This window comes from Dermacentor andersoni, chromosome 8 (genome assembly GCF_023375885.2).
Source record: "Dermacentor andersoni chromosome 8, qqDerAnde1_hic_scaffold, whole genome shotgun sequence".
Taxonomy (NCBI): Eukaryota; Metazoa; Arthropoda; class Arachnida; order Ixodida; family Ixodidae; genus Dermacentor; species Dermacentor andersoni.
In genome coordinates, this window is record NC_092821.1 from 39,413,804 (window position 1) to 39,474,751 (window position 60,948).

At 45.5% G+C, this 60,948-nt stretch overlaps 1 long non-coding RNA gene across 3 annotated transcripts; it reads right to left on the reverse strand.

Annotated features, from left to right (window-relative positions):
- Positions 1–20,154: 20,154 nt before the first annotated feature.
- Positions 20,155–59,394, reverse strand: LOC126526408 (uncharacterized). 3 transcript variants are annotated; one of them, XR_007598557.2, is made up of 5 exons: positions 59,295–59,394; positions 57,892–57,999; positions 52,898–53,104; positions 34,653–35,122; positions 20,155–20,923 (listed from the first exon to the last, which is right to left on the reverse strand). It is a non-coding gene; the product is annotated as an uncharacterized lncRNA (long non-coding RNA). The 3 variants fall into 3 exon arrangements; XR_008611446.2 differs by lacking the exon at positions 59,295–59,394 and adding an exon at positions 58,974–59,280; XR_008611447.1 differs by lacking the exon at positions 57,892–57,999 and having other exon boundaries at positions 59,295–59,391.
- Positions 59,395–60,948: the final 1,554 nt, after the last annotated feature.

Here is a 60,948-nt window from a genome sequence, read left to right on the forward strand (position 1 = left end):
TGTAGAGAACAACACACGGCTAGTCATCGGAACATAACGCTTTGCAATCTACGCTGGCTAGGGGAGAATACTTTGTGTGCTTGAACGTACTACTGATGATCGTGCTGCTTTTGACCCGTATGAGGCGGTTACATGCCGATGTCCGACGATAATATTAAACGTTTATAAGTTAGCGCACGCACAAAGGGCGAGTGCGCTTAAGTTCGGCTGAAGTCTTAAGTTCGGCCGCCGTGTTTGAGCACAAGTCACGGAACTGAACTCTCGTGATCAGAATAAGTAAATATTTTTGAGTGTTCAATACCACTTCTAATGGAGGAGGAAAAGAAGAAAGTAAAGATAGTGACGCCGACCAGTCGCAGGTTTGGTTTTGTAGCCTACATGGGGGAAGGGGTGTAACCGAACGCAAGAACGGAGAGGAAGGGAAAAAGGTTCTCTCAATGTGAACACGAGCGGTTGTCTATCCCTTCACGCCTACAATCGTTCACCGAGGCCTGCCCTTTCCATGAATTGTAGCAGCGTCATCGTCGCTTTGCAAGCGCGCGATGCGTACCAGGTAGCACACAGTCTTCAAAACGTCGTATTAATGGATTGAACGTCTCAAACAGATTTGTGACCAAGCTAGACGCATTAAAAACGTCGCAAGAAAGATAGCTTAAAAACGAGGGGTGAATACGTTTCGAAAGCTTTTCATAAGTCTGGCCGTATCTGTTCAGTTAGCGTGCTGGGTTTTCGACGGGGCCGTTCTTGGCGGGGAATTAAGATTTGTTTTGGAGTGTGCAACGAAGGTTTGTGAAGTTCAGTGTGACATGGTGCATGTAAACAGCTGTTCGCAGGTGGTTCAGTGCTCCGTGTTGTCTTATCTGTCTTCTATACCGTTTCGTTCTGCCTGCGCTTCAACAATCTACAATATAGCCTATCGACAAGGTCATATAGCTACCCTCACTGCGTATGCACTATTCGGAGTTCGGCTGCCACGAAGTCATCGTGTCAGCCCAACAATAACTTCGCGCTACCTGTGCTCGGCATCAGCTTCTGAGAAATTATGCGTGTATATTGCTCGTGATGGCGCATATGCGCAATCACGAGCTCTTAGCTATATTGCTCCAAACTATATGCTTGCTCCAAGCGCTACAAGGACCAACCCGAAAACTCGCGTGTGCGCCTGAACGAAGCCTCAAATGATCTGTGTGATTACTGAACGTGGAATGGAAATTGTGTTGTGAAATTCAACTTCAGCGCTAGCGTGGTTCGTCCATCACAGTGCGTGCGCTGTATGTGTATATATATATATATATATATATATATATATATATATATATATATATATATATATATATATATATATATATATATATATATATATATATAGGGCATTTATGGGGGTTCGCAGCGACCGCCGGTTCTAGGATGCACCTAGCTAGTTCCCGAGCCCGAGTTTCTGCTGCGCGCTTGATGCTGCCGATGCTGCTGACTCTGTGCGCACGTTCGTTATCTTCTTTACAGTGGCCCCGAGGAAATAAAGGAGCCATCCTGGTGACTTAGTTTTCTGGAAGGACGGCAGAATGGTGGTACGGCTTGAGACGCTGAACGTGAACGACTTCGCGGTTACGACGTCGCATGCCGGACGGCGGCGTTAGCGGCTCAACCAGGTAATTAATGGGTGATGTTCGCTCGAGAACGCGGTATGGCCCGTCGTACTTCGGAAGGAGTTTTGAAGCGAGGCCAGGCGTGCGGTGTGGCACTAACAACCAGACGAGAGCGCCCGGGAGAAAAGTGGGAGTCGAGTTCTGGGCATCGTGAACGGCTTTTTGACGGTTCTGGTCGTCCGAGGTGAATCGGCGGGCCAGCTGGCGACATTCCTCGGCGTGTCTGGCAGCTTCCGAGATCGGCAGGCATTCGGATGGGTCCGGCCGGTAGGGCAGAATGGTGTCAATTGTGTGCGAAGGATGACGGCCGTAAAGAAGGTAAAAGGGTGAGAATCAGGTAGTGGCCTGAGTCACGGTGTTGTAGGCGTAGGCGACAAACGGAAGAACTAGATCCCAATTAGATTGATCAGGTGAGACATACATGGCGAGGATGTCACAAAGAGTTCGATTAAAGCGTTCCGTGGTACCGTTAGTCTGTGGGTGATAAGATGTGCATTTGCGATGAACAATAGCGCATTCAGCAAGCAGTTGTTAGATGACTTCAGATAAGAAGGCGCGGTCTCTGTCGCTTAAAAGTTCACGTGGACCTCTATGACGAAGGAGAAAACGGCGAAGTATGAAATTGGCGACCTCCTGCGGTGTAGCATTTGGTAGAGCAGCAGTCTCTGCATAACGGGTTAAGTGGTCTACCGCAACTATTCCACCTGTTGCCGGTAGGAGTCAACGGAAGTGGCCCGTAGAGATCTATGCCCACGCAATCAAAGGGTCGGGATGGGCATCGTAAAGGCTGGAGTTCACCGGCGGAGTTGTGTGGTAGCGCTTTGCGGCGTTGGCACTCATGAGAAGAGCGGACGAACTTTCGAACTAAATTGTACATTCCCCGCCAGTAATAGCGGTGTCGAAGTCCTTCGTAGGTCTTGAAGACTCCCGCGTGGCCACACTGAGGGTCGACGTGGAACGAGGAGTAGAGCTCTGATCGCAAGATTCTCGGAATGACGAGTAACCAGGTGCGTCCCTCTGGGGCATAGTTGCGTTGGTATAGTAGCTGGTCCCGAATCGCGAAATGAGGAACTTGGCGCCGAAGCGTACGTGAAGCCGGAACTTTCGACGGATCCGAGAGAAGGTCGAGCAGAGATGTAGTCCAGGGATCATTACGCTGTGCTGCAGCGATAGTGTCAAAGTCCAGAGAGGATAATGAGCACTCGCAGGAGGAGTCGTGACTGGCTGGGGGTAGCGCGTCAGCGTCGGAGTGCTTTCGCCCGGAACGGTAAACCACACGGATGACATATTCTTGGATTTGCAATGCCCAGCGGGCTTGGCGGCCCGATGGATCTTTGAGCGTCGACAGCCAAGATAGTGCGTGGTGGTCGGTCAGTACGTCAAACGATCGGCCGTATAAATATGGGCGAAACTTGCCAAGCGCCCACACAATGGCCAAACATTCCCTTTCTGTAACGCTGTAATTGGTCTGCGCCTTGGTTAACGTGAGACTCGCGTATGCGACGTCGTATTCTGTGTGGCCAGGTTGACGCTGTGCCAACACAGCACGAAGGCCTACACCGCTTGCATCGGTTTGGATTTCGGTTGGCGCTTGAGGGCCAAAATGGCGAAGAATAGGTGGCGTCGTTAGAAGACGGCGCAAGGTTGTGAAAGCGTCGCCACACGCTGGAGACCATGATGAGAGATCTCTAGCGCCACCAAGGAGCTGCGTGAGAGGCGATATAATTGACGAAAAGTTTCGAACGAATCGCCGGAAGTAAGAGCAGAGGCCGATAAAACTGCGTAGCTCTTTCATAGTGGTAGGTTTTGGGAACGCAGTAACAGCACGTAGCTTCTCGGCATCCGGGCGAATGCCCTCCTTTGACACGACATGGGCTAAAATTGGGAATTGACGAACAGCAAATCGACACTTCCTCAGGTTAAGTTGCAACCCGACGTTGGTCAAGCAAGTGAGTACGTGCTGAAGGCGGAGCAGTTGCGTTGGGAATTCAAGGGCGAACGCCACGATGTCGTCAAGATAGCCAATACAGATTTTCCATTTGAGGCCACGCAGAACATTATCCATGATTCTTTCGAACGTAGTAGGTGCGTTGGAAAGTCCGAAAGGCATGGCGGTGAATTCATACAAGCCGACTGGTGTAACAAAGGCAGTTTTCGGGCGATCGGCCTCTGCCATCGGAACCTGCCAGTAGCTGCAGCTGACCGCAAATCCAGCGAAGAAAAGAACTCGGCTCCCTGCAAACAGTCCAGAGCATCATCGATGCGTGGTAATGGGTAGACGGCCTTCAGCGTGATCTTGTTCAACCGTCGAAAATCAACACAGAAGCGGATGGAACCGTCTTTTTTTATGACGAGTAACACGGGAGAGGCCCATGGGCTTTGGGAAGGTTGAATGACGCCTCGACGGAGCATGTCATCGACCTGGTCTGCAATGACGCGACGTTCCGTAGCGGACACGCGATATGGTCTGGCGAGCGGTGAGTGAGAGTCAGTGTCGATGTAATGCTCGACCGTCGATGCACGGCCAAGAGATGTTTGCGCAACTTCGAAAGAACAACGGAAGTGCTGAAGGATTGCGAGAAGTCGAGATCGGTGCGAATGTGTCATATCTTCGGCGATGAATGGGCTGAACACACCAGTCCATGTTGAGTTGGGTACGGAGAGGGCACTCAGTTCATGGACGGCAGTAGAAGGCACTTCGTCGAGGATGGAGACAATTCGTGTTGAATTGACCGACTCGACGTAACCAAGGCATTCGTGGCGGAGCAGTGATAGCGGCGTTGAAAGATTATTGTAAATGGGCCTCGTGCTGACACCGGCGGCAAGGTGACTATCCTTCAGATAGTTATTTAAGCATAGGCCCATTTGGCCTACATTGAACTTGCCACAACTGAGAAGTATCTCTAGACTACCCCACAGCACAATCCATAAAATGGTTGGCATGATTTTTCATACATCCTTGTCTCGTGGTACGAAAACACAATTGGGATAATTTGATGGGCTTGTAAAAAAGCAACTGGGACACCATATCTAACTGGTACTTTCTTCAAGCTGTGGCTAAATTTGTGCACATATGGCAACCTCAGGTCTTGCGTTGTCTGTTCCTGTTATGTCTGGTTGTCAAGTCCTAGCCAGGCTGCTCTTCAGGTTTCAAAGAATGAAATTGGCCATGGCACACATGACCTACAGGGCGAACCTGCTTTTAAGAGCCTGTCTATCTGATCTGTCTCATTTCACTATCAGTGATAAATAATTGACTGCTGTTACTGTAGCACCCACTTACATAAAGTCCGAGGTGATCCCTCTTTGGTCCCAAAATATGGATGCTGTCACCTCAGCTGCAGAAATTTGGATTTGGAATTCCTTAGGTTGAGGGGAACAAAATCTCTTCACTTTTCTTAGTATGCGATTGTATAACAATAACCATGTGATAATTCATTTAAGAGTAGCTTACAAAAAAAAAGGCCTCGCTTCACAATAGCATATAGGCTCCCGACATGGCCCAGGTGGCGCGTCACAGCAAGAACTATCAGCGCCTCGTGCAGCAAGTTGAATTAACTCTGACATAAACCCAGTTTGCCAGCGTTGTGCTAGCACAGAAACTGCATAAGTGCTCTTGTTCAAAGCAACAGAAATGTCACGAATTTTGATTTGTTACTTGAAGGCAACAGCAAAATTATTCACTTTCACACGTACTACAAATGTTTTACACCGCTCGACACGTTTCCGGCGTGAAATAACGGGTCCTTATTTTGCTAGAGTACCGATACTCGAAGTGACGGAAACACATGAAGTGTTTTTCCGGCATCGTCATGCCTTATATGAGGTTATGCTTTGACATAGCAATTCAACAGAGTCAGCGAGCATGGCTCAGCTCGGTAATCAAGTAGCTCACTCTTTCGTGGCACAGCATTGACACTCTAGTGAGCCCTCAATTTTCGCTTACTTTAGCGTGCTCAAATTAGCCACTTCTCGAGCTAATGCACAGAGGTGATGGAGTGTGCTCTTTATATTCACGTCACTGAAATGTTCATGCACTTTGCTGGATCTGATACTGCGCCCACACTTTGAAGCAAAATGTAAAGCTAGGGTTCAGGGGCATGTTAAAGTAGACATATTAATCAGGATTTTTTTAATAAGGCTGCGCCTCATGGTGAACTTCCGGTGTACTGTTATTACGCATTGCAGTGCTATCGCAAGTTGGTGACGAATGACACTACCCAAACCTAACTGAAATATGTGAATAGAATTGATGCCTCGAATTACTAATCAGAGTGAATGGATCCAATCAGCCAGACACCGCTTTATGGGCATAGCACCTCCCAGACGCATACCTTCACCGGATGCTGAAGCAACAGGAGCCTGCCCTGGCAGTCAGTGCGAGAGCAGAGAGACGATGAAACCTATGAAGCATCGGCGGGGGAACAGAGTGAGGCATCAGATCACCCAGGGGAACAATTTAAAGAAGACACGTATTTTGTGTTAATATCAATTTATTAAACAATTTTCTCCCCCTAGCATGGTGAAGAGGACATCTTAACCAAGCCCCAATATGGACAGGCAGAAGCATGACACAAATGTCCAGTGGTGCCACCAGGAATGTCAACATACGAGCACTGAAAACGCAGTCACCGGTGATTTGAGGACTGAAGACCTAACAAGAACCACGATGTGGAACTGAAGCCGTGAGTGTGGACACCCGTCTTTCAAAAGAAATCCATTCTCTTACTGAACGCACCAATCCCATGCTCTGCCCCGATCAGTTTCGAAGCCATGAACTGCGCTGTCTTACAGGGTGTCTATTCCCCAACCGTCCCATAGTTGCACTTCTGCTGCAACAGATGTCGCGGTGCTCACCAGCAAGCTGCACTGCCAGAAGCGTACACTAGATCGAGAAGTTACCATACATTTGCATTTCTTGTCAGCAATTGGGGCACAGTTAGCTAAAGCTTTCATGTTTGGTGCATTAGTGGGTATTTGCCGCAAGCACCTTTATGACAAATCGAGCGTCTCTGCTATACATTAAGCTGAAAAGCTATTTTTTATGGCCGATTCTGAACAGTATCCACAATTGCCCAGCAGGCCACTTCCTTATGCCTCCTTGGACATTCTTCTCTTCCAAGCTGAAGTAGCTAGCTGGTATCAAGCTAGGCCATCTTTCTTTTGACCAGAGGACCAAAAGAGACAATGAAGTTGGAGAAAGCATAAGGTAAAATAATTGTTGTGTTTATTTGGAATTTATAAATAATATGGAAAAAGAAAATGAAAGTGGATGAACAGACAACTTGCTGTAGGTGGGAGCTGAATCCACATCTTCAATAAACATGCAGCACATTACCAATTCAGCTACTATGGCACTCGCACTCCCATTTACTTTAAGTATTTGTGGGTGTTTGTAGAATAGCAGCCCTGGGAGTCAGTCAGTACCATTCACAGCCATGGCAGCAAACGTAAAACATTCTTTTAACTGCAGTCGTGGTGCAACACATGAGCAGGCATCTGCTCAAGGTCCCAGACATCGGTTGCCTTGATGCCTTAAGATGGCAAACAATGGTTTATTGGCCAATTGCCCAATTAGGGGCAAGTGGCATGTTTATGTGGTTTCATCAAATGAACAGGCATGTAACAGCCAACTTCACTCAATTTGTTGTGCATGTTGTCACTGAATCTGTACCTTGAAAGTAGAATAGCAGCTCGACTAGGACTCACCAATCAGACGTAAAAGGAACAAACATAACTAGACCCGAACTTGAGCCATATGTGCACCGAACTGGCCACAAAGTGAAGAACTTGGATGCTAATTATGGCGTCCCAGTGGTTTCTCCCACAACCAACCAATTAAACCCAACTGTGTCCTTGTACCACAAGTACTGAGACAAGGGTGTATGAAGAACCACACCAGGCACTGTGTATGTTGTGCTCTGGGGGTTATCTATGAGATACCTCCCAGCTTTGGCAAGTCCTATGTGGGTCAGAGCAGCTGGTGTTTAAATGACCATATTAGAAAGTGCTCAAACAATTCAAATAAATTTGATGGGGTGCATCTTAGAACACTGCAAAATCTGCTAATGTGAACCGTGCTTTTTGTGTGTTATGATCTTCGGCAGTGCGTGAGCTCATGGAGGCATATTTTATCAGAAAGATCCTGCAAGTGTTAGTAACACCTTAACTTATATTCCACAGAGGTGCTCTTGTCCGAGGCCAGCTTGCAGCATTACTAGTAACTAGCACTGTCACAATATCAGCATCTTGCATGTGCACAAAATTTGCACCCTATGTTCCATCCTTTAAATCAATACATCCGTTGGTAGTTGAAACTTTATGTGTCCTTCCTTTGTTTGTGTTTCTGCCCAAAAACAAGAATTAAGATTTTGATATTGTGAACAGTAGGGTACAATAGCATAATTGGTTTCCAGCAGAACGTACTGACACTGACAGAAAGGGACGACGCCACTTTCCATGTTACATTCAAAAGAAGCCACAAGCATAAGGCGATCCAGCATGCTCAATTTTTATTATTTACAACCACATGAAAGAAATGGACAATGAAGCCACAGAAAGCATAAGAGAAAGTAATTGTGTTTAATTGTAATGTATAAACAATAAGCAAAATGAAACTGCTGCAGCTTGGAGTTGGACCAACACCTTCCGCATTATGCGTGCATGTGCTTTACCACTAAGTTACCGTAGCAAGTCCTGTCAACTTTCTTGGCCATTTGCCTATGTGTACACGATTAGCCCTGGGAGTGCTAGCCAGCCCCGCTCACAGTCGTGAAGGCAAATGAGAAACAACCTTTTGACTGCAGGGATTATCCCAGCCATGGCAGCTGTATTTTAAAGGAGGTGAAGTGTAAAAATGACCTACAAAGTGCCTCATAATCATATTGTGGTTTTGGCATGTAAAACCCCAGAATTTAATTCATTTTAATTGCATGTGACCTTAGAAGCAGGCAAGCGGCCAATAAGCTCTTGTATGCTAACCCACTGCACCGAGGCTGTCAAAGTCAGGGCCCTCGACCATTTCCCTGTTTCTAAGCTCATGTATTGGCAAGTCAGTTCTGTGGAAGCCCGCAGGTAAAGGAGGGTTTACGAAAATGACAATTGTCATCAACTTTACTTTAGCACAACGTCCTGTGTTTTATTCCCGGACCAGGAGAAATATTGTTTTCAATTATCGAGCTTTATTTTTGAGAAACCCATGCAGGTTTCTGAAGAAACATTTTCAGCTGAGAAACCCATGAAGCCATTGTTGTTTTAACATACATCACATGACATAGCCATAGGTACATGCGATTGTACAACACAGTCACTGATGACTTCATAATCGATAATCGATGCTTCTCTTGTGCATGCTTGTCCAGTACACATGTAGAACCCAACAATTGGCATGTTGTAAGCTCACGCCAAATGACCATAGTAGAAATCATGCCGTCGGTGTCACACCATCATGGCCACTGCCGTCTTGTTGCAGTCATTACACACATAGTTGTTCATTTTAAACAAACATGTTGGATAGCCTGGTAACACTTCACGTTGACCGTATCGATGCTCGGTAGCCAGTTACCAGCAAAATGTTTCCCATAACATTGATTCCCAAAATGCATGGAAGATGCTTCACTTTGATTTCCAACTTGTGTAATTGTTTAACCCTTCTGCTTAAATGCAAATTCCTAAGGCTTCATGGTAAACTATGCAAATGTGATAATGACTTGCAGGCTAATGCAATGTTTTGTGACTTGTGATGAAAGCATTGTTAGTAGAGGTGGATGTGCAAAAAACCAATAAACATGTGTGATGCTTGAACAACTCTGAACTGCATGAGTTATTAAAATACCCCTATCACGCAAGAAAGTGCAGAGACATTTTGCTAAGTCATCAGTAAGTCATCTACATCAGTACAGGACAAAGTAGTCCTTTGTCCTGTAAACGTTCATGTCTTCCTCGTCTGTTGTACAGCTGTATAAGAGCCCCCAATGTGTCTACTTGGTGAAATACCGATGCCAAACTTGGATGATGATGATGTGTTGTGTTTAGTGGCGCAAGGGCCAGGTTTGGCCAAAGAGCGCCATGACAAGTGTTAATGTTGACGATGTATTATGGAAGATGTGACTTGGCTGTAAAGTGGCCTAAAAATATTCGCTGTAAAGTGCGTAAAATCTACCTGCTATAAAATTATGGCGATGATTAGGGACGAATACTGTGACCATTCAAATCCATCGTAGGAAAATGATGCAAAATAAAGATATATAGGATGGTAAAATCACTTGGAGCACTGCTGCCTCGTCAGAGCCCTTGAAACACAAGGGCCTAGAGGCATGTGCTATACTTAAGAGCTATCGCAGCGACATCCTCTGAAGAGAGGACCTGCTACGAACATGTGGGGTTAAAAACATGGAAGACAACATCTCTCAGAAAATTTAGGACTGCGTTGGCGTCAAATAAAGGTTCTGGGCCGAGTAGCATTACGGGATGTAGGGGTATGTGCTGCCGGTATGCTAGGGAGAAATGTTTCCTTCTTTCAGATTCGGCTGCCCGACACTCCAGGAGGACGTGGAGGACGGTCAGCCTCTCCCCGCATCTACCGCAGGTTGGAGGATCATTTTCAGTGAGTAAAAAGTTATGTGTGCCAAATGTGTGTCCTATTCTGAGGCGACAGAATAGGACATCTGTTCGCCGTGATTTTGTTACGGAGGGCCAAGACCCTAATTGTGGCTTTATCACGTGCAGTTTGTTATTTACTTCTGCGTCCCACTTACGTTGCCAGTGATTTCGCAGTTTCCTTCTTAAAAAAGGCTTCAGGTCTGTGACAGGGACCGAAGCAGCAGGATTAATTGCATGCAATGAAATCGATGTGGCCATCTGGTCTGCTAGAACGTTACCCTCGATGCCCTTATGTCCAGGCACCCAGCATATAATGACATGCTGTTTAGACATATACGCTCTACAGAGAATAGAATAGAGCTCAGTAATTACAGGGTTTCTGTGTTTACAGTGTGACTTCAAGGCTTTCACGACGCTTAGGGAGTCTGTAAATAAAATTGTTTTTTGAATATTTGATTTTCTGATATGTTTCACAGCCGATAATAGTGCATGGGCCTCAGCCGTAAATATACTTGTTTCAGGGTGCAGTACACCGGATTCCGAGAAGGATGGACCAATGGCTGCGTAGGAGACCCCGGCATGCGACTTAGAAGCGTCTGTGTAAAATTCTGTGCACGAGTACTTGTACTGGAGCTCCAAGAAATGCATTTGGATATGTATCTCTGGGGCATGTTTAGTGACCTCTACAAAGGATGTGTCACACTCTATCAGCTGCCACTCCCAGGGCGGTACTAGCTTTGCTGGAGGCATTAGGCGTTGTTCCAGAACTGGGACATCCATTTCCGTGCTAAGTTCTCTTGCACGCAGTGAGAATGGAAGTCTCATAGAGGGTCGGTTATGAAAAAGTGTTTCACACGTCAAGTCGTTAACGGTTGTGAAACACGGATGTTCTTTATTAGAGCGAACCTTGAGAAAATATGTTAAGCTGATGTTTGTTCTCTGAAGATGGAGTGGCCACTCGTCTGACTCTACATATAGGCTTTCAACAGGGCTTGTCCTAAATGCGCCAGTGGCCAGACGGATACCCAGATGGTGAACGGGATCTAACATCTTAAGCGCACTCGGTGCGGCAGAGTGATACACTACGGCACCATAATCTAACCGTGATCGAACTAGGCTCTTGTAAAGATTCAACAGGCACCTCCTGTCGCTACCCCATGTAGTGTGGGATAGAACTTTAAGTAAGTTCATGGTTTTTAGACATTTTCCTTTAAGATGTTTTATGTGAGGAATGAAAGTGAGCCTGGAGTCAAGAATAACACCAAGGAATTTGTGTTCTTTGTTGACAGGAATTTGTTGTCCGCCCAGTTCTACAGAAGGATCTGGGACCAGGCCTCTCTTTCTTGTATAGAGAACACAAGAACTTTTGTGGGGGTTGACCTTAAATCCGTTTTGGTCTGCCCATTTGGACACTTTGTTTAAGCCCTGCTGTACCTGTCTTTCGCATACTGTGAGGTTGCAGGATTTGAAGCCTATTTGTATATCGTCTACGTATACGGAGTAGAAAATGGCAGGCGGTAGCGAAGCACGTAGTGTGTTCATCTTAACGATAAAGAGAGTGCAGCTGAGCACGCCTCCCTGGGGTACACCAGTTTCCTGGGTAAAGGGACGTGACAGTGCAGTGCCGACTTTTACACGGAAGGTACGATTGGACAAAACTTTCAATTATTTTCAACATATTTCCACAGATGCCCATTCCCGACAAATCTCGCAAGATCCCGTAGCGCCATGCTGTATCATATGCCTTCTCCATATCGAGGAATATGGAGAGGAAATACTGTTTGTGTACAAAGGCATCGCGAATATATCCTTCAATGCGCACAAGATGATCTGTTGTTGACCGCCCTTGTCTGAAGCCACTCTGATAGGGATCGAGTATATGGTTGAATTCAAGGAAATGTATGAGTCTGTGATTAATCATTTTTTCGAAGAGCTTACACAGACAATTCGTAAGAGCTATCGGACGATAACTTGCTGCCAAGGAGGGATCTTTTCCCTGCTTCAGGACAGGAACCACAATCGCCTCTTTCCATGCAGATGGGAGGTATCCCGCAGCCCACAGAGTGTTGAAAAGTGTAAGTAGTGTAAATTGAGTGTCAGTATGTAAGTTTCTGATCATGTCATACATGACTCTGTCAGGTCCCGGTGCAGTGCTTTTGCATGTGTTCAAGGCAGCTCTCAACTCAGCAATACTGAATGGCTGGTCATACGGTTCATTTTGCCTGGATTTTCGTAAGATTGGCTTACGTTCTTCTATTTCTTTAAGTTTTAAAAAGGATTGGGAATAGTTGATTGAGCTCGACACTCGCTCAAAGTGCTCCCCAAGTGAGTTCGCCTGATCTTGTAGGGTATCGCCTTGTGTGTTTACCAAGGGGAGTGAATATGCTTGTCGCCCTCTTATCCTATTGACCCTGTTCCAGGCTTTGGCCTCATCAGTAAACGAGTTGATGCGGGATAGAAACTTCTGCCAACTTTCACGCCTGGCCTGTCGGCGGGTACGCCTACCTTCGGATTTTACTTTTTTAAAGTTGACTAGATTCTCTGCAGTGGGAGAAGCGCGTAGCAACCCCCACGCCCTGTTCTGTTTTTTACGAGCCATCCTACAATCGTCGTTCCACCATGGGACACGCCGTTTGCAGGCCAAGCCTTTTACTTCTGATATGCATTTAGCTGCGACATCTATTATGAATGCTGTAAAAAACTCGACTGCGGCGTCAATTCCTAACGAAGACAGGTCAGCCCATGAGATGCTAGTTAGAGATCGAAATTTCTCCCAATCAGCTGTCTCAATCTTCCACCTAGGAGCGTATGGTGGATATTCGTTTTCTTTATATGATCTTAGCAGTATAGGGAAGTGGTCGCTACCGTAAGGGTTGTCGGTAACTTCCCATTCAAGTTCAGGCAGTACAGACGGGGAGACTATACTAAGATCTATTGACGAAAAGGATCGGTTTGCAAGAGAGTAATATGTGGGTTCTTTCTTATTGAGGAGGCATGCTCCAGAAGAAAAAAAGAACTGTTCAACAAGGCGACCTCGCGCATCTATACGAGAGTCGCCCCACAGGGAGCTGTGCGCATTGAAATCGCCAAGAACAGCATAAGGTTCTGGCAATTGATCGATCAAGGAGTGAAATTCATGTTTGTTCAGTTGGTAATGCGGGGGTATGTAAAGGGAGCAAATGGTGATGAGTTTGTTTAGTAGGACAACTCGAACCGCCACTGCTTCAAGGGGCGTTTGTAGCTGTAGATGATGCGACGGCATCATCGCGATCTTTGCGAAACGTAACATACGTACGGAGAAAGTTTGCGTGTTTAGATTTTAAATGTGTTTCCTGTAAACACAGCACTTTTGGACCATGTTTGTGGATGAGTTCCTGCAAATCATCAAGGTTTGTAAGGAGACCTCTAATGTTCCATTGAATGATTTGTGTATCCATATTTAAAATAAATTGGTGCTGTGTTTACGGAAACGGACGGGATGCCTTAGATTACAGAACCCTTTCGAGGCCCTGTAATAGGGGTTTTATTCTTTCTGGAGCGTTCGAGGGAGCCTCGCCGCTCCTTAGGCGCTTGGTGCGCCTTGAGGATGGGTGTAGTGTCCATTGCCTCTTGTGAGGCGCCGGACACGTGCTCTTGCGAGCGGGAAGATTTCAGAGGGAGTCCCGCCTTGGAGGGCAAGACCCCTGCGCCCACCAGCCCGGAGGTCAATGGGGCTCCCAGAGGGATTTGGCTACGCCGGCCGTTGCCAGCGCAGGAAGGAACCTCGGAAGTTAAGGCAGCCTCGGCTGCGCCCTCCTTCGGGGTCGATGGTTCCTTCTCCTCGGTTGACGGAGCAGCGCTAGCTGCAACCGTCGCGGGGGCAGACGGCGTGACTGCCGACTGACTGCTTGTGGGTCGGACAGCCGCCGGAGGCCGTTGTGACGCTGCCCCCTGACGCGCCACTTCGGCAAAGCTTTTCTTTGGCAGGTATGCAACCCGCCTGCGTGCCTCCTTAAATGAGATATTTTCTTTCACTTTGATCGTTACGATTTCTTTTTCTTTCTTCCAGGATGGGCACGACCGCGAGTACGCGGCGTGCTCCCCATCACAGTTTACACAGTGGAGAGTGTTTGCACAAGCTTCAGTGGCGTGTTCAACGGCACTGCATTTGGCGCATGTTTGGCGGCCTCGGCAGCTCTGCGAGCTGTGGCCAAAACGCTGGCATTTGAAGCATCTTAGGGGATTTGGCACATATGGCCTGACACGGAGCTTGATGTACCCGGCCTCTACAGACTCGGGCAGAATACTTGAACCGAATGTGAGTATCAGGTGCTTTGTTTGAATTTCTTTTCCATCCCTTCTTATCTTAATTCTTCTGACATTGACAACGTTCTGCTCACTGAAGCCCACCAAGAGCTCAGCCTCTGTCAGCTGGAGCAAATCGTCATCAGACACAACGCCGCGGGTGGTGTTCAGAGTGCGGTGAGGAGTTACTGTCAATGGAACATCCCCAAATGACAATAGACTGGGCAACTTATCGTATTGTTTCTGATCATGCAGTTCTAACAGGAGATCACCACTTGCCAGCCTTGATACCTTGTAGCCTGGACCAAGGACATCTGTTAAGGACTTGGAAACTAGAAAAGGGGAGATATTTCGCACTTGTTTATCTGGCTTTTCTGAATGAATGACGTGAAATCGTGGAAAGTTCGGTCTTTGTCGTCCAAAAAACTGAAATACATCTTCGGTGCGCCCTCTTTTCTGAGGGCGATCTGGGAGGGCAGGGAAGGAACTAGCCATAGAATAATGTAAATTTCGGCAATAACGCCAACCACCCACCGTGGAGCCCTACAAGGGGACGCTGCAGGGCCTGAAAAACAGGGCCTGCAAACGCCAGCTGTACGTTATCACTATAACCAAATATGAGATAACCTAGGTTGGTTATTCACACAGGGTTAACCCTTGCTGCCTGGAAAAATTGGAAGTGAGCGGAAGTTAGGAGAAGACAGGAAAGATGGAAAGTGAGGGAAAGACGAAGGTTGGAGGGAGAGCGAGAGACAGGAAAAGGCAACTACCGATTTCCCCCGGGTGGGTCAGTCCGGGGGTGCCGTCTACGTGAAGCAGAGGCCAAAGAGGTGTGTTGCCTCCGCTGGGGGGCCTTAAAGGTCCGAACACCCGGCATCGGCTCAACCTCCAGGATCCCCCTTTCCCCGGACACGGCTAAGCCGCGCACGGCTACACGCGGGAGGGTCCAACCCTCATGTGCTCGGGTACGTGGTGGCGCAACACACCAAACGCCTGCTTACGCAGACGCCCCTGCGGGGCCAAACTTGGAGGAAGAAGCAAAGAAGCTTGATCCACGTTGAGTGACTGTAATGTGACAGCATTGTTAGGATTACCAACATTCCAGGACTGGCATTCATTACAAACCACATTGAAACTCTTGCAAGGAACCCTCACTAAAAGACAAAGCACACACTTTCTGATGAGCTTACTCTTTGCATTTTCATTCTTTAAAGCTTTGTCCATATTTTTTCTTATAGATTTTAACTTCAAAAACATTAGCTACAACGGGTTTTTTCCATTCTTGGTCAAAATCCATTTACAAAAGAACCAAAATTTGTGCTAGTCGGTGCTGACTAGGCCAAATTTCAGTTTTTCATTGTTGTATGTAATCTTGCTTTTGTGTTCGACTTGGCACTTAAGATACCACCATCGACATTTAGATACAAAGCAATACAACCATTTGTATTGCAGACACCAATTATTACACCAATGCAAAAAATACTACCGTTGAAGGCAGAAAAACACTAAAATTTGGCAAGAAGTACTGAAAATTGTTTTCTATGTAGGACGTACACTGTTCATCAAAAGAAAGTTGGTTGGCCTTGAGCAAGGCTTTAACCCTTTCAGCCCTGGAATTTTTTATTTTACCGCAGATTTTTCCCCCTTGCATTTTCTTCAATTTGAAGGTCCAAATGACATGCTGACAAAATATAAAGCTTGTGCGTGAAGTAATTACCGATTTTGCTTCATGTCCTCAAAAAGGGACATCAGGGCTCAGTGGGTGTAGGAATGAAAAAAAAATTTACTTTATTTTGTGCGGCTATTACAACAAAACTAAGCACAAAATTGGTTATTTCATTATGTGAAAGTCCTTGAAGCAATTCCTGGACTTCTTCAAGCACAGGTGCACTTTGCACTTTTCAAAAAAATTCGAACTTTCCATGCACAACCGTCTATTTTACACCGCTGTGCCCTAGCGTCGGTGTGAGTTGACCTTCACGCCCCAAGGGTGAGGCTTGCCCTTCACATATTGCGTTATGTCCAAACGGCCCTTGAAAGGGACAGTCTGCTAATCAATGCACAGATGCTCCTATACCTCGAGATCATGGCACCTTGCTTGCCAATTCTTGAGCAGAGGTCTCACCTTCCAGAGTCTCTCATTGATGTCCAGCTTGTTCGCATCAACAATGTGAGGAGTGTTGCGCAGCTTCTCGAAGCGGTTGCGCGAGATCTCGCTTGATGCAATGTTAGCAATTCTCATTGCAGGATTCCAATATAGGCGGAACCTTGGATATTTCAGGACACCCATTATCAGATGGAGAGCCACCAGTTGGCTGATTTCATCTTCATCAGTGCTTACACACGTGCCAAACTGAAAAACAGAATACTGATTTGTTTTCTCAGCAAGCTCAGTAAGGACGCTCTTCGGGACATAACGGCTAAAATAACCAAATGGTGAGAATATGTCATCTTCCATGTGAAGGTCTTCGTGAGCGGCCCCTTTGAATATGGTCTCTGGCACCTTGAAAGGCTTTCTCGCCCAGCCGCTTGCCATTGGTTGTGTGCTATCGTCTTCCGAATCAGCTTCTCAACTGTCCCACTCGCGCTCCGCCGGGGTTCCAAGCGCGTCGCCCCCCTCGTCACCGCTGCCGCCAGACTCGTCGCACTCGCCTTCCACGTCTGATAATTTACCGTCGTCCAGTTCTTCAAAGAGACTATCCGTGCATTCTTGCAAGCGTCGTGAGCGTTGACATGGCACGACTAAAATAAGGCCGCCAGTATCGATGCACCAAAAAATATGAAAGAGAATACAGCTAAAGCGAGGAACGCACGACTTACAACCACTAAGCCCTGATGTCGTCAAAAGTGGACATGTAAAGAAAGGGCCACAACAGAAAAAGTATGCAGGTTAGGCTTACAATTTTTTGCATGCCGCCTACGGCAACAGTACGAAATAAATATAAAAAATATCAGCCACAAATACTCGAAACTACAAAAGTTATACATTGTGAAAGTCGATACTTAGCCGAAGGCTGCTCAGCCATGGTACGAACAAACACTTCGTCGTCGTCATCACGTGAGCGTCCACAAAATGCTCCGCTGCTGATCGCAGTGGCGATAGGGCTCTTGGAGGAACACCCCACAAAAAAATTATTCTTTTCAGTTTTGGTTTTACACGTGGCAAACGCGTTTTACTTTGTGGGATCAATTGACGACGCCAGGGCCGAAAGGGTTAAAAAGTGTTGTATAATTTGGTTTCCTAACGTCAGTTTCCTCACAATACAGCCGCGTTGCGCAGTGAGGCACATCAAAAGTGAAAAGGGGTTGTCACAGGACGTGTGTTGCACATGCGTGCACTTGCAGTCTCCTGTCACAGTATGCATACCGAGACATGTAATAACTGTACTAGTAGTTATTCAAAGCTATTCCTGTGGCGATTTAAGTCCTATATTCAGGGGTGAAAAGTGTGTTCCTAGCTGTAAGAAAGTAATATATTCTTTATGAAGCCGAAGTTTATGATCATGTTTTTTAAAGTGTTCATTATTTCTCGAATATTAGCTACATCCTTGCAAGGTGGTCGAAACAAGAGCTCAAATTGCCACAGCCATGTCCGAAGTAGCTTTGAAAGCCTGCTAGTACATTCAATAGGTGTCTCGGTGCTTTTACTGAGAGTAGATGGTGGGTTCATGTGTGCATAATTAAGGAACATATATGTCCCATGACAGTGGCCCCTTTCTACTCTTAATATACGTCACCGTAGTAGATTGCATATGCTCCAGAACGTAACACGACTGTATTGCAGTGGAACTGACTTTAGAAATCCAAATTATGCAATGCTTCTTGGAGTCCTGTCTAACTTCATTCCGAAAGGACTCTATAAAAAGATATGCTGCTCTATACTCACAGAAAGCATACTCTGTGTCACAGAAAAACAAATATATGTGATATTTTTCATTCACCTGTACTTTGGGCAAAATAAATGTTTAAAAATCAAGAAACACTGAGTGATTTCTTATGGCCCAATTTTTTGGATCCATTGATTATGCAGACCTACCTGCAGGGCTGCAACATCAACTGATATAACCAATGTATATGGCAAGAGAGTCCTCAACAGATATGTGAATATTTCAATAATAAAATTCATAAAACATTTATGCATGCCTGGAGCATAGACCCATTGCTGCTGCGAATATATTGAGCTGCATGGGTGTTCAAAGCATTGTTAGAGAACAAAATCTGCGAGTCTTTATTTAAACAGTCAACATATTGAATAATCAAATACCTTGAAGTATTTTCACAAAATTTAGGTATTTTTGGCTTCCACTGACGTGTTCTGTTAATTCTAACATTGGCAGTTCTAAAATTCTCAACAGACCACCTAACCATATGGAGCAATTTTTAAAAAAAGCACATATTCACTGCCTCTGCATGCATTCCATATGGCTACCCATAATCAGTAGCTATGATGCAGATTCTTTATATTTGGAATGGGCTACTTAGGTAGAACCTCGAAGCACGCAAAAGCCGTTTGCATATGTCCAACAAAACATTTAATGCATACATGAAAGGGAAAAAAAAATCGTAGACTTAAGAAAACAAGAATAAGACATCTTGACCTGACGTGAATTAACAGCAAACTACAGCAAATAAAGTAGTACAAGATAAAGCGAATGAGGAAAACACTTATCAGCAAAAGAAAACAGTTCACCGTCGCAGCAAGGCGAGCGGATGAGGGAAGCAGCAACGTACTCACCCCGGCAGCCATAGGCTTGACCTAAGGGTCCAATACATCACAAACATAATGTCTACACTTGGCGTAGAAGTTCTGCGGAAACCCGCAAGGTGGAGAGAAGTAATGAATAAATGGAAAATCAGACATCCACCCGTTCGTAGCAATTGCTACAAAGGAAACCCATACGGGTTCCTCGAAAGAAAAGCCTCATAGTTGAAGAAAAATTCGTCCTGGTCCGGGACTCGAACACGGGACCACCGCCTTTCCGGGGCAGCCGCTCTACCATCTGAGCTAACCAGGCGGCTAGCAGATGGCAGGGCGAAGTCGAATTTGTCGACAACACGAAGCAAAGGCAAGAGTTTGACGTAGTAGTTCTGCGGAAACCCGCAAGGTGCAGCTCTACGTCAAACTCTTGCCTTTGCTTCGTGTTGTCGACAAATTCGACTTCGCCCTGCCATCTGCTAGCCGCCTGGTTAGCTCAGATGGTAGAGCGGCTGCCCCGGAAAGGCGGTGGTCCCGGGTTCGAGTCCCGGACCAGGACGATTTTTTTTTCTTCAACTATGAGGCTTTTCTTTCGAGGAACCCGTATGGGTTTCCTTTGTAGCAATTGCTACGAACGGGTGGATGTCTGATTTTCCATTTATTCATTACTTCTCTCCATCTTGCGGGTTTCCGCAGAACTTCTACGTCAAACTCTTGCCTTTGCTTCGTGTTGTCGACAAATTCGACTTCGCCCTGCCATCTGCTAGCCGCCTGGTTAGCTCAGATGGTAGAGCGGCTGCCCCGGAAAGGCGGTGGTCCCGGGTTCGAGTCCCGGACCAGGACGAATTTTTCTTCAACTATGAGGCTTTTCTTTCGAGGAACCCGTATGGGTTTCCTTTGTAGCAATTGCTACGAACGGGTGGATGTCTGATTTTCCATTTATTCAATGTCTACACTTCGCCAAAGAAGCAGAGGCCATATCAGGAACCTTCAACAGGAACACTAGGAGGAATTGTCCTGGCCTGGCGAGGCAGAAGCTTGTAAGGTTGTGTTCTGGCCACAGAAATGGGAGCTCATAGGCCTTGTGTTAGCATTCTGTGGCTGGTGAAGTTGCAAAGCTTACTCTGGTAGCGATGTGTTGGCCAAGCCTTGACTGGTTGTCCTGCTCCAGTGAAGTTTTGGCAGCCTGGTTCCAAAAACGGACAGCATGTCTTCGGCACAGTCCCCTGGGCAAACTTCTTCCTATGTGGCTTTCCTCCATGTTCCGACTATCCCCTTCACTTTTCTCTTCCGGAGCTTCATAGTCCCCAGTGATTGGTTCCTTATGTAATAGGTACATAAACCGCCCCCTAATATTCCTGTTTTCTTGCCTTGCATGCTTGCGTACCTGTCGCATATAGAAGAAGAAGGTAGCATCTCTTACCTATCATTATTGTTTTCGCTAGAGTTCCAGTAAGAGAGGAAAATCAGGGTAGCCATGGCATCTGTCTCAATTCTTTGCATTTGGTGCCATGACCAGTACTCCTACTGCGGCTGCAGGCGTCATGTGCAGGTTCGCGAGGCAGCAGCACCTTCCCCTTGCTCTCCTGTCTTCTTGCCTTTCAGCACAATGGCCCGAAGTTTGCAAGGCCGGGATGCCCCCGGACATAAACAACACAACCTGTCAGCCCAGCCTTCAGAGCAGCCGATGGCATGCCTATATATGCAAAGGACAACTGCAATGACAACTTCGAAGTTGGCAAGGCTGGGACGATGAATTTCTTAAGTGAAATCCATATTGTGGGCTTAGCCCTCGAAGTGAACAGCACATAGAATGCAGATGTGTGCCGATATCACTACAATGACTGCTCCACAGCTTGCAATGCTGGAATAGCGAGTCTCATTCGAAGCCTAATCGTGCAGGCCTTGCCTTTGAAATAGCCGATATTGGGCACCTTTATCATGATGGCTACTCCAAGGTTTGCGAGGTTGTACTTGATGTTTTTACTGCCAGAATATATATTTTCAGGCATGTGCTATCAAATATTTGCTTCGTTACACTCAATACTGTGAGAGATTCCTCATTTCTGCCTTCATTATAGCAGCAGAATACAAACTGATTTTTATATTAAATTTTTTATATCCTATAATTTTTTATACCCATATACATAACCTTATGTCCAGGTTCAACTGTATATGAAGAAACATTACACAAAGAGAGACAGAGAAATACACAGCGTTTTATAGCAGAACATAAAAAGTAGATCATTCAGATGTCCGTGGTGTAATAACAAGCATCACAATGCATTACATTGAACATACATATATCGTAGGGGCGTGTGGGCAGTAATATTTGATATCTATACAGTGTAACAAAGGAATCAAATCGAATCAAATATGAAATACTTTTTGAACAAATTAAATTAAATTATAGGGTTTTACATGCCAAAACCCCAACCTGATTATGAAGCACGCCGTAGTGGGGGACTCAAGATATTTTGACCACTTGGGGTTCTTTAACGTGCACCTAAATCTAAGTACATGGGTGTACTTTTTGAACAATGAACAGTCAGTTTACAAGTACTAGTATAAAACAGTGATCAGATCCTAGTCCTCACAATGTTAGCAACTTTCTGTCATTACAATGTGTGTTAGGAAACATTCTTCATTAAAAGCATGAACAGAGCACTAGAAAACAGACAAAGAGCCCATTCACATACACAGCGCTCTTCAGAAAGTGCAAATGATCACTGCAAGACCCAAGCAAGCATGAATCTCAGTAGCACAGCCTGCTCCACTATTTAAGTTCATGTTTATAAATACCCTGTAGCTTTAAAGTTACTATAATTTCGATGGGGCGAAATACAAAAACACCCGTATGCTTAGATTTAGGTGCACGTTAATGAACCCCAGGTGGTCAAAAATTTCCTGAGTCCCTCACCACAACGCGCCTCATAATCAGATCAGGGCTCTGGCACATAAAACCCCACAATTTAATTTTTAAGAAATACTATGATGTGTTTCACAATAGGTTTTTAAAGAAAGTTGTTTATACATAATAAGATAGTCATAATACAGCAGATATATAATGTGTTCAGATCACCAATTTAGTAAATTAATATCACCCTATATTTAGCAGTTCTGGATATATGCCAGGGAGAAATATGTGAAGAAAAATCTTTTTTAATGGTACAACTAAAAATTTCAGTTAGCTTTATTGTGCTTACTTAATGACCATGCCCAGATGTTTTCTGTAATGTCGTTAGCCTTACAATGAATTGATTTATTCATCCGGAAATATCAACAGATATATCGATAAGTTGGGAGCTTGGATATGCAATCGTTACAGCCTATACCACGTAGACTACCCATGATAATGGAAATGTTGCCAGCACATTCAGGCAGTGCTGCCTGATTGCACCACGATTCATCCGGGTCTAACCCTAAGCTCACAAGAAGTCTAAGATGGGTTACTTTGATAGCTATAGTAGAATAATAATAATCCTTATACCCTTACAATACAGCATAGGCCGCTTACAGTGTATGTCGCCAGAATAGCGAGTGTCTGCACTACAACCAAAACAATATTTTTCTAAGGCTGCAGAAGTGCAAAACATTTAGACCAAGCTGCTGCACATATCCAGGAATCGAAGCTTGCGACCATGTTGTTTGCATCCGTTTGAACTTTTGAATTCTCCAAGGTTAATGTCTGAGGACCCAAGGTATTTGCATGAAGCAGACCAAGCAAAACAGAGATAAAAGAATGTGAAAGAGGAAAGTAAGTCGCCAACTAAATTTTCAGACCTGCTCAATTATCCGAATGGGCCACAGCACCACCATCTACTCCATGGAACTAATATAGAGTGGTATCAAAATTTTTGACGCCGTACAGTTTCTTGAGCTATTTCTCGCAGTAATTCGAGTGCACATGATATTGAAAATGTGGTGACTGCGACCCAAAGTGCCACCAATCGTATGTTGCCCATGTCGCCTATGCCCTCTTTTTTGTTGTCAAAGTGGTTACTCCGCTTCCCAAGTGCTCATTCCAATGATTTCACACAAAACCACAGCTTTGGCCACTGACTCCCAACGAGCGACACTGGTTAGGCCTAGCCGGCAGGTGTGTCAGGCAGCATGCCGTTGCAGCAAGCACGCCCTTGATATGTTTATAGCCGTAGACAATAAGATAGAGATTGGGCAGGCCATCGTAGGAACAGGTTGAACTGGCAGCAGCGCGTGGAAAGTGGAGCTTCGTTTCTCGGGCAATCAGCCACCGCAACGACTGCAAATGCCTACCAAGTCTCACGTGTGCATACTGGCGGGAATAGTGGAAGTTCACATGTGAGCATAGAGCCTGAAAGTTTCCAACCAAATCTGTGGAACACTGCTTAAATTGACAGCAGTCAAGGTTCTACGCACCACTGATAAGAGGCTAACCAATGATTTATCCCGTTGCCTAGGCAACCCTTGCACACCCACATCAAGCTGCCACCGCCGTTTTTTTTTGTTTTGTTCATTCCTTGTTTGTTTGCCTCGCATAATCTCCTTCACATCCACCTTGTCGCTCTGCCCTCGCATTGGTGATGCACCACGTTGAAAACCACAGTTGTTCACGGAAACGCATTACAATGGATATTTCATCTCTCACGGCTGCGCTTTTAATAGTATGTGTATACAAGTTCTACAGGAGGGTAGACGGGGTCAGAAAAGACTGCACTGCAGCCGGTTCTGCACTATAAGCAGCTACTTTGTAAGTGGTCTAAGCTGTAGATTATAAGGATGTCCCACTTCTGCTGCCACAGCATTGGCAATTACACTTCTAAGGCTAACCATGTACACATACAAAAAAATGGAGAGTACAGTTTAATTGCCGAGAGGTCTAACCAATTAATTGAACAAACCTTAATAAGTAAAGCACTACACAAGTTATCTGGAAGATGTGACCCCCCCTGTGGCATGTTAACTTTTCATTTCCCTTTTGCTCAGCATTGCTGCAACCAACATAATTATTTTGCCATATGCTTTCTCCAGCTTCGTAGTCTATTGCCTACACGTATTCTTAACTTAAGATAGGCAGCAGTATATTTGGAGATCACCAATACAGCCGATACATCTAATTACACCAAATACACCTTGGTGTATCTAAATGCACCAATACATCTAATTATCAGAATTTATCATGATTTGGTACATTATCACACACAGTCTTTTGAAGGCATATCTGATGGATAAGCGCTTATTTGTTGTGCCTTTACAGAGAGGATTATCACATGAACATGGCCACTGTAGTAGACTGAATTATCATTATTAAAATGTCCCTGCAACTGCCTAGATTAGGCAGGGACATCGTGCGAACAAGCTTGGCAGTCCCACATATAACAGGGCCATGAAACGCACCATGGAAAGCTTGTCGAGCAGCACTGATGGTGATCTTGTGTATTTCATAAACAGAGTGATGCTATTATCATTGGTTAAAAATGTAATGTGCAGTTTAAGTTTGCATGATATTGCTAGTACAGTGGAACCTCATCAATACAATTTTGTTTTGTACGGTTTCCTGAAGCCAACATTCATGATCAAGAACATAAAAAATGACCAGACAGATTTATGCTTCCTTTTTACCAGTTAAAGGGTCCCCTAATGGCGTGGACAAATTTTGTAGACACATAGGGTACAACTACAATAAAACAATTACGCCACAGTGTAATTGAAGTATGTCATATTTAGAGAGGCATGAACGATTACAAGTTGCCTTAATGGCAACATGTCAAGCTGCGACAGGACGTCGCAGCTTGACATGTCTCCAATTGCTAGATTTGCAGTCAAAAATGTAACAAAGGCAATCCATAGTCATTGCAAAAAGAAACCGCGAGGCCAACACCGCGCAAGCTGTAACACCAGCATACGACACTTGTGTGGCGGAAATATTTGAGTGAAATAAGGAATTGATCGTGTGTTCTCTTTCTGCTACATTTTTTTTATAGAAACAAGTTAACCAACATTCCAGCTATTTGGAGCATTCGTTCACCGTTAAGTGGGAAAAATTATAAATGACACAATGTGAGTAGTCAACCAGATAGCTTGTTCTACTGATGTCACACCTGCCCACCATGTACATGTTGACTGGGCAGCTGAAAGCTCAGGGGACAGGTGCTGCTGCGATTGGTAGCAATGCACTTTTTTAAAACCTTACAATTAGGCATGCGTGAATATTAGAAACTTTTGAATAATGAATCGAATAGTCACTATTTGTAAATACAAATATTTTTCTAATAGGTTCCAAATACAGTAAAACCTCGTTAAACCGTACCTGCTTAACAGAAGTTTCATTTTAAAAGTAGTAAAGTCAAATCTCTGACTCAGGGGCCATTGCACATAATGCGTTTTGTATCCTCATAAACCGTACCAGCTTGCTGCATACGTATCAGTTAGCACGTAGTGTTTACACTTTTCACCGTGCAAACACGCCGGTGCATCGTCTCCATCGGGCGGCCTGGCAGAACAAGCCTCAGAGATCGGAACAACGGCCTCCAAGCACCCTGTGCGTTTGTGCGTGAAGCCACATCAACATCAACATCATTTCGGAGCCGTGCCAGAGTGTGTTGTGGCATCATGCAATCAAGCCCTCGTGTCATGCCGAAGCTCAGTTAAAGTTTAAGACGCCAGATCCTCAGCATAGAAGAAAAATTAGACATAGTTCGTGCCACCGACTGTAACACGAAGAAGTCCGTGCTGCCACGTGACACGGATACGCTGTTGACGACGGTGTGCGACATTTGGAATTCGAAGAAGTTGCTTAGCAGCGCTGCTGCGACCGCGAAGAGATGTCAGCTATGAGGTTCAACTTTTTGCCATCGTTGCTTCTGTTGTTGCCGAAGTGTCGACTAGCGACAATGATGAGGGTGACACGGAAAGTGACAGCATGAGCGATTCAGGCCCAACAGTTGCAGAAGCTGTGCATTACGTCAGCCTCCTGAATGCAATCGTCGCGACGAGAACAGCACCATGCAATAAAAAAGGCGCCCCATGACTTCAGCAGCGCCACCGCGCGCGCGCATAGAGAATATGTAACGCCAACGAGGAATCTGCCATGCAAGTGTTTGCCGAGAAGAGGGGGCGGGCTGAAAAGCTGGCTCACAGCTTCAGTAAGTTTGAGGCTGCTGTTGTCGCTGCTAGGCTGCCACGGCATCAAATGAAAATAGCACTTTTCGTGTGCGAAGTGAATAAGTATTGCATGTTTTTTTTCCTTTCATCGCACTCTCTCCGAGTTCCAAGTTTGACAGGTAAGTGTGTGATCTCATGCTATTTCAGTTAAGCAGTACTACCGTTTAGTACATACTTATTCCAAGCTCCGGCCAACTATGGCTTAACGAGGTTTCACTGTACTTTAAATTGTCAACTCTGTGCTATAAAACACAAATTGGCGCAAACGTAGACTAATCTTCATCCCTGTGGGCATAAAATGCATATATAAGCTGAGAACCTACCTAGTACAACAGGCTACACTAGAGGGATCCTTCTCACTTTCAGAAAGTCCTGTACATGTGAAGAAACACTGCTTAATTGTTTCCAATGCTCCATTCTAAATTTTGATAAATACTTGATAATGTGCAATGCCATGATAGAAAGATGCTACACTTATTTATGACTACTACGATCTGAATACCATTTTACATCGACTGTGAAAATGGCTGCTTATTATTCGAACACTATGAGAAAAGTATTCATATTCATTTTGATCCTGGCACTATTCAATTTGTATTCAGTCTCAGAAATTGCTATTTGCACACCCCTAGTTATACTAAATTATGAGCTTCATGTGGCACACTTAGGTGTATCACTTAAGACAGTTTTAGTTTGTTTGTAAACTGAACGTAAAGGCACATACGTAAACAAATAGCGTCGTCCTCACTATGCATGCTCGGATGTACTTGAGTTTCTACGGTTTACGTGCGCTATGATAACGTATATTATTTGGCGAGTTGAAGAGAGAGCTTTAGTTTAGGGGACGCAGGCAGCTTGCGTACGCAAGCGGCTTGCATACGCAAGAACTAGGGGCGACGGTACTGCGGATACACAGACCGCTACGTCTACTTGCGTCCTTGGGTTGTTTGGCCGGGCGAAAACATCGCTGCCCCTAAGTGGTCACGTTACCCCCGTGACTCTCGCGGTGTAGAAAAACTTACCGAATAGCTAGCGGGTAGATAATCTAATAAATTTTTCGCCAAGTGTCGACAGACATCGTTTTTATATATATTAGAGAGGTTTAGCGCGTCCGGTATTCGGATAAACGCCGTTGGGGCGTTGGGGCGAAGCCATAAACGAGAGTGGCCTGCATGGTGCATCCGCCTGGTGGCGCAAAGCTCAAACGGACAAAAGCAGCTAATATTGCTGTAACCAAGTCTATTCTACTTCGCTGCTGGTGTAAATTTTCGGCACTGGCGTAATTGTGTTGCTGCCAAAAATTTATACATGTAGCAAAGCAAAATACACTTGGTTACTACAATATTAGCTGTTTTTGTCTGTTTGAGCTTCGCGCCACCAGGTGGCTGCACCATGCAGGCCGCTCCCGTTCATGGCTCCACCCCAACGCCCCAGCCTGCGTTTACCCACATACCAGACACTCTAGACCTCTCTATTAACTGCTTTTAATAAGAACAGTTTTATGTGCTTTACTTCATATGCTTGATTTCATGTTTTAAAAAATGATAACACAGCAAAGATTAGACGTTGATGGCGCTGCGAGCGCATGCGACCTCACTGCAGCTTGCATTTGGGGCCGCTAACCTATAACGTGTTTCTGCTTGCGTACGCAAACGCACCCAAGCGCTAGGGGCCCCAACGCCTTGCGTCCCCTAAACTAATACTCTCTAATGTCCGTAATGTTTACGGACGCTAAGAAATAGAGTTGTCGAACACGGCGCCACCCATGACTCCCGCTTCAGCATGAATTCTCCTGATGGCTATGCTCTCACTCACGTTGATCCCCAGTAACTATTGTAATGAGCTTTGGCTTTCTCTAAACTCATTAAAGGCTACAACCAACACTCTGTGGAGGTCACTTCGCGAGTGCGACTACAAAACTGCTGCGTGAGACTCTCTCGGGTGGCAACGTATAGCGGCCGCGCACGCAGGAGCCTCGAAGGAACGATTCTCACTCGTCGGGGTTCGCTTCAAGACTGAACGTTTATTTTACAAAAGGCATCGCAGTGACTAGAAAAGGAAGAGAAAAGAAAATACAAAGTACGACTTGTCCGTTAGCCGCACCGACGCCTTCGTCCTTCTCGGAAGCACCGGCCATTCGCGCCCAGCAGGCGGTCCGCCGAAAACACTGGACACGGATCAGGTTGCGGGTCGAGGCGCCGGTCGGGACACCAGCCCAGCGGGGCGCCCCCTCATCCGTTCGCAGGCTCCCTCTTGGTGCGTCGCCGGGCCCCCAACCACGGTTGCAGGAAACGCGCGACGGTCGCTACCAATTCTCACCAACCTCCCCCGCAATGAGCGTCGGCTCATTCCTCCCCTAGTTCAAGCGGGTAGAGGGCTTGGACCGGTCGTCTCAGCAGCTTTCGGTCTGGCAGAGATATCTTAGTCGTGATAGTGATGGGCGCAAGGAATCCAAATGGGTCAAATATGAGAGCCGTCGCTTGTAGAAGGAATCTTTTTGTGTCCTGATGCTGTTGTAGAAAGTCAATCAGGGAACTCATTTCAAACGTGAATTCATCTGTAGTCGGTCTCCACTCAACGCCAAGGATCTTAGTTACGATATGTGCTGAAATTCCGTGTTCGTCTCCAGACTCTTCTGACCATTCTGCTGCAAGGTTTGGGTCATTGGACGTCCATTTTCTCAAATTCATGCCTGCCATCTGAAGAATATGTTCCGCCTCTTTGCATATGCGCATAGCGTCCTCTAGAGTATCGGCACCTGTGACCAAGTCATCCACATACACGTCGTTGTTTAGCATGCTTGTTGTCTCCGGAAAACAATCCTTTGTGTACTCTAGATGGTGCTTTAGTGTCGCGGTGAGAAGGAACGGACTGGATGTTGAGCCGAACGGGACCCTCGTCATCCGGTACTCTCTGATTGGAGGGAGAGCTTGTCCCTGTTTTGGAGTACTTTCATACCAGAGGAAACGAAGGGCGTCCCGGTCATCCTTTTTAAGCTCAATCTGCAAGAATGCCTTCTCGATGTCGGACATGATCGCCACATTGTGTACTCGAAATCGAGTTAAAATATCCGACAGATTTGGGTTCAGATTAGGTCCGGCAAACAGGACGTCATTTAGAGACAGTTTTCCCGGCGCTTTAGATGATGCATCGAAGACGACCTTTAATCTTGTGGTCTGACTGCATGGACGGGCCACGCCACGGTGAGTCATGTAATAAACGGGCCCTCTTGGGGACTCACCTAGTCCGATGACCTCTTCTGCGTGTCCAGCAAGCACATTGTTCCGAACCGCCTGGTCATAATCGCGCATAAGGTCATTGTTGCCCATCAATTTTGTCGTCAACGACCTGAGCCTACTGAAAGCCGTGGCTTTGTTGTCTGCCAAATCGGCAGCATTCTCTTTCCAGGGAAGGTAAACTTGATATCGGCAGTTGTTCCTGGAGACGTCCTCCCAAAATTCCCGTAAAACTTGGTTGTCTTCCACGTTGACCTCTCCTTCGTCGACAATGCCAATGTGCTCGAGCTGCCAAAACGATTTAAGTTGAGCAGCAGGGTCGCCTTGGTCTTCCTCGCCGATGACAGCCACGCGCAACACTCCCACAGTGGACACGTATGTTGCTGTTGATTCTGTGGTGTGCGTTGTCCCCTGCAGGGTCCAGCCAAAAATGGTCTCCATGGCTACGAGACCACTGTCCAGGTGCCTGACACTACCGGTTGTGACCTCCCAGTAGTAATCGGATCCCAGCAGCAGCCCTATCTCTGCTCCATCTTGCGTACTGTCGGCGAGTTCGAGGCCTTGCTCTTTGAGGTAGTTGACGGTGGAAGCTTCAGGTGCTGGCAGAATGTCGCAGCAGATTCGTGGGATCTCAAGCGCTTCAACGCGGATCTTTTTTCCGCTGTGTCGACTGCAAAGCCATAACTCCACTCGGCGGCACTTCATTCCTGAAGACGGCTTGTCGTTTCCAAATGTCATTATTTTCAGGGTCTCCTCTCCCATCACACGCAGTTCCATCTTCTGTGAAACCTCTTTCTTGACAAAGGTGCGCTGACTTCCGCCATCAATCATCAGCCTGACCATCGCTCGCTTCTCCCTACCCTGAACCCACGCTTGAGCCGTCTGCAGAAGGACACGGGTTCTCTTCTTGGTGCCTTCAACTTGCAGCGAAGACTGTACGGTTGTCTCAGTGAGTAGTCTTCTCTTCCGACTTTCCTGTTGCTGGTGGTCGATTCAGGTTACACAGGGCTGCAACGTGCCGGCCGGAACATCTCTTACATTTAAGCCATCTTGAGGTGCGGCATTCGTATGCTCGATGGCCTGCCTTGGCGCACCTAAAACAGAGCCTTTCCCGCTGCACAATTGTCCTCTTCTGATCCGCAGTCAAATCAACATCACAGTCGGCGGTTAAGTGGCTGCTCGCCTCGCAAAATTTGCACAGTGTTTCAGCTTTCATGACGGCAGTTAAAACCGATGCGGACGCCTTCTTTTCAGGAATATCCTTGCGGATCGGGCGAGTCAGCCTGTCGGTGCTCAGCTGTTGACAGGTTCCACATTCGGCACTCTCTCGACTTTCTACTTCGGTCTTGAGGAAACTGAGGAAATTTTGAAAATCATCTCCTGGCGCGACTGCAGATGTCTTTTGTCTGCAGTAACCGAGGCAAAGCTCATTCGGGATGTTCTTCCGTAGGACTGTCAATAAAAGCACTCCATATGTGCTCGACGCCACACCCAATGCCTCGAGACTCCGAACCCCCGTCTGTACCTCAACACAAAGGGTCCACAGCCTCTCGGTTTCGAGGATGTTATGGACAGGTCGGATGTTGAGCAACCTCGACATATGTTCTTCAATGATAACGTCGTCCTTTCCGAATCTTTCGGCCAATGTCTTCACTGCAATTTCATAATTTTGGTCACTGAGTGGTAGCCCGTCGATAGCGGCTGCTGCTTTGCCGGTGAGATAGCTCGTCAAGTACTGAAACTTGTCAATTGGATGTAGAGCTGGATTCTTGTGGATAGTAGACTCGAATTGATTCCAGAATCTGTGCCATGAGTGCAGGTTTCCGTCGAATTTGGCGATCTCTAGCTTTGGAAGTCTTGTCGTTGTCGACGGTAGCTGAAGAGTCGTAACTGCATGCTGGACGGAACCTGACTGTGCGACGTGGTCAGAGTTATTTCCTGTTTCTGATGGCGTACTTGACCTCGTTTCGCTCGCAGCTCCATTTCTCAGTGCCCTTTTTATCATTGTTTTCAAGGTGCAAATTCTCATATTGTATGCAGCGCTCTATGTTAATACGGTGTCGAGCTCCTGTAGGTCCACTTTCTTTTCTATAGCGTTGTTGACTGCTTTAAGCTCTTCAGCTTGTTCAAGAAGGATGTCCAAATGTTCTTCAAGCTCACCGGTTGATGCTTCTGTCGCTTGAAGTAAGGTGCTGGCCGCTGCGATGGTAGTGTCAATGGCTTGTCGCAGGGTCGCTTGCTTCCTTTGTAGTCTCTCCATGATGCAGCAGGCGAAGTTCTTCCAGGTGTAGCACTCCCGGGTTTCGGCACCAGAAAATGTAAAATAATTAAAGGCTACGACCAACGCTCTGTGGAGGTCACTTCGCGAGTGCGACTACAAAACTGCTGCGTGAGACTCTCTCGGGCGGCAGCGTATAGCGGCCGCGCTCGAAGGAGCCTCGAAGGAACGATTCTCACTCGTCGGGGTTCGCTTCAAGACTGAACGTTTATTTTGCAAAAGACATTGCAGTGACTAGAAAAGGAAGAGAAAAGAAAATACAAAATACGAGTTGTCCGTTGGCCGCACCAACGCCTTCGTCCTTCTCGGAAGCGCCGGCCATTCGCGCCCAGCAGGCGGTCCACCGAAAACACGGGGCACGGTTCAGGTTGCGGGTCGAGGCGCCGGTCGGGACACTAGCCCAGCGGGGCGCCCCCTCGTCCGTTCGCCGGCTCCCTCTTGGTGCGTTGCCGGGCCCCCAACCACAGTTGCAGGAAACGCGCAACGGTCGCTACCAATTCTCGACAGGTTAGTTATGAGCACATAGCATGTCCATTTTCTGAGATCGGCGATTGTGGCGCCCGTACGCCTAACGAGATGCGTCCACATAGCAACAGCAGGATGGTTGTTAATGGACCATGTTGGCTTGGATACATTTGGCACGAGGCACCAGAAGAGACGCACCCTGTTTTATAACGTTTTCTTTACATTTGTGTTTCCGTAAGGTAAGCTAATTGACTTGAAAGGACACGCACCATAACATCCTGCAAAGGTGCTGATGTTTAACGTACGTAAGGCGAAGAATGCTACTCTAAAACTGTCTAATGATTAGACGGACCTACCCTAAAGACTCGGTGCGTTTGTATGTACAATATTGTTAAAATCATTCCACAGTCCCTTTCACACGTTCCCAGAAATGAAGATTTTTTGACACTGGCGTTCAGTAAATCTCCAAACTGCAAATTTTTTGCAGTTGCTAGATATTACGTGAATAAGTATGAGGCACACATGATTGAGAGCAGTAGGCGCTCGCTAAGAAGCTTCCCTCGCAGTATTCACCTGCCTGAGCCAAGTGAACATGATAGCATGCACTTAGTTTCCTATTCTGATACTAGCAAACCTCGTCCGCCGTCGTGCGTTGTATTCACAGCTATCGCAGCTAACCCTAATGCGATAAGCATCATCACCTATACATTCCACAGCACCTGTGGCACAGTGTCATTGGTGGCACCGTGTTCCAGCACCACCCACCAGCTTGGTTTCATTTCGGTTTCCCGTAACCACTTTTGAACTTTGTGCAATCGGAAAACAACATATCTAGGTCTGCTAGAGCGCCTCCAGCTCATTGCACGATCATGCTGCAACGATTTTTGCCGAGGGAGCATGTCAAATCTTTCCACCAACATGTCCCACTCAAAGCTGCTGAACCAGGCCGAATTCGAAGAGTGCAAATGATAGCTTGCAAAGTAGCAACAAAAAACAACGTCTCAAACAGCTCAGGCTCCACCAATTTAGCATGCGTCAGCGTTTCATGCTGCAGCAATTCACACAATGTGCATGTCAACTACAGTCGAGTCTGCTAAATGTTTCAGTGACTTCAGATTATATGTTTGCCTAATAAGAATGTTTTTCCTGAGGTTTTTTCCAGAACACTTTGGTGCACTACGATAGAAGCTATGTCATTACCTTTTACAACCATTTAACGTAACGCACAGCCGTGGGCAAGGCGTTGCAATTATGAGAATTGCGCATCCTATGTCGAGCACTTTGGTGGCGAAAGGCCATGGCATCACTATAAAAGTGAAGCCATGGCCCGCCAGATAAGACAATGAGCTGCCAGATCCTGAAGGCCATGCGTACACCACGAACAGGCTAAGGAGACTTGGGAACCGTGGTGTGTGGGCTTTTACTAACGCCCTGATGCTATTGATGTCGCCACATGAAGTCATAGCAAAAGGAAATGTGGAATTCTGAGCAGCTAAAATTCCAGCGAGGCGGGCTTAACTCATATTTTACTTCTATTTTGAATTTTTTATGAGCACTAACATGGGTTTGTGTGAGCGACTTTTCATTTCTTTTGCTCTTTGTTTTATGACATGCTCAGAATAGATCTAGGGCAAGTATAATGACCCGGAAAAAGCATTCCAGGGTCCTTTTAAGAGCATATGGGGACACTTGTGCTACCTGATGCAGCATAAAACCCTGCAGCAAGCTCTATATCTATAGATTTCTAATTGAAACTCCATTTCAACATGGCCGTTGAGCTACTTTACAGTATCATGGTGCTGTGTTCTCTTATGTCTACACAAGTAATCAGTCTGCATAAAGGACTTGGAGCAGACTACGAAGCGGTATGGTTGGTCACCCGTATATGAAAGCTCAGATGTTGCTTAATAGCACTCTTCAACGAGAATTTCCAAGTGCATGAAGGGCACGGAAATGGCTTCTTGCCTGTGTGGGTGTGCAGGTGCTGCTTCATGTTGGACTTCCGCGAGAAGCTCCGAGGGCACGAAGGGCATTGAAGGGCATTTCTGTGTGGGTTTGCAACTGTTCCTTCATGCTGGACTTATGGAAGAAGTTAAAACGAACCTTTGGGCGAGTTGGTAAGCCATTTTAAGCAGAACAGCGCATATTTTGGCAGGGACAAGGAGGCAGACACGACACGGACAAGCGTTGTACAGTGCTTGTCCGTGTCATGTCTCCATATTTGTCCCTGTCGAAACACGCGCTGTTCTGTTTATTATGGAAGAAGCTTTGAAACCATGAAGTGCATTGTCATGGATTCTCACCTGTCTGGTTGCACAGATGGGTTTTCAGGTGGGACTTTTGTGCAAAGCTCTGAAGACATGAATGACATTGAATGGCTTCTCGCTTGTGTGGGTGCGCAGGTGGGCTTTCACGCTGGACTTGCGCGAGAAGCTTTGAGGGCACGAAGGGCAATGCCATGGCTTCTCACCTGCGTGGGTGCGCAGGTGAGCTTCCAGGTGGGTCTTCCGTGAGAACCTCTCAAGGCATAAAGTACACTGAAATGGCCGCTCACCCATGTGCACACACAAATGCTTCTTCAGGGTCTCTTTTTTTGCAAAGCTGCGAGGGCACAAATGGCACGTGAACCAACGCCCTCCTCTATAGACCCTGACATGTGCTTCTAGACGGAACAATTTATCAGTCTTATGGCCAGAAGGATGGTTTTGGTGCGGGAAACCCTGCTGTGAATCGTGACCGTTGGCTGTTGATGGAGAAATAGAAGGCGTCGATCCTGCACAGATGAAGAAAAGGAAGTATTATGAAACGCAAAAAAAGAACACAGATACTAAAGTCAACAATGACTTTCATCTCCTTTTTGACTTAGGAGGTCTTGAGGGTGATTTCAGGTATGATGGCAAAAGTGATGCCTAGTGGCGATTTTTGATTTACTCAATATTTCTGCACCTGAATGCTTCTCAAGTCCACCCATATGAATTATTTTTCAGAAAGGTAAAAGATTACAAAGTGAGAGAATCTGGAGTGGTTGAAGACTCACAGATTTCTGCGACCCTTACAGGACAATGACAAAAAGCTTTAACTCAGTTAGCGCTCTAATCCTCAACGAGCACTTTAGGTTTGAAGGTTGTATTCGGCATTTGCAAAACTTATGATTCGCTGGCATGACAAATTTCTCATATTAGATTTCATCAATGGTTTCTTCTTGACCGCATGCCTCAATTTGGCAACGTTTTCATAAGTTTAGATTTAAAGAGCTAGCTAGAACGTACTGTATTTTTTCTCGTATAACCTGCCCACATGTAAAACCCGCACCCCCTTTCAGAATAGCTCAGAAAACAAATATATATACATATATATATTAAAAAAATTAAATTGTGGGGTTTTACGTGCCAAAACCACTTTCTGATTATGAGGCACGCCGTAGTGGAGGACTCCGGAAATTTCGACCACCTGGGGTTCTTTAACGTTACATATATATATATATATATATATATATATATATATATATATATATATATATATATATATATATATATATATATGCAATACTTCTGGGAGATTAAAAAAATTCGACAAGACACTTAAGACTGCTTACGTGTGGGAATGCAAAAGCATTATAGTCCCTTTGGTGAAATGATTTTTTTTCCCGCATTGCTTGTCTGTGCAAGCTCCCACATGCGTTCTACTGCACCTCTGTAAGGCCAAATCACAATGCACCAAGCGTCTTGACGCACTTGCTTGCAAGTGAATCTCATAACTCGAAGAACAGCTCAGCAGCGTTCAATTGGACCTTATAGCTTTTTATTTTACACACTAATTTTATACACATGATGTAAGCCACCTCCTCCCCATTGGCTGCATGGCCACGTGCCCAACAGCACACCCACTAGGCACACCCGTTAGTCAGCCAGAACCATGGAGCCACCATGCCTTCGGGGAAGCGGGCTTGTCCTACACCTCAGAGTCTTGGGCTCGATTTCCACCCAGATGGAAATTTTCTTTTCAAAGCCCTTGATTTACTTTGTTTACAGGAGCCTCCCAAGAAATTTGACGTTAATACGAGCATTTTTCGCTCTTCGTCGTCGGCCATGTTAGTACAGTCGCTAGGTGGCAGCGCCGCCGGATTTTTGTGTAATGGGGCATATAATGCTTTCGCCCCAAAGATGACATGCGTATAACAAACAGAAATAACTGTATACAACACTCAAATGTTTACAAAATAGTCTCCTCCAGGGGATAAACGACCTGTCCATGTCGTATCTTCTTCCAGCAACTGTTCCCTCCTTTTCAGCAATGCTGCTGGCCGTTGAGCACAGCTTGTCGGAATCTGAGTTCTAATTTGGTGGCCCCGTATGCACTATTAGCTAACCGGTATAGTGCGAAATGGTTAACCATAAGGAGGAGGATAATGGGCAACCACGAAGGATGGGAGAAGGGATCTTCAATATGTAAGGGAGGAAGGGGGATAAAGTTACCTAAGAGATAACTTTTAATGGCACAGAACATTGCCCTGAGGTGTGGCTTCATGCCCGGGCACAATGCACTGCCGTGAAGCCAAACCTTAAAGCAAAATTTGCGTATAATCCGTGCCCCAACTTTACTGTTATATATTTTGGTGCTGGCTAGATGCCCAAAAAATATGGTAGCTTCTTCTTTGAGATGTCACCATTTTCTATCTCGGAAAACTGCTTGCCAACTTGGGCTTTCCTCAGTGTCATTCTTATAGGCTTAAAAATGTTTGACAATACCTTCAATTGCTGTTTTACTCAAAGTGAAAGCTATTTGACACACACTCTGCTCCTTGTGCTGTGCAATCACAAAATTGTGGCAACTGGTTGCTGAAACTGACAAGGAACAGTCTAAACAAACCTTGCCCTCTCCAAAGTGCAATGCAAATCAATACACCAGCAGGTAAAATTAGTTAAATCAGGTTTAATGGCAGGAGAGCAACTTGGCCCATGCTGCACCATACACAAGATGTTGACAAAACAATGGTAGAGGCTGCAAAAGCTGTGTTGCTTTAAAGTCTGTTCATAAAACAGTTTTTTTTAGAAGGTTCAGGACTTCTGTAAGAGGTACAAGTGGTTCATCTCCCAAATTAAAGCGGGGTGTAAAGGTATCTGTAATTTGTATCATTTTCGGCAGCATTTTCTTCTTTATTTCATTAGGTGGACATGTGATTAGAATGTCCATCACTCTTAATGGTTCCTGGCAGTTATCGCATGTTGGTTATTCTTCCTTTTTCAATAAATAATTGTGTGTGAGATGCGTGCCCTATCCGAAGTTGGCACAAAATTACTTCGATGAAGTGTTCTTGATGGCAACATGTTTTCTTTCACCAAGGACAGATTAAGTAAGTTGCAGTTTGTAGTTTTCTCTCAAATTCCATTCACTTTGCCATTTGAAGGTCAGTGGTTGGCAAATAGACTGATGCCCATGCCTAACTAGTACAGTAAAACCTCGTTAAACCGTACACACTTAAACAGTACTTTCGTTTTAAAAGCAGTAAAGTCAGATCCACGACTCAGCGGCCATTGAACATAATGTGTTTTGTATCCAAATAAATTGTACCAACTTATTGCGTACGTATCAGTTAACACGTAGCGTTTCCACTTTTCATTGCGCATACACGGCGGAGCGTCATCTCCATCGGGTCGCCCAGCAGAACATCAAGCCTCAGAGAATGGAACCATGGATCAGAACAACGGCCTCCAAGCGCCCTGTGCGTTTGCACGTGAAGTTAAATCAACATCATTTCGGCGCCGTGCCAGAGAGCATTGTGGCGTCATGCAAACAAGGACTCGCGTCATGCCGAAGCTCGGATAAAAGTGACACCCGGTGCTCAGCATAGAAGAGAAATTTGACATCGTTCGTGCTATCAAATGTGACATGAAGAAGTCGCCGCTGACACGCAACAGGTATCTACTGTTGACTACAGTGTATGGCTTTTGGAATGCAAAGTTGGTCGGCAGCGCTGCTGCAACTGCGAAGACATGCCGGCTACGAGGTTCTACTTTTTGACATCAATGCCTCTGTTGCCGAAGTGTCGCCTAGTGACAGTGATGAGGACGACACGACAGCATGGGCGATTCAGGCCCGACAGTGGCAGAAGCTGCGCGTTACGTCAACCTCATGAATGCAATCGTCGCGACGAGAACAGGACTCCGCAATGAAAAAGGCACCCCGTGACTTTTGCAGCACCACCGCGCGCATGCACGAAGAATAGCTAACGCTAATGAGGAATCTGCCAAGCGAGTGTTTGCCGAGGGGAGCTGGCTGGAAAACTGGCTCGCAGCCTCAGTAAGTTTGAGCCCACTGTCATTGCTGCTAGGCCGCCACGGCATCAAACGCAGATAACACTTTTGTCGCGTAAAGTAAATAAATACTGCATGTTTTTTCCCCTTTCATTGCACTCTCTCTGAGTTCCGTGTTTGACAGGTAAGTGGCCGATCTTATGCTATTTCAGTTAAGCAGTACTACCATTTAGTATGTACTTTTTCCGAGCTCCGGCCCACTATGGCTTAACGAGGTTTCACTGTACCTTTATTTTCGAAATAGTCTGGTGTTTTGCCTTAGCTGCACACTTATCCGCCTTTTCATTTCCTGGAATTGTGATCTGGCTTGGGACCTCCTAGCAGGAGCAGATGGATTGGCCTTGACATACTTGTCACATGTTTAAAATATTGCTTATGAAGGGTTTATGCTCAGATTGCAAATTAAGATCCTTTAGTGCACTCAGACTGTATAAACAACTGCTTTTGAGAGTTTGCCTGTTATAATTTTTTCCATTGCCATCCTCGGAGCATAACATTCTACTGTGAATACAGAGACAAACTGTGGTAGCCTAACAGTATGTTCCCACGTACCTTTGACAACGCTGCTTCCCACATAATTTCGCATCTTTGACCTGTCGGTGTAAAATTCAGTGTAAGTGTCGATTTCTTGTACTGCACGAAACTTGTTTATCGTGGGTTCGTGTGGATATCCCGCTTGTTTAAGTGTGTTAACGAAAAATCAAGGAACTATGTAAAGTCACTCCAATGGGGTAATCTGGGTGGCCTGTTAGCAACAGAAAGTGCTTCATTAGGGACAACGTATTTTAGACATTTTTCCCCGTACCAAAGTGTGAGAGGTCTGATTGCCTGCGGTTCGTTGCATACTGTAGCTGTGTATCACAGTGGGTGATAATGTTATTACAAATGTGCTCTGGAGATCGTCGAACTTTGAGAACGTAGGTAAGCATGTATTGCATTCTTCAATGTTCCAAGGACTGCTCATTACTCTCCAAGTACAAACTGGGAATAGCCAATGTTCTGTAGGCACTGCTTGCTAGGCGTAGCCATTGATAATGAACTAGTTCTAATCGCTGGAGGTATGACTGCCTGGCTGAGCCATAAATTATGCAACCAGAGTATTTTACTGCCTACTACGCAATGACAGATACACAGAAGACATTTGAAGTCAGAGTCCCAGTGTTTCTGGGACAGGATTTTGAGAACTTCAAGTGCCTTGCTTGCTTTAATCTTCAGACTATGTGTGCTAGGAAGTTCAGCTTCTTATCGAATAAAACCGTAAAAACTTGTGGTCTTGTTTGGCTGGCAGTATGGCTTCATCAACTTTCAAGATCGGGTCTGGTTGTAAGCCCCTTTCTTGTGAAAGGACGCCAGCAACAGCTTTTTCAGTGGAGGAATGGAAGACACCTTTATTTGCCCACTATATCAATTTATTTAAAGTGATATGGATCTGCCATTTGCAAGTTAGCATGTCCTATGCGCAGTGCCCACCTTGGAGATGATCAATGTATAAAGAATGCATTAAAGATAGCATAATTCTGTTTCTGGAGTTATTTTCCTCACGAACAGTGTTGTGCTTAGAATACAACCGTGTGGCACGGCGTTTTCCTCAGTTCTGGAGTTTCAGTGCCAAAAGCACAATTTGATCATGAGGCACACCGTAATGGGGCACTCCGGGTTAATTTTGACCACCAGGGGATCTTTAACGTGCCCCGAATGCAAGGGACACGGGCTTTTTTGCATTTCACCCCCATCGAAATGCAGCAACTGCAGTGGAGATTTGATCTCGTGACCTCGTGCTTACCAGCACAACACCATAGCCACTTAGCCATCGTGGTAGATGCTGTTTTCCTGGACGAATATTCATGAAAGCACTGTGCCAAGACGCACCTGAAATGTTCGATTAAGTCCGCTGGACAGCTCAGTATCTTGCCATGAATCCCTAGGTCTGCCAAATCCCCCACTATACCAATATATCCATGTAGTAGGCTTTGTCCAAGCCAACGAAAACTGTGAGACAGTGTTGTTTGTGTAGAAAGGCACTGCGTAGTTGAACAACCCTTTCTATACCTGCATTGATGACTGTCTAACAGATTTTGTGTATCAAAGCTAAATGTTAGCTCGGTGTTTAGTATACATTCATAGGATTTTACCAAACAGCTAGTGAGAACAATAGGTCAGTAGCTGCTTAGAAATGGTGGTAGTTTTCTGGCTTTCAAGAATGGTACTATTATTGCAGTTTTCTATGCTTTTGGCATTACTACTGCTTCCCAAATCATGTTAAAGAATTCCAGCAGAGCCTCTACGTACCGTATTTATTCAAATCTAGGCCGATAGTTTTTTTCAAATAATCATATTCAAAACTCTAGGGTCGGCTTAGATTCAAGGATTTTAAAAAACGCGCCGGTTTTTCATTGGAACTGCTAAATATGGTGCATAGCTAGCGCCATCTAGAAAAGTTAGTATCGCAGCCGCTACTAGCCATGCCAGTAGCCAGCCGTACACAAGCGAGGTGCCATTTTGACCTGTGTCGTTGGCCATATCAGTGTGCGCTCCTTGTCGTTGACTCTTACCGTGGGCACTTGACTGAAAACGTGAATGCTGCGCTCACCCAAGCAAACACGGACCTCGCTGTCATACCGGGCAGCATGACGGGCCAGTTGCAGCCACTTGATGTCTGCATCAACGAACCTTTCAAGGATCGTCTGCGGAAATATTACACAGACTGGTTGACTGACGAAGACCACATGCTAACGGCAACAGGCCGCATCAAACGTGCATCGCAATCGCAGCTGGTGGGCTGGGTAGCTGCAGCGGGGGACGACATCCCAGGTACTTTGATCATGCGTGCCTTTAGAAAGTGCAGCATATCTAATGCGCTTGACGGTACCAAAGAAAGTGCACTGTTTCAAGGTGACAGTGACAAGGAACACAGTGACGAGTCTAGCAGCGACGACAACAATGAATGAGCTCTGCACGTTCAGATTCAATAAATGCTGTTTGCATTTTGTGAATGCTGTCCTCACTTTTTTTGTTCGGCCTACATTCGAGGTAACATATATTTTTTTTGTTGGCTTCGGACTTTTGGGGTGTCGGCTTAGCATCGGGGTCGGCCTAGATTCGAGTAAATACGGTATGCTTGCTATAAGTGGGCAAGTATTTACCAGTGGATGCGGTCAAGATTCGCTGCTGTTTTCCTGCGGGCAGGAAGTACTCTGTTCAATTCCAGCAGTGTCAGGAGAGCATCATACGGTTCATTTAAGGCACTGCTAGTTGGTAATTCCTCTTTTTCCGTGATGTTCTTGTACAACCTTCGGAATGTGCAGTCCACTTATAACAACTCCACTTATGCGAATATTCTGCTCAAAAATTTCAAAAAGAACGAAAAATCTGATTGTTATCACCGATCAACAGTATATCTGGATTGCCATAAAAAAAATAGCTGCCACATACCTTTGTAGCTCTGAAACCAAATTTGCCACTTGTGGTAAAAAACTAATGTTGCAGAAAGTAGGCAGCGAAAAAAAATATGTTTGTTCATACCTCTAAGCAGCGTGTCAAGCGTTAGGTGCTCTGAAATAGTCAGAAACCTGCACTTGCTTTCGCAGAAGTTTCAGGTTTGCAACTGCAGTTTGCATTGCATCCAGCTGCTGCGCAAACACTGGCAGCTATAATTTAGCGTGCATGAAATCAATGAACAACTCGGTCAGTGATAGAGCACTTTGGATGAGCATCGGGTACAGTGTCAAAGATGCGCCATTGTCAATCTCGGACACTGACATTTCGGACACAGCCATTATAAATTTAGAACCCTCAATGTTCACCTGACGGGCCAGGGCTTCTGCTTTTTGACTTAAACATCACCGGACGCTGGCACTTGCTTGGCGATCATGGCTTTCGGCCACACCAGAATAGCATGTGCAAGTTTTGGGTTGGCACCTTGGCTGGCATTCTCTTGCATGGCTACCACAGATTTCTCGGCAGCTTCTAAAATTTTCACCTTGTTTTCTAGATAGTCTGATATTGTCTGCTTCAAGATTTCAAATTCCTTTGTGACGTCCACTTGCGATCGGCCACTTTGCACTTGACTGATAACGGCGGCCTTATTTTCCATCGTCAGTCTGCTATAATTTCTTCGCTTCAAAGTCTGTTTCAAGTTCGAGGCAAACAATGAAGGCAGCGTCGGCACCATCGGTAGTAGCTGCCAATGCAACTACAAAACAAAATGACAGTGATGTTGTTTACGTTTTTGGTAGCTTTTGACTTGTGATCAAGGGGAAAAGTCTGGAAAATCAAATGAGTAGAGCATGAAACATGCCAAATTTTGATCATTGCTATAGACCGTTTTTTCGTAGGTGCCACCATATTGTGAACGCAGTGGCGCCGCCTATGAGCAGCACCATACTGCCTTGGGTGAAAACGTTATTTTGCATGGCAGGTATACGCTCGGCGGTAGGTTCTGGCGTTTGTTTTCGCGGTCGTGCGGTCTGTTTAGTATGATATGCATCTCCTACATGGTAAACGGTTCTGTGAGGTGTGCTGAAGTGGTTTAAGGCGTCATGGCCGGAATTTCTGCTGGCGTTGAGGTGGACGGAACACGCAGAGCGATGTGTGCGTGCATATTTGAGCCTACGATCAGCCTCAGAGATCAATTGTGTATTTCTGAATGTTCCAATCACTAATGTGACCTTATTGCAGTATTATCCTTTATTTCTAAGCTGCGGTTTAGGAGCCGTGAAACATACTCGACGATCGTAACAGTGTGGGTACCGTTCTGCTATGATAGGAGCTGTGACGTTACACTTTGACAAGCGTTCAAACTGTTCGCTGCAGGTTATATTGCGTGACTACTTGGTTCGATGGATGAGGTTTCCACCCCTGAATAAAATAGTTTTGGAAAGTAATAGCAGAATACCTTAGAGTCTGAATTAAACTTGTCCAGCAAAGGGACTGCTTACGAATTACGCGAGCATCCTAAGCAGTAGTAGGTGCTGGATTACAGATATCTTCGTTCTATATACCGCATGGTCTAAGCATATGGCATCAGCGGTTATATATTGACACGTGTACTTGTCTTTATCAGGTGTCACGTTTCACCGCCTAACAAATGTTATCGCACAGCGCAGGACGCGCCTGCATGTATCGGAAGTTTCTGGAATGTTATCGATGGTTCCATCCGCTGTCTGTGACAGAACCTTGTGTAATCTGATTGCATGTGTGCGTGACGCGAATAATGTAGAACTTTGTGGAAGGCACGCGGGTCCCAGCGATTACTTTGGAACATTCGACGACTGATTTATAAACGCCGACGCGCTTGACCCGCTCATCAGATTTTCGACGATCGCCGACCGTGTTCGCTGCTATCGTTGTGCTACAAGTGTAGCCTGTTTTCGTGGGCACAGGTTCGCCCAATAAAAGTTAGTTTTGTCTTTCACAGTATCGCTACTGTGTTCTTTAACGTCACCACCACGTGACAATATTCATAAACGTTGTGCGGCGTGACTGTGCGAGGTTCTATTGTGGCGTTAGTGCGTTTTTTCTTGCTTTTTCGAGAAAGAGGATGATAACCGAATTTTTTTTTCGGTTGCGTTCATTCCGTTTTCTACGATGCACTCACATGTATTACGGAAATTTTGTACTCAAAAATAGGCATCGCATTCTTTTTATGCGATCCCTCTCATATGTTATGGCTGTATACAGTCTGGCTGTCCCCAGTGTTACAGTCTTATGGTTGTAACAGAGTGGGCACGGCGGCACTACTAGCATGCGGTGCACTAATCCTCTCATCTTCGTTGTGCAGCTCGCCCTTGGTCTGTGTTTTCATGGCACCAAGAGCAGCACCAACCATCCCGGGATAACCTTTGTCACCCCACCGGTGAATGAAGCGCTCGTCCACGTGTGGGATACGCTAGACCATCATCGGCCAAGTCACCTTGAGACGGCAACGTGCGCAGACTGTTCAGCGCTTAAGCCACTGCGAGCGCCACCAGCAGAGTGGACCATATATATCCCGCACGGGCACTACATCGGCAGTGGGCACGGTGGCACTACTAGCATGCGGTGCACTAATCCTCTCATCTTCGTTGTGCAGGTGAGAAGGCCTTATGGAAAATGCTTCCGCTCTAGCAACCGTTTTTTGGTGCTGCTGCCGTGCCCGCAGCTATGTCACGGGGTGTTCGATATGGCTGTATTTCTGCGGAAGTTGCTACTGTTATCAGGAGACGTTGAAAGAAACCCCGGCCCTGAACTAAAGGACATCGTTAAGCAACTGAAGGAAATTGCTGCTGATATCAAAGAAATAAAGGAAGAACGTCTCGCAGATATAGAGACCAAATCAGATGCCATAGCACTTCTAGAAAGCAAAGTACGATCTTCTCAGACCGAGATTTTCCGCATGAGTCACGTAATAGAAACAATGGAACAAAAAATCGATGACCTTGAGAACAGAAGCAGGAGAGCTAACTTAATAGTTTATGGCATTTCGGAATCGGAAGAAGAAACGAGCAACAGTCTTGAGCAGATAGTTAGCAGAGATATCATACAAGATATCCTAGACCTGGACCTAGTTACGATAGAACGTATACACCGGTTAGGCAGACCGCAAGCGAAAAAGACTAGGCCGGTAATTTTTAAACTTCCAAATTCTCACGACAATAGCAATATTGAAAAAAGGTTTTAAACTTAAAGGCTCAAAATCTGCCATTGGGGAAGATTTTTCTCCTAAAATACGGGACATTAGAAAGAAACTGGAACAGTGCCAAAGAAAATCGCGACAAACACGACAAAGTCTCCCTCGCCTTCGACAAACTGTACATTAACAGTCGCGCCTTTGTTTAGGACGACGAAACCAATGACAAAGTACCCCTTAAAAAAACTAAGCGGAATCAAGCAAAACAAATAGCCCGCCAATGACACGAAGAGCTCGATAAGACAACTAACAATCATTAATGTGAATGCAAGAAGCTTACTAAACAAAATACAATCTTTCGAAAACCTGTTAACTGATCGCAAACCTGATATAGTCACCGTCACGGAAACGTGGCTTTCACCGGATGTTTCCAACCATGAAATCATTCCACCGAATTATTCAGTCATTCGAATAGATTGGGGTTCCCGTGGGGGTGGCATGGCTCTTGTGATAAAGAAAAACCTTCCATTTGTTTTACTGCCAGATGTATCAGGTGCTGAAAGTGTGTTTTGCAGGATTCTTTGTAACTATACTACTATTTGTGTGGGTTGCTTCTATAGAAGCCCCTCTTCGGGTGATGAGAGCATTTCTGCCATTCACGAGTTTCTACACCGATATGCTAACAACTCTAGAATTATCTTTATGGGCGACTTTAGCCTTCCAGACGTAGACTGGGTAACTATGCATCACACATCATCTTCTTCAGAAATTCTGTTAGGCCTAATGTTATCATTTAACCTTCGCCAAATAATCCTAGAACCGACACGCAAGCAAGGTTCAGTAAACAATATCCTTGACCCTATACTAATCAGTGATCATTTTTCAGGGCACCAAGCACAGACAGAAATTATTGAAGGCATTTCAGATCACAACATACAGTTATGCTTGTTGCCTCTGGACTGCTCAATAAGAACGCGTTGTAGTACGTCTAAGTACCCAACTTCGAGAAGGCGGATGACGCCAGCACACGAATTTCAACCCTTTACTGAACTAACCTCCGACCTGTCAGTCGATGTGAACACAGCCTGGCTTCATTTTAAGAATATGGTTTGCTACTGCGTAACTAACTATGTTCCGTTAAAGAACAAGCGACCATAAAGAACAAGCCCATGGATAACTCGGGAAGTCATCCACGCAAGACGTCATGTAAAAAGGATACGTAACTCTATTAAAAATCATGGATCATGCCCATCCAAAACTAGCAAACTAGCATGTGCAGTAACACATTTTCGACAGACAGCCAAAGAAGCTAAGGAACATTATTTTCATGTAACGCTGCCCAACTTTCTGACAAACAGCCCTCAGCGACTCTGGAACCACTTCCACCCTACTAAAGACATGTTATCGGACTTGTCTCCTGAGGAAAAAATTACCGACGATTACGTTACTTCCTAATGTGAAATTTGAGCGCAGCAAATAAGCTGTTTCACCTTTTCGATAGATTGAGGCAAAGAAATCGAGCAACACATGTATGCGCTATCACAGAATTTTTTTTTTATTTTTCACACGTATTCCTTTAACAAAGACTCCACTAACAGTTCTTGACAGTCATGAAGGAAGCTTTGTGGTCGGAGAAATAGACTGATATATGTTCGACTTGGTACACCAATGCTTGATTCTCAAAGACGAGATCTATACAAGTGCCTCGCGAGGTTGTCACAGCCGTGGGACGCGTTACGAGCGAGAGGAACGGGATGTTCTCCCGCATAAGTGTTAGGAAATTGCTGTTTGTCTTTATGTCAACATTAAAGTCCCCCACTACTAACATCGGTGTGGATCGATGGACGGTTAATGCGAGTTGCAGGAAGTGCACGACGTCTTTCGTGAGTGCGGTAGGGGCGAAGTAGGCAGCTACTACCAGCAAGATAATTTCGCAGTGGCGAACGGCAGTGGCAATTTCGGCTCGGGCGGTGCACATATACAGATCCGCCGCCACCGATCTGGCTCTCTGATTGCCACCGCACAGGGCGAACGGCAGCGGCAATTTCGGCTCGGGCGGTGCACATATACAGATCCGCCGCCACCGATCTGGCTCTCTGATTGCCACCGCACAGGGGTTGCATTGGAGGAGGAGCGAAGAAAGGAATTAAGTTCGAGCCGGCGCTTTGACAACCGGAGACTCGCAGGAAGAGGGGGGAGGGGGGCGGCGTGTACACCCAGCGGCAAACGATGGGGGCAGAAGCGCGCGCAGCAAGCGGACAACACGATAAAGGGAGGAGGGAAGAGATAGCAGCGACTGACTGATGCCGCTGACGCCGATAGTGAGTCAACCCCAGCTGCGGAGTTGGTTTCAGGGACAACGCCGCCGATGCCGACACAAACAATATGATACCCTCGCTTCCGCAGCGCTAAGAACCAGGTCTAGCCGTGGGAAGGTGGTCACGTATTCGTCGACGTGCCGGGGCCTACGTGAAATAACCGGCGCGTCGGCAACTGAAGAGCACCCTATCCGCCACACAAGAACAGGGGGGGGGGGACCCTTTCTTCCTCTTTCTGCATGGCGGCGACGGTGTTCTATGCAGTCACGTTATCTTGACTCTCTAGCGGCGTCAGCGGCATCCAGCGGTATCAGTCGGTCGCTGCTAGCGCTGGGGGGATGAAAGGGGGGCGGAGCTGGTTACGAGGCCGACGACAACGCCGACGACGACGCGAAACCCAGGAACGGACGCCAAAGAGCTGCGCTCTAAAAACTAACAACGCTAATGCGTAAAATAATTATTTTCACTCGAACTTCACAAAATATGACGGCCACCTGTCAGACTTGAGTAGCAGTTCAACATCACGCATCGATCCTTTAATCATATCTGACGCGGGTATCCTTAACATGTTGCTCACCCTTGACCCTAAAAAATCATGCGGACAAGATGACATTCCAAACCATTTTCTAAAGAGATATGCAGAGTGGTGCAGCCGATACTTGGGCCTCATATCTCGAAAATCCCTATCACAATCATCCTTACCCGACGACTGGAAAAATGCGAAAATCATCCCAATACACAAAACAGGAGACACCTCATTGCCCTCTAATTATCGACCAACATCTCTTACTAGCACCGCTTGCAAGATGCTCGAGCATATCATCCTTGAACACCTAACAAACTTTCTTGACGCTCACGACTTATTAACGCCACACTAGCACGGATTCTGCCACGGATTGTCAACCGTCACGCAGCTTACAGAAGTTGTGCATGACCTTGCATTTAACATCAATAACTGTAGCCAAACTGATATAATATTATTAGACCTTTCCAAAGCATTTGAACGCATATGCCACAGTAAATTATTAACAAAATTGTGAGGTTTTATTGGGGATGGATAAATTTAAAATGGGCAACAGATTTCTTAACAAACCGGGCACAATTTGTAATATTTCAGCATGTGGAATCTGCGACAGTGCCTTGTCACATCAGGCGTCCTCCAAGGATACGCGTTGGGGCCACTGTTATTTTTAATTTTCATTAACGACATAACCAGAAATATTGACTGTAACATCAAACTGTTTACTGATGACTGCATCCTTTACCAAACAATTAACACATACGAAGATCATGTTTCGCTTAGCTACTCACTAGACCAGCTAAATGAATGGTGCAAAAAATGGCAAATGACGATAAACACAACTAAATCAGTTTGCATGATGGTAACAAGAAAAAAACAACCTTACAACTTTCCGTACTTTATTAACGGCACAATGCTAATGAAAGTTCACCAGCATAAATACTTAGGCATCACTCTAACTTCTGACCTGAGATGGGACGCGCACATTGCCAACGTGATCTTGAAGGCATTACGCAATCTATTTTATCTCCGAAGATGTCTCCGCCTCGCACCAACATCGACTAAGCTTCTCGCGTATACTACTTTTGTTAGACTGGTTTTGGAGTACGCTAACACAGTTTGGTATCCCCACTCAGTAACGAACATAATGAAACTGGAAAAAGTACAGCGAAAAGCGCTGCGGTTTATTCACAAGTATAAGCGCACAGATTCACCCACTAACCTTGCGGCTATATCGGGTTTAGCGATGCTCTCATCAAGGGCGAAGCAAGCACGGCTCAAATTTTTATTTAACTTGATTCACAACTATTATAAGATTGACCTAACAAAATACATATGTTTTTCGCAGTCACGATCATCGAGACATAAACATGCACACGCTTTAACAGAATATTCATGCCATAATGACACATTCATGTACTCTTATTTCCCCCTCATGATAAGGGAATGGAATCGCCTCGATCCGTCAGTCATTTCTGCAGACTCATTATCTCAGTTCACATCACGGTTAGAATACACATCTAGTAATCAGTAACGCAGTCTTATTCACATAATATGCTTTGCAACTCTTGTAAGCTATGCTGATTATCGTGAAGGTGTTTACTGTTATTTTTGTTCCCGTTTGCTGTCCTTTTCATGATGTATTCTCTGTATTGCTGCGCATGCCTCCTAGAAATGTGATATCTATATTTGTTTTTTATGTATTCTTACCTTGTTCCTTTACGTTCCTTGTTTGGCTTATTGACACGCAATTTGTATGTGCACGTTTATTCCCATGTCTTTCATTTCTGTATGTTCACCTGCTATGGTCCCTGATGGGACTGGCAGTATTGAAAATAAAAATAAATAAAAATAAAAGAGGCAATGCCTTTAGTGCAATCTTCCTGTGTTTGCCATGTATATTGTGAACCAAAATAAAAATGTCTTGTTCATAGCTGCCAAAATGGAGAAAGCATCATACAGTCAAACCTCGATATATCGAACACGGATATATTGAATTATTGCGTTTATCGAACAGTTTCTATATCATGTGGGAAATCACATGTATTTTTAATTTTTTATTTCGAACGGGGCCGGATGTAAAATGGATATATCGAACTCCGCCGCCCCAGACCAAGTGCGCTCTGTTGACAGGAGGCGAGCTTTCCCGCAACACTCTCGAAGATAGCGGCGGCGCGATGGGCGTTCCAGACTGCTGCGTACGACAGCTGCCCACATCTGTTGCGCCGAGGGCGCCATTTGAACGTAGCGGCGTACGCACGCGGCGGCTTGGCGTGGCCGTGGCTTGGCCAGGTTGGCTAGTTTGACAACATCAACAACACATGCATCTCGGTGCTGCCATTTGTGCTATGCCAGTCGTTGTTAGTGTGTGTGAGTGGCTTAGGCCTGTCATGGTTGGTGGGATGGCTGCAAACGTGAAGAAGCGGACCACCCTGACATTTGCTGCGAAATTGGAAGTGATACAGCGCGTTGAAAATGGAGAAAAGAAATCTAGCGTCGCCGAAGCTTTCAACATCCCAAGGAGTACTTTGAGCACTCTGCTGAAAAATAAGAGTGACATAAAGGCCAAGGCGGAACAGAACCAGCCCTCAGGCACGCGGCAGGTGCGCAAAGCTGCCTTTGAAGACGTTGAGAAGGCGCTGTACATATGGTTTATCGACGTAAGGGGCCGGAATATTCCTTTATCGGGACCAATGCTACAGCAGAAAGCCAAGAACTTTGCGTTCATTCTCGGCGCCGAGTTCACTGCTTTCGGCATGCTGGTTTCGTGACCCGCATTGAAGAAGAAGATTTGACGTTGGATGGCACAAAGGAAGAATGCCAGCTTGAAGAAACCTGGAGCCAGTTCGAGCGCTTTGTCGGTGCTGAGCCACACAGCATGTGCATTGAGGACTTCGTTGGCGGTGACGATAGCACCGGAACAGTGGCGGAGTTAACAGACGTGGAGATCGCTGCAGAAGTGACTGCTGAGCGGCCAAACGAAGACGCTGCCGAGGCTGATCCAGCAAGGACTGATGCTGCCCCACTGATGGGGCAAGGGCTGATGTTGATGGCAGCAAGGGCTGATGTTGACTGCAACTGAGGCTGCAGCTGCTTTGGCCGTTGTACGCCGCTACTGCGGCGCAATAGAAGGCACTGGACTGTCTCTTGTGGACCGTTTGGACTATGTTGAGGACGCCGTGGTCAAACACGCGGTTGCCAATATGAAGCAGGCTACGCTGCTTTAGTACTTTCAGCGAACTAAATAAATACTTTGTTTGAAGCTTCATGTGAGTATCTATTGCGCCACGATTGGTTCATTGATTGATTTGTGCTAGTTTTTGACACGTTTTCTACGTGATTTTATATATTGAATTCTGGCTATATCGAACTATTTTGCGATCACCGCGCTGTTCGATATATCGAGGTTCGACTGCATTTGTCTTTACTGTGGCCAACACGCTAACTTTGCAAACACATGTTAATACTGCTACGGGTGCAAAAATAACATCTCTCGGCTTGACTTTATTACTGCCTTTGCAAACAGTTTGATAAGATTAGTGGAAGTGCACAGCAGAATTGCGGCAGTGCACCCTTTGGTTTCCGAGAATAGAAATGAAAACAGTGTAACTGTCGATTTTCATTGGAAGCTTTGTTGCGCAACGGCTACCGTGTTGACAGTTAACTTGAAGACACTGTGGTGGAATTTCTTTGTGAGCACTGTGCATGACTTCTACTGATAACAGCAGACTGGAACGGCCTTCCTAACGACGTTGCTGTCATCATGTGCCTATCGAAGTCCGTCGAAAATGTAAAAAACTTCCTGTTACTATGACTATGCATTTTTATTCTTGCCACCCCTTATGTAACACCCCATTTACTGGGGCCTTTAAGGTAATAAAATGAAATGAAATTCAGTTCACTGCAAAGGCAATTGAATTTGCTCACTGCACTAGTGTCTCGCTTCTTGAAGTGAAAAGGTTTGACTTTTTACATCGGCGAAGGTGACGAGATTTTAGCACATTGTAGCAAGAGTGCTGCGAAAGAAGAACTATCTACTGGGATAAACTGGCGCAACGGAAGAGGTCTCATTGGCCACTGCAGTCTGCAAACACTGCACAAAAAACTTGAAGCTGCTACCAACAGGAGAGAATCGAAACGAGCGTGAAGTGAAGTGAAGACACTGTGGTGAAGTATGAGTGAAGTGATGGCTGGCATGCACCTCAGGTGCCCAGTACATACTGCTCGTTGCCTGATAACGCCGCTGCGCATACCTAGTCCTGCTTAGTCAAGTGCTGAGGGATGTCGTGACTCAAAGCTTTTCCAGAACAAGAATCCCAACAGTCCCAATGTGCTTTTCACCACTCTCAATGAATGAGCATATGGATAAAGAAGTATGGTACTGCATTAAAAAATTCTGTTTTAATTTTGTTCACCTCAAGCACAGGGGCCGAGTTACAATTCATATTTATCTATATTCCCGTTTTTACACTATACTGATTTAGGCATAACCAAGGGACTCACTGGGCTTAACATGATCACAAAGCACTGTGAGGGCCTGCAACACCAGGGCAAGAAGGCTCTGGATTAAACTCTACCACCTAAGGTGCTTCAGTGTGCTCAATAAAACAGTATTTTTGCATTTTGCCCCAATCAGAATGCAGGCAAGAATCACAAACCTGGCAATATGTCCTCAGCAGCAGAACGTCATACACACTTGAGCAGGTCACACCAAGCTAGGCAGACTTGGCTATTTATCGCAAACTCACACAAGCAAGCAAATGTAAGAGAAATGACCGTCACTGCCCACCTGAGGTGGAGACTGATTGATCCACAGTCCCTGTAGTCTGCACGCTCCTCGACTCACTGCCTGCTCTGAAGGAGCACCCAACAGACTTGTCAGCCAGAGGCAAGCTGCACTGCGTGCCAACCTCGACCTGGCCAATGACCTTGGAAGGGGCGTGGCATGCCATTTTCGCAGCGATACCTTCGGCTAGGCTCATCGCATTTGTGAGGCCTGCAGAAAATAATTAGAGTGCTGCAGTCCTGTTACATCACCGAGTACAAGAGGTAAATCCAATTATAGAATAAATGCATGGGCACGTTATAATGCATAGCCGTGGAACACAACATAATCCTTTCTGTTCAGTATTTCTAAAGGGCTACACGAGACAATCCACATTGAATACTCGAAAGCAGGGCAACCTTTTTCTGTGCAAGGTTTAAGGTGGCAAAATGTATTTCCAACCTCTTCCCTCTCGTACATTTTAAAGCTCTTGGAGGAGTCTAACTAATGCAAAGTGGTTGCAAGATCCTAAGATCCTCGCCGTCAGCCTATTCAAATGTTCACTGTAGGATCTCCAACAGCCCTATGTCTTGGGCCAGCTGATACCATCCTATGATTGCACTTTCCTATATCATCACACTACCTAGCTGTCTACTGACAATATTTGCATGTCTGTTTTACTGGGACCCATTCGGTGGCCCCAACAGACAGTCAATTACCTGCCCAACACATTACATTGCTTGCCAAAGTTGATTTTTAATGCAATGGCATTCTTTAAGAACTTCACCCAGTTAGCTGTAGCATGTATGTATGCTTGGAAGAACGCTAACATAATCCTAATTCATAAGAAAGGGGATGCCAAAGACTTGAAAAATTATAGACCAATCAGTGTATTGTCAGTTGCCTACAAAGTATTTACTAAGATAATCACAAATAGAATCAGGAACACCTTAGACTTCTGTCAACCAAAGGACCAGGCAGGATTCCGTAAAGGCTACTCAACATTAGACCACATTCACACTATCAATCAGGTGATAGAGAAATGTGCGGAATATAACCAACCCTTATATATAGCTTTCATTGATTACGAGAAAGCGTTTGATTCAGTCGAAACCTCAGCAGTCATGGAGGCATTACGGAATCAGGGTGTAGACGAGCCTTATGTAAAAATACTGAAAGATATATATAGCGGCTTGACAGCCACTGTAGTCCTCCATAAAGAAAGCAACAAAATCCCAATAAAGAAAGGCGTCAGGCAGGGGGATACGATCTCTCAAATGCTATTCACAGCGTGTTTACAGAAGGTATTCAGAGACCTGAATTGGGAAGAATTGGGGATAAGAGTTAATGGAGAATAGCATAGTAACTTGCGATTCGCTGAGGATATTGCCTTGCTTAGTAGCTCAGGGGACCAATTGCAATGCATGCTCACTGACCTGGATAGACAAAGCAGAAGGGTGGGTCTAAAAATTAATCTGCAGAAAACTAAAGTAATGTTTAACAGTCTCAGAAGAGAACAGCAATTTACGATAGGTAGCGAGGCACTGGAAGTGGTAAGGGAATACATCTACTTAGGGCAGGCACTGACCACGGATCCCGGTCATGAGACTGAAATAATCAAAAGAATAAGAATGGGCTGGGGTACGTTTGGCAGGTATTCTCAGATCATGAACAGCAGGTTGCCATTATCCCTCAAGAGAAAAGTGTATAACAGCTGTGTCTTACCAGTACTCACGTACGGGGCTGAAACCTGGAGGCTTACGAAAAGGGTTCTACTTAAATTGAGGACAACGCGACAAGCTATGGAAAGAAGAATGATAGGTGTAACGTTAAGGGATAAGAAAAGAGCAGATTGGGCGAGGGAACAAACGCGAGTTAATGACATCTTAGTCGAAATCAATAAAAAGAAATGGGCATGGGCAGGACATGTAATGAGGAGGGAAGATAACCGATGGTCTTTAAAGGTTACGAACTGGATTCCAAGGGAAGGGAAGCGTAGCAGGGGACGGCAGAAAGTGAGGTGGGTGGATGAGATTAAAAAGTTTGCAGGGACAACATGGCCCCAATTAGTACATGACCGAGGTAGTTGAAGAAGTATGGGAGAGGCCTTTGCCCTGCAGTGGGCGTAACCAGGCTGATGATGATGTATGTATGTATGTATGCATGTGTGTGTTGTATGTGTGTATGTATTTATGTATGTATGTATGTATGTATGCATGTATATATGTATGTATGCATGTGTGTATGTATGTACGTATGTATGTATGCATGCATGCATGCATGTATGTATTTATGTATGTATATATACCCACCACGGATGCACAGTGGCTATGGTGTTAGGCTGGTGAGCACGAGGTCGCGAGATCGAATCTCGACCACGGCGGCCACATTTCGATGGGGGCGAAATGTGAAAACACCCGCCTACTTAGATCTAGGTGCCCGTTAAAGAACCCCAGGTGGTCGAAATTTCCAGAGTCCTTCACTACGGCATGCCTCATAATCAGAAAGTGGTTTTGGCATGTAAAACCCCATAATTTTTTAATGTATGTATGTATGTATGTATGTATGTATGTATGTATGTACATAACCTCTTTCCCGTTAACTTGGGTCACTGAGTGGTCTACGGTGAAATGGGTAGAGCATCTGGCTGCTGTGCCAACGGAACTGGGTTCAAAACCAACCGTCAGCCCAGCTTAGGACACTGAGCATATAACAGTGGGTATGTGCTGCTTTACAACAAACTTCTCAAGACACCAAGTTGGGTTACAGGGTACTTTGCACTCGGTATGTGCCGCTCTTCAATGAACCTGGGCGGTCTCTCCCAAGGATGTCCAATTTTCCCTGTCTTGCACCAGCTGACTTCAAGTTGTGCCTGCAAATTTCTTAATTTCATCATCCCACGTAACTTTATGCCATCCTCGAATGTGCTTTCCTTTCCTTAGCACCCATTCTATAGGCCAAATAGACCACAGATTACCTGCCCTATGCATTACATAGCCTGCCTAGCTAAATTTTTTCCTCTTAGTGTTAACCAGAATGTCAGTTACCTTTCTTTACTCTGATATCGACACTGCTCTCTCCCTCTCTCTTCAAGGTACAGCTAACCTTCATTCTATCACTTGTTGTGCAGTTCTTAATTGCTCCCAAGTTTCTTTGTTAACCTCGAAGTTACTGACCCACATGTTAGTACCGGTAGAATGCAATTATTGTAGACTTTTCTATTGAATGATAGCAACAAGCTACCAGCCACGATGTGATAATGCCTGCAGTATGCGAACTTTCATGGTTTCTCGTTTCTTTGTTTTCTTAGGAGAGCTTACATGTTGCCTTTGTGCCTTACATCTCACTTCAATTTCTAATTCTGAAATCAGCCACGTTACAGTTTCATTCATTACCTTTAATGTTATCTTCATATTTCTGTTCTACTAAAGCTGCATAATTGTCTGAGAGCATCAGCCTGAATTCATTTACTTCTACCCTGACTGTGTTTCGGCTAGCCTGTTTCCTCTTAATTTTGTCTTTCTCTTCAAATTTAGAATAATATACCTACGATCAATAACCTCAATAACCTATGATCACTGCCATTTACCGTACCTAACACTTCTACATTCTGCACTATGCTAGGGTCGGCACAGAGTATAAAATCTATTTCATTTCTTTTTTGCCCATTAGGGCTTTTTCAGGTGAACTTCGCATTACTGCGCTTCCAGAAAAAGGCAATCATCATTTGAAGGCGATTCCTTTCCGCGAAGTCTACCAACATCTCTTGTCTACTATTTCTAGAGTTGATGCCATAGTTGCCAGTCGCCTGTTCTCCCATTCAATTTTCTTCCAATTCTGCATTATTGTCACCCATGAATACAGTAAACTAAGTTTGCCTCTTTCTCACTGCTAATTCAACATCTCCATAAAACTGTTCTATCATCATTCCTGGAGGTTGGAGAGTAGGCTTATACTACGTGTAATCTATGTTTCCTGTTAAGTTTTATTACGACGACTGCTACCCTTTTATTAATACTGTCATGTTGAAGTGATGGTGAAAACCAGAGTCGCACGATGCATTCAGCAAACCTGTGCCCAGGAAAACAAGTTACACTCAACACAATGATAGTGGCAAGTACACTCAACAATTTTTTTAATCTGATTCGTGGGTCAAGTGCATCAGCTTTTACACATGACTTGTCGAATATGTTCCAGTGTAATCGCTGGTGCCTTCATGCTTTCCAAAATGTACTACACAATTCCTGTCGTGCATACAATCTGACTACACAAAGTTAGGCGACGAGAGACAACGGATAGAACCAGCAGTAACATTCGAGAAACTTGCGATACAGAAAGGCGTGTATTAAGTTGAGTGACAGCATTGTAACAGAGATTGGCAGGTGAAAATCATTCACCAAAAACAAACTATTTGCACGCATGTCAATACTGCAGTATTAATCAGTGTTGCCCACTGTGTACTTATGAATTAGGAATCCTACCCTATATTCCCTCTTGTCTGGAAGACCTCTGTAGTAGAGGACGTGGCCATTAGCAAGTTCTGGATAAGCTTTCATGTTTTTCTAACCTCCTTAAGCCCAACGATATGTCGGGAAATGCCCGATAATACCTCAAAGAGCTAAGCTAGCTTCACTAAACAGGGCTCACATGTTAAATGTCGCCAGGTTCAATTTCCAGTGGCAGCCTGTCCAAATCCAGAGATTCCTTGCACCTGCTGCCGGTTTGCAGGTCTGACCACCACCTTGTTCACGTACTCCACAACCGCACTAGATGTGTGCTGCTCTTCATTTAAACACTTTGACACCAACTTGGGTCACTGGGCATGTGCCAGTGGGTATGTGCCACCATTGAATGAACCTCAATAACTTAAATACACGAACAAGCCTTGTCATCTGTCCAGCACAATAGTGGTAGGGTGTGATACATCACTCAAGCCACCATTCATTACCTGCTTTTTTTACTGGAGCAGTACAAGTAATAGAAGCAACGGCATGCCTTGAGCAAGTGGATATACATACTACATTCTGGAATGAGCCAACCAGCATCATTCAGCACTTGCGGCTATTTGTAGTAAACGATGCAGAGACAGGTTAGATCTTCGTGGGCACAAAAAACATCAGCAGAAGCTGCAAAGACAGCAGTAGCAAAGTAAAACACATTAGACAAATGGTTGAGCACACAGCCAGGGATATGGGCCTAGGGCACTTCACCACCTAACTGCCAGAAATTGAAACATGCTCCTCCCGCAACCAGGAAAAATTCACAGAGGAACTCCTCCGATGTTTGCCCAAGTATCTGTAAGCATTGTGCCACTCACTCATCTCCATGCAGCCCGGTGTCATTCTCAATGTTATGGAACTTGATCCGACCAGTACAAACCCTTATAAACCTTCATCAGCGGTTTGCTTATACTTGTTAGCGAACATAAGGCAGGCTTAAGTAAAGGTTTGATACAGCACTCGAGTGCACAATCATTGGTGTTAACTAAGGTGAAGTTAATTCGCCACAGTTAAGATAGAGTTCATTAGGGCACGCAAACTCTCGACCTTTGGTGGGAGCCGAACCCACGACATTTCGTGTTAAGTTTAATTTAGCAAAGCTGTTGCAAAACCACCACTACATTTGCTGAGGGGTGTATTCAATGCACTGTAATGGTTCAGATGCTTAATTTAAGCATGTTCTTTATTTAATCATATGCTGTTATGTGTGTTGTATGGGTGATGTTAATGAATTTGCACACTGTTCGCTTCACTTTGCTGAGCGCTTGTAGCCTCTGCCTCACGTTGGTATGAGCTATTGCATCTTTTGCTTGCTTACGGGGGTATCAGCCATTGCCTAAGGGGAGTATTAGCCATTTATTGTCTTACATGAAGCAGAAATTACTCGTTCTGTAGGCTTGCTGGACGCGTCACCACCTGAGTGCACCAAATGGAAAGCACTGACGCCCCAGCTGGTGTGGTCAGCACAAGCAGTGAGGAAGGGAAATAAATGCAGTCATGTGTGACCACTGCTCAGCACAACAGCACAACTATGGCGTGACCTCCACATAAAAAGAAGCGTAACATCCCATAAACGTGGAGAAAACAAAATAAAGACCCACGGGACAACATTTCCAGCACTAACAGTGCAGTGCATACGGATGTGTTTGCGCGTGGGAGGTGCCACCTTGTTTACATCGCGACTGAATACAGGCCTGTTGCACATTACTAACAGTGGTCTTCTATTCAAGTAAAGGCAGCGCAAAGGAACTGCAGCAATGCTCATCGAAGGCACGAATCAGTGGTTCTGCGATTTCTGAAAGACTGCGGCAACTGTTTTGCGCAACCTGGCATTTTGAGATTATACCACACGCATTCGCAAACGCGGTGGTTCCTGCAAGTGTCAGCAAAGGAACGCGTAATCGCACGAAAAGTACTCTCACCTCAGATGCGTTGCGGTGATACGGCACAGGATCAGGTCTAGTGGATAAAACAGCGCTCTCCCGCTGAGGCGCCGCGTGTGGAAGAATTGTGTGAGGGCGCTCCGAGCGGACTGGATTTACTGGATTGAGGCGGGGGCGCGCTTCGCGGTGTATTCAACGTAATTCCGCTGTGGGCGCTGAGACCGACTGCGCACCTGCGCTCTTATAATGGTGCTTTATCTCAACTCCAAATTTGTAGTGACACCTTTTTGCAACGTATACACATTTGAGGCATGTGTTTTGAAAGACAACGTCTTGAATTTCGCTGTCATTGTCAAGTGTTTGCGAGCGAACGCGCGTTCGTTGCGCGGACGCTGGCGGACGGCCAGTTTTTCTCGCAGGAAGTCTGTGCAGTAAATTTTTTTTTATGGTTTTACTTGCTTTGGTGCGCGCGCGGCTCTTGTCGGCCGGTACCAAATGTAGCTTTAGGCAAGTGAACTGCCATTTTTAACATTGTTTTTTAAAAGTAAAACGTAATTTGTGCCTGAATAGCCGCCTATATCTGCAACATGAAGCTACGCAAGCTACCTATATTGCTCAGAGGCGCATTGCTTCCTGAGATAATTAACGCACTGGTGGTATAATTGGTTCTGCTGAACAAGTTCCTAGCTGTCATTCAATATAATTAAACGCCCATTTGGTGGCAGCCTGTAGAGATGAATATATATATATATATATATATATATATATATATATATATATATATATATATATATATATAGAAGATTATCAGTCATAGCTCTCGTAGTATAGCCCTCTGGGCCGTTTCCTTTTTTCTTTCGAAAGTAGTCCTATTAGGGTTATTATAATTACACGAAGGTATTTCGCCCTCGTCAGCAGCAGTCCTTGAGATAGTTATTCTGGCGGCTAGCTTCCCACGCTATGCGCGCCGCCCCCGCACCTGGTTAAGCTGTTCCTAGACGCTAGAGTTATACTATGTCCGCGCAACCTTGAGCGATCGGAAAGCGCGTTTTCCCCTCTTGGCCGGCGGAGTAGGGAGGCTTTGTTTCCGGCCGCAGAGCCCTCCACGTCTCAGTAAGGTGCCTGGTGGTGGTCTCGTGCCGACGATGCCCTCTCGGTGAGCGCATATTCCCATCTCATCTTTTAAGAGGTTCAATACTTACAAGCATTTGTCTCGCAAACCATATTTATTTCAAGGGAATTTTCCACGTCTCAATAATTTCTCTCGTCGTATTCGAGTGCTGATTGCCGTGCTATCGTTTGATAACGAAGCTTTCCCTCAAGTCTAAATATTTTAGCGCAGTTTTCCTAGTCTCTAAAGCCGCTCGAGTTCGCTCTTCTCCTCGGGCGGCCATTTTTCCAAGAAAGTATGCCTTCCAATCGACTATCGCGGACAACATCAGTCCCTTTACACATAAGTATGAGGCTCGGAGCAGGAGCTATGGCGCTTGAAAGTAACCTGGGGCCTGACGAACCAACCGACTGAGCTATCTTTCCGGGCAACATCCAACGGTCACGAGTTCAAATCACCTGTTATGTTCCTTTTTTCCCCCTTTTTCTTTCTTTTTTTTCTTTCTTTTAATGTCTTTTCCTTTATTTCATCACTGTACGGGAACCCTCCTAAAATAAAAAAAAGAAAGATATATATCTTCAG